The sequence below is a fragment of the Dipodomys merriami genome, unplaced genomic scaffold, assembly GCF_024711535.1.
Source record: "Dipodomys merriami isolate MVZ:Mamm:240054 unplaced genomic scaffold, mDipMer1.0.p SCAF_71, whole genome shotgun sequence".
Taxonomy (NCBI): domain Eukaryota; kingdom Metazoa; phylum Chordata; class Mammalia; order Rodentia; family Heteromyidae; genus Dipodomys; species Dipodomys merriami.
The window spans coordinates 1,869,134-1,930,822 of NW_027206302.1; the positions used below are offsets into that span (position 1 = coordinate 1,869,134).

General features: G+C 49.6%; 4 protein-coding genes across 18 annotated transcripts in view; 2 read left to right on the forward strand and 2 right to left on the reverse strand.

Annotated features, from left to right (window-relative positions):
* S100pbp (S100P binding protein) overlaps window positions 1–17,765 on the forward strand; it is a 43,710-nt gene extending 25,945 nt beyond the window's left edge. For 5 of the 10 annotated variants that reach the window (XM_070008827.1, XM_070008831.1, XM_070008835.1 and 2 more), the window contains 2 exons: window positions 1,823–1,907; window positions 17,379–17,765. In XM_070008827.1, the coding sequence (XP_069864928.1) occupies window positions 1,823–1,907; window positions 17,379–17,547 (254 nt within the window). In that variant the 3' untranslated portion in view covers window positions 17,548–17,765. Of the gene's footprint in view, window positions 1–1,822; window positions 1,908–6,384; window positions 10,402–16,511; window positions 16,539–17,378 lie in introns of those variants that run through there. The other 5 variants (XM_070008836.1, XM_070008837.1, XM_070008833.1 and 2 more) reach the window with 4 other exon arrangements.
* On the reverse strand, window positions 13,157–20,587 carry Fndc5 (fibronectin type III domain containing 5). 3 transcript variants are annotated; one of them, XM_070008839.1, is made up of 6 exons: window positions 20,418–20,587; window positions 18,677–18,792; window positions 18,100–18,298; window positions 17,677–17,766; window positions 15,441–15,574; window positions 13,157–14,496 (listed from the first exon to the last, which is right to left on the reverse strand). In XM_070008839.1, the coding sequence occupies exons 1-6, from the start codon at window positions 20,503–20,505 to the stop codon at window positions 14,278–14,280; spliced, it is 846 nt and encodes a 281-aa protein (XP_069864940.1). In that variant the 5' UTR covers window positions 20,506–20,587; the 3' UTR covers window positions 13,157–14,277. The 3 variants fall into 3 exon arrangements, with proteins under 3 accessions (XP_069864940.1, XP_069864942.1, XP_069864943.1); XM_070008841.1 differs by having other exon boundaries at window positions 14,405–14,587; XM_070008842.1 differs by having other exon boundaries at window positions 14,405–15,133.
* A 13,146-nt stretch (window positions 20,588–33,733) lies between these two features.
* Window positions 33,734–43,460, forward strand: Hpca (hippocalcin). Of its 2 annotated transcripts, none has more exons than XM_070008849.1 (4): window positions 33,734–33,787; window positions 36,301–36,694; window positions 42,318–42,423; window positions 42,618–43,460. In XM_070008849.1, exons 2-4 carry the CDS (start codon window positions 36,317–36,319, stop codon window positions 42,713–42,715), a joined length of 582 nt encoding a protein of 193 aa, XP_069864950.1. In that variant the 5' UTR covers window positions 33,734–33,787; window positions 36,301–36,316; the 3' UTR covers window positions 42,716–43,460. The 2 variants fall into 2 exon arrangements, with proteins under 2 accessions (XP_069864950.1, XP_069864949.1); XM_070008848.1 differs by lacking the exon at window positions 33,734–33,787 and adding an exon at window positions 34,008–34,082.
* On the reverse strand, window positions 43,405–49,515 carry Tmem54 (transmembrane protein 54). 3 transcript variants are annotated; one of them, XM_070008845.1, is made up of 6 exons: window positions 49,291–49,515; window positions 47,166–47,359; window positions 44,678–44,737; window positions 44,353–44,541; window positions 44,095–44,229; window positions 43,405–43,721 (listed from the first exon to the last, which is right to left on the reverse strand). In XM_070008845.1, the coding sequence occupies exons 1-6, from the start codon at window positions 49,304–49,306 to the stop codon at window positions 43,647–43,649; spliced, it is 669 nt and encodes a 222-aa protein (XP_069864946.1). In that variant the 5' UTR covers window positions 49,307–49,515; the 3' UTR covers window positions 43,405–43,646. The 3 variants fall into 3 exon arrangements, with proteins under 3 accessions (XP_069864946.1, XP_069864947.1, XP_069864948.1); XM_070008846.1 differs by lacking the exon at window positions 49,291–49,515 and adding an exon at window positions 47,624–47,641; XM_070008847.1 differs by lacking the exon at window positions 44,678–44,737.
* Between the last annotated feature and the right edge of the window lie 12,174 nt (window positions 49,516–61,689).

The window sequence follows — 61,689 nt, forward strand, 5'->3', positions numbered from 1 at the left end:
GAGGTAATTAGTTGCATTTAAATTTTAACTCAAGACTGCCTAACTCCCAACACTTTTTCTACAAATCTTCATGAGCTTTCAGATAATTGCTACTAAAAGTTATCTTTACTAGAATCTAAAAAGATGGTCTTATAGCCTTGATTAGACTAGCTTGGTTCTTGAAAACAGTAGAGGAATGAGAAACACATAACTAGTTAAATAAAAGTTGTCCAGGACAGTGGTCTTAAGAGTGTGGTTCTCAGATTATCAACAGCACTGGAAATATGTTAAAAATTTTAATTAAGACCCACCCCAGACCAACATAATCAGAAATTCTGGAGTAGAAAACAGAAAACTTTATAATCTATCCAGCTGATTTTGATGTGTAGTTTAAGAGTCACTAGTCAGGAGAAATTGTTTCCTCACTAGTATTTTATTTCTGTTCTGGAGACTTTAGCTTAAGTATAAAATTAGCATTATTACACAGTGGCAAGTGCCTAGTGTCACATCAGGAACTAATTGAATTCTGGGTTAGTAAGCTTTTAAGGCAAGTTCACATCTCTGAGCTATAGTTTCCCCTCTGTGAAATGTTAATAACATCTATCTCTATGTAAGTTACTCTTTTAGAATTAAGTAAGAACATGTGAAGCATGCTTAGGACATTATTTGGCTCCCAGGCTTTACAGAAAGTATCCCTAACAATTTTTCTTGCCAACAAAGAGTGTACACCTCGATTGTTCTAAACTCCTTGTTTCTTGAACATATTTTGCCATCATTTGTCTCTGGCTTTCTTATTTTTTTTTTTTTTTTGTCAGTCGTGGGGCTTGAACTCTGGGCCTGGGCGCTGTCCCTCAGCTCTTCAGCTCAAGGCTAGTGCTCTACCACTTGAGCTACAGCGCCACTTCCGGTTTTCTGGTGGTTTATTGGAGATAGGAGTATCACGGTCTCTCCTGCCCGGGCTGGCTTTGAACCGCGATCCTCAGATCTCAGCCTCCTGAGTAGCTAGGATTACAGGCGTGAGCCACCAGCGCCCGGCTTCTGGCTTTCTTATTAACATTAGCTTTCTTTTGGACACCTCAACCTCTTACATCTCTTCTGTACATCCATTAGATCTCTGCTTATAGTTTACTTCCTTTGTAGAGGGATTTTCCTAATTCCCAAACTCTCAGTAGCAGCTTCTGTTTCTCCATCATGCCATTTAACCACACCTTTTTTTGTTCTTTTTTTTGTCTGAGACCAGGACTCAAACTCAGTATCTGATGCTTTTTCTATTGGCAGGTATCCTGCCACCTGGGCCACACTTCCAACCCCTAAACCATGTTTTTGAAATCACCTTTCTACTATATTTAACCAGAGGGAAGGTACAACATATCTTTCACTAGCATGTTCTTAGGGACTAGTAAACTTCTTTTATTGTAGGAGCTAATGTTGAGTATATGAATAGCAGCTGCCATTACCGTTTCATTGTCATCTAAGAGCAGCTCCTCACTTTGCCTTGAAGTTTTGGGGTTTATAATAATCATAATTAGCTACTAAGCCTAGTTCCTGGACTGGGAATATGGCTTAGTGGTGGAGTGTTTGCCTAGCATGCAGGAAGCCCTGGGTTCAGTTCCTCAGTATCACATAAACAAAAAAGGCCACAAATGGAGTTATGGCATAAGTGGTAGAGTGCTACCCTTGAGCAAAAGAAGCTCAAGGACAGTGCCCAGGCCCTGAGTTTGAGCTCCAGGACTGGCAAAAAAAAAGACTAGTACCTATTTTTCTGTTCTGAAAGCATATGCTTTGATTTAGGCTGACATAGTAGTTTTCTAAACTGCTTCCTAACCACTGGTCTTTTTCACAGGTACTTCGGGGGAGCTGGATACTTTGATGGATCAAGTTCATATGCAGAACCCAGACTGGCAGCATCCTTCAGATCTTACTACTCGGTGAGTAGATAATTAGAAGAAGAAAAGGGTAGAATTTGGCTTCAGGGAAAGATGGTAGGGAGTTGGGATTTAGTTATGTATTTACAGTGGGGGGAAATGAAAGATAAGAACTGGAGTTAAAAAGCCGAGCTCTGGTAATCTTAGCAATTCAGGAAGCTGAGATCAGAGGATTGGGGTTTAAAGCCAGCCCCGGCAGGAAAGTCTGTGAGACTCTTATTTCCAATTAATCATCAAAAGAGCCAGAAGTGGAGCTGTGGCTCCTGTAGTAGAGCACTAGCCTTGAGCAAAAAAGCTCAGGGACAGCTCCCAGGGCCTAGGATTGTGTGTTTGTGCATGTGTGTGCATTCGTGCACACACAGGGACAGTGCTTAGGCTTTAAGTACACACACACACACACACACTGCAGTGCTTAGGCTTTAAGTACACACACACACACACACTGCAGTGCTTAGGCTTTAAGTACACACACACACACACACACACACACACACACACACACACACACACACACACACACACACACACACACACACACACACACAGAGCTTAGGCCTTGAGTACACTACAAACACACACACACTCACCTCAGGGACAATGCTTAGATCTTGAGTTCAAGCCCAGATCTGGCACCAAGTAAAAGAACTAGAATGAAACCCAGGAAGCGGGTTCTGACACTAGCTTTGTAATAGTTAACTGGCATGATTTTAATCAAATCACTTCACTTTTCTTGTCATCTCATCAGCAGAATAAAGATGTTAGACTAATTGATGTCAAAGATCTTTCTAATTCTCAAGTCTGGGTTCTTTATGTAGTTGAGCTTTATAGATTAATATGCAAACAGGACTGGGATGTGGCTCAAATAGTAGAGTAATTACCTAGATTAATACTCAAAGACTTTGGAGTAGGGGGATGCTTCATGTGATAGAGTACCTGCCTAGCAAGCGTGAGGTCCTAAGTTCAAACTCCATTAACTGCCAAAAGAAACCCTTCAAATTATCTTTGACTGCTTTTTCTTAATATTCTGTACATTTAGTCCATCAGCAAATCCTGTAGATTCTACATATCCAGATCATGACCACTTCTCATTATTTGACCTAGATTTTGTGAATTTTCTAAATGTTCTCCCTGTTTCTGACATTGCCTGCCTACTGTTCTTAACTCAGTAGCCAAAGGAGTTTTTTTGTTTTGTTTTGTTTTGTGCCAGTCCTGGGGCTTGAACTCAGGGCTTTGGGTGCTTTCTCTGAGCAATTTTTTTTTTCTCTCTCAAAGCTAGTAGTCTACCACGTGAGCCACTTCCAATTTCTTTTGGTAGTTAATTGGAAATAAAGTTTCATAAGACTTCCTGTCCACACTGGCTTTGAACCTTGGTCTTCAGATCTCAGCCTCCCAAGGAGCTAGGCTTATAGGAATGAGCCACCAGCATCTTTAAAAGCATTAGTCATATTATCTTCTTTGCTTAGTTTCCTTGTGGTTTCCCATAATCTTATCTTCCTGTCCTCACAGGCCCTCAGAAATGCCTTTATGGGGCTGGGAAAGTTGGCTCAATGGTAGAACGCTTGCCTTGCATGCCTGAGGCCCTAGGTTCGATTCCTCAGCACCACATAAGCAAAAAGAAAAAAGCCGGAAGTGGTGCTATGGCTCAAGTGGTAGAGCACTAGCCTTGAGCTGAAGAGCTGAGGGACAGCGCTCAGGCCCAGAGTTCAGGCCTCACGACCGGACCCCCCCAAAAAAAAAAAAAAAGAAATGCCTTTATGCTTTGATGTAACTTCACTAACCTCATCTCCTGCTACTTCTTCTGTTGTTCATTCAGTTCTATTTACACTGGTTTCCTAATCCCTGTTTTGTGTTTTTTTTTGGTGGAACTAGGATTTGAACCCAGGACCTTGTGCTTGATAGCCTTTCTTGCTAGAAAGGTACTGTATCACTTGAGCCATGCCTCCAATTTGGCCTTTTTGTTAGTTAATTTAGAGATGGAATCTTACAGGCTTTTCTTCCTGAGCTGGCTTAGAACCTTAGTCCTGAATAGTTAGGATTATAGGTGTGAACCACTGGCTTCCAGCTTCCTGCTGTTCTGTTTTTGTTTGTTTTGTTTTATACAGAATCTCAATATATACTCTAGTTCACCTTGAATTCTTAACCTTCTTATCTTGACCTCCTAGGAGCTGGATTACAGATGTGCACCATCATGCCCTGCTTCCTCATGTCTTTTAAACATCAAAATCATAGCACTTCTCAGAAAGAAAGGCAGTATAGACTGGAGGTGTAGCTTAGTGGTATATACTTTCCTAGCATGTACAAGGTCCTGGGTTTAATCCCCATTCCTATCCCACAAAAAGAAAAAGACCATGTAATAGGTTTATTATTATATAAATTTTAGAATCAGAAATGAATTAAAATTAAAACTTTTCTATGTAATGACCTGGGCAAATTATTTAACTTGAGCCTTAATTCCCTACTTGTGCAAGAAGTTGAGAGTCCTTTCCTAGTATAATTTCAGTAGCTTTTTCCTTTTTCTTTTTTTGGCAAGTACTAGTCTGAACTCAGAGTCTCTTGTCCACAGCTTGCATTCTACTAGAACCAAACCTCTAGCCTGGCTTTGTTGTTATTGGTAGTGATGCTCATGGGGCTTGAATCCAGAGCCTGGGCACTGTCTCTGAGCTCTTTTGCTCAAGGCTAGAGCTCTACCACTTTGAGCCACAGGGCCACTTCCAGTTTTCTGGTGTTTAGTTGGAGATAAGAGTCTCTTGAACTTTCCTGTCCAGGCTGTCTTTGAACCGTGACCCTAGGATCTCAGTTTCCTGAATAGCTAGGATTACATGTGTAAACCATCAGGTCTAGTGGGTTTCACTAGTTTTTAGGATGATGAAATGTTTAAAGAATGAAGCAAATATCTACAGTGATAGAATAAATGTCAGGTACTGTTGTATTATTTATAGTCCTATGTTCCTTATAACTACCTATTGAGATATCTGTAAGTATAGATGTCTAGGCCCTGACTCCAGGGATTCTGAGTCATTACATCTGGGGAAAGAGCCAAAAATCACACCTTGTCACCCAGACTGACCTCAAACTCAAGATCCTTCTGGCTCAGCTGTAGCACCCCATCTGGCTAAGAAGCCATGTCTTTAAAAAGCTTCCAAGATAGTTATTAGGATCATTTTTGGTGTTGAGAATGGATCCAGCTGGGTACCAGTGGCTCATGCTTATAATCCTAGCATTCAGGAGGTTGAGATCTGGAGGACATGACTGTGGTTATAGAGTAACAACCAAGCAAGCAAAGCAAGTGAGCATGAAGACCTGAGTTCAAACCTCAGTTAAAAAAAAAAAAGATTGTATATTAGGTCTTGCTTAGACCTCCAGTGCAGCCTTGTCTGCTATTATTAAGTCTTCAAACTTCAAACATGAAACTGATCTGAGAAATTGTTTCAGATTTTAACTGTGTCCTGAGCTATATGTCAATGAACTCATGTTGGAAGTGCAGGTCTGCTGCAAGCAATGAAACAGATCCTGCTGTCAGTGCTTCTAGAGGGAGAAATATTTTTCATTGTCCTTACTTAAACATGATTTATTCTCTCTCTCTCTCTGTATCTCTTTCTTCAAGCTATATCTCTGTCTTTGTGTCTGTCTCTGCCCCTCTCTCCCTCATCTCTTCTTTCCCTGTCTCTCTCTCTCTCTCTCTCTCAGATCTTGCTGTGTAGTCCAGGCTGACCTTAAATAAACCCAGCTTCTAAACATTATTTGTTTGTGTATGCCAGTCCTGAAGCTTAAATTCAGGGCATGGGCACCGTCCTGAGCTTCTCAAGGCTAGTGCTCTACCACTTGAGCCAGAGCACCACTTCTAGCTTTTTCTTATTTTTTCTTATTTTTTATTGAAAATAAGAGTTACACAGATTTTTCTGCCAGGATTGGCTTCAAAAAGCAAGCCTCAGATCTCAGCCTAGGATTATAGGTATGAGCCACTAATACCTGGCTTCCTAAATATTATTGTACATTAGTTTTTCTAAGAATACTTTGTGGCACATATAATGATTAATATCTGAGGTATTGTGAGTTAGCAGGAAATAGGATATTGCTGTCATATATTTGAAATAGTATAAAATTATGAGAATAGAAATATAAAATTAAAGCTGGGTGACAGTGGCTCATGCTTATAATCCTAGCTACTCAGAAGGCTGAGATATGAGGCTCAAGGTTCAAAGCCAGCTCAGGCAGGAAAGTCCATGAGACTCTTATCTCTAATTAACCACCAGAAAACCAGAAGTGGGGCTCAAAGTGGTAGAGCTCTAGTCTTGAGCAAAAGAGCTCAGGGACAGAGCCCAGGACCTGAGTTCAAGCGCCATGACTGACAAAAAGAAAAAAGAAAAAGAAAATTAATCTGAGTTCTAAAAATAAGAATTTAAGAGTCCTGGCCTTTTGTGTATAAATTGCTGTTCCAGCTGAAATATGCTTCCTGTTTTTATTCTCCCTCTCTTGATAGAAATTATGCCCGGTTCCGACAGAAACCTCTGCAAAGATACAGTCTGACTCAGTGGGTTGACAGGAACAAGCGAAGCCACCATCGGTTCAAGCGTCTACCAGACTTCTATAGTCCATATGTTTCATCCCATCAGCAATGAAGGTCCTAGCCAGGGCCCTGTTCAGAGCAGCATCTCTTTTCTGCTGTTTTGTGCTTTACATATTTTGAAGTTTATTTTTCACAAAATTTTTATTTAACGAACTTGTCACCTTTTGGAAATGCCCATTGCTGACTTGAATTTTTTTGTATGAGGACCTTCCTGATTTTGTGTGTTTGTGTGTGTTTAAGCAGTGTTAAATTGATGGGTTTGTTTTGTTTTGTTTTTGTTTTAATTTAAATTGACTGCCTCTTGAAGGCAAGCATTAAGCCAAAACCCAGGTTCAACAGAACATCCACCTCTGTGTAGAGGTAAAGCCTACTTCTGGTGCCCAAAAGAAGTCATGTTTTAATCTACTGTAAGGAAGAGATTCTTTACCAGGCTATGAGCCAATGTTAATTATTGCTGATGTCTTGTGAATGGATATAAGTCACTTTGTGTGAGAGTGGGTGTGTTTGCGTGCTTGCACATGTGCTGGTGCTGGAGCCTGAATTGAGGGCCTTATGCTCTTGATAGGCTTTCTTGCTGGCACTCTATCTCTTGAGGCTATGCCTTCAGTTCAGCATTTTGCTGGTTAATTGGAGGTGGAGTCTCATAGACTTTTCTGCCCAGGCTGGTAGATATATCACTTTTAATGACCCTTTTTACTTCTTAAATTTGAATCTTGGAACACTTGTCAGTATTTTAAAGTTGGTAATCAGGACATTTGAAGTAGGGTGGAGTAGGAAAAAAAATCCTAGTGAAAGGAAGAATTAAAAACATAAATCTCCTTTCTGTACCTATTAGCTGCCATTATTATTATTTATTATTGGCTATTTTCATTTTCTGCTAAATTTATTTTGCACATATTGTTTACAAATCTTACACATTGTTAGTTGACAGAAGACTGCTGACTAGCCTTTCTTGAATACCTTGTGGTTTTCTGATTGTCTTCTTTGCCCTTTTTTAAGATACTCTTTTCCCCCCTCCCCACCCCTAACAAGTCACTTTGTTCCCTAGGGTTCTACAGATAGTATTTCTGTATCATGTTAGACTTGAATATGCCGTATGCCTTTTCAGATTGGCGTTCTTGTTTTCTTTATTAAAGGTTGTCCACCAGTCTTGACTGATCAGCAGACCAGTGTTACTGAGGTGTCTGTTGATCTTAAGCTTCATTGTCTACTCCCCAACCTTAAGTTTAGGGTGTTAGTCAAAGTGCTTCTTTCCTATGGAAGCCTTTGAGGAGGCACTCTTTGTCTCCATCATTAGTTAATAGGTACTTTTAGACCCTGGATATTACTGTCTGTTGGTCCAGCCGCAGATACATAGTTTCACGTAACTGCTCAAGTGGGTCTAATAGAATTGTGATTGAGCCGTGCACAAATGCATTACTTGATCTTAAGGTTTGGTATTATAACCAAAGCTAACAGACTTTGTGCATTTTTCTTAATGGATATCTTAGGAGTTTGTTATTTTCTCATTATAGACATCTCTAGATATCATTTTGGAAAGTTTTGCAATCTGGCACTCACACAGCTGTTATTTACCCTGTGAAGGTGTTCATAGCTCCTGTAGCCTCTGTCTAGTTTTCTTTCATCAGCTCCATCTTTGTATGTATGTAAGCTATCTTAAAAATCCTACCCCAGTTTAGAAACTGACTTGAGAAAAGCATGGTCATTCAAGCCTCTGATAAATTATATAGGTGTTTCTATTTACTTTTTTTATCCAGTCAAAGATTCTCTTTCCTTAGACATTTGATTTAAATTCTGTGATTACAATTCAGTAGAGGAATTCCATGCAAAAGCAGTAGTCAGAATCTACTACCTTAGTTGGGGTAATTGGCATTTATGTCACTGGTCACTTCTCTAATCTGCCTGAAATTAGCCTGATGAAGTGAGACAAGCCAAACATCCACCTTTGGGACCAAAGCGTAATTCAAATTAAACATAGCTGGACTAGCTAGCATTGCAGCTGTCTTGTTCCTCACAGGTAACCCAAGGAGTGAAGGGACAGCATTTTTATTTATTTATTTTTATTTAATTTTATTTTTTGTTGTCGGTTGTGGGGCTTGAACTCTGGGCCTGGGTGCTGTCCCTGAGCTCTTCAGCTCAAGGCTAACGCTCTACCTCTTGAGCCACGGCGCCACTTCCGGTTTTTTGGTAGTTAATTGGAGATGAGTGTCTCACAGGGACTTTCCCGCCCGGGCTAGTTTCAAACTGCAATCCTCAGATCTCAGCCTCCTGAGTCACTAGGATTACAGGTATGAGCACTGGCACCTGGCTTGAGACAGCATTTTGCTTAGGCAAACATCTGAGATGTTCTTGCCCTTCTGGTACAGGAAGGTTTTAAAACTAAATGTGTAATAGGAGTGTTGCCTTTGCCAAATCAAATGAGTGACAGGTTAACTAGAAAATGTGACAATCACATTTCCTCTTTGCTCAAATAATTCTGTTTTTCCAAAGCTTTAGCAGCTTAATTAAATCTGTTGGACTGGGGGAGGAGAGAGCTGTTCTCTAGTGGTTAACATGGTATTCTTTAAAAAGAAAAACAAAGCCAAAGAAAACTCATCTGGCATGTTTGCCTTAAGATGGTAATGGGTAGAAACTGGAGTTTTAATCTCTTTTCAAAGCTGCATATCTCTTACGTTTGATGTTTGACGTAAGTCTAGTATTTCAGGAGGATTTTTTGCTATATGTTTAAATTTGAGTAAGGGTTAGGTGCATTTAACTACTTACCTAGCTTTCTTCATCTGTGATGACATTCTCCCCACAGGGGTCTTGACAAAGCAGAGTAAAAATGTGCTATTTTTTTTTTTCTTCTAAAAATGGAGCCTGAAATAGCCTATAGTTTTCATCTAAAACAGGTTCTGATGTACTTGCATTGTTGTCAGGATCAGTTATGAAACGGAAGTGTAGTGCCTCCTCTTTATCATGTTTCTTCCCTTGTAGCAGTTGTGTTTAATGTCATTAAAAAGAAATAAAAGTTCTTGTCAGTGGCATATGTATTGCGGCCGTCTGTTGCAGGCTTGGGAGAAGGGTTATGTGCTTTCCTCCTTTGCGTAGGTAGGTTAGTGGGATATGGGAGTGGGGTGGCATTTAATAGAATATGGTTCTGGGAAGGCGAGGGTGCTTGCTCTCTATTCTTTTGATGGTAAATTACAGTGTTGAGAAAGGCGTTCCAGCAGTTAAGAAATGTTGAAATTGATTGGGATTTGCAGCTACATATGGTGCATGTCAGGAGTCTGACACAGGGAGAGCCTGAAATATCACTGTGCTGCTGTTTTTGCAGAGGGAGAAGGTGGCTCAGCCTTTAGCAGGAAGGCAGTGGCTTGTATTCCTTCCTATGGCTGCATGGTTGGTCACTGTTACCTGCTTATCTAGAACTGGTACGGATTAAGGAAGAAGCCATTCTATTCTAGTTCAGGATATTCTTCCTTTGAAGATGTGAGACACTAGAATTAGTAGTACAAAATTAATATTTCTTTTAATGCAACTTTTACAGAAACTGCTGCTCCAAAAACCTGGGGTGAAGGTTGGATAGGTGGGTAGATGTAGGAGTATGTTCTTTAGATTCCTTAATGAATCTGAGGTTCTTGGACTTATCCTCAGGAGGAAGGATAAATGGGCAGGCAATAATAGCTTGTCACCTAGATTAGCCATTGCTGCTTTTTTTGTTTTGTTTTTGGTACAGTCCTGGGACTTGAACTCAGGGCTTGGGCATTATTCCTGAGTTGGTTTTGTTTTGTTTTTTGCTCAAGGCTAGCGCTCTACCACTAGAGCCACAGCTCTATTTCCAGCTTTTTTTAATTAGAGTTACAAGTATCACAGACTTTCCTGCCTGAACAAGCCTCAAGCCATAATCCTTAGACCTCATCCTCCTTATTAGCTAGGATTAGAGGCATGAGCAGCCAGTGCTTTAAAAATCCCAGCTCATGCTGAGAAAATATACTTGGAAACTCATTAGCCAGTTGGTCTATAAACCTTTTATTTTTATTTTAATGCAGGATCAATGTAGATCAGGCTGACTTTGAACTTACTATGTAGCCCCAGCTGGCCTTGGACTTAGAATCTTCCTGCCTTCCAAATATTGGGATTATGGGTATGAACTACTATGCCCAGCTATGTTTTGTCTAATATATATATTAGATAAATATGTCTTCTGATATTATCCAGGCAAAGGCTCAATATAAATATAAGTACTCAGCTAACTGGTATTCTCAATCTGTGATACACTTTTTTTTTTTTTTTGTCCATTGTGGGCTTGAACTCTGGGCCTGGGCACTGTCCCTCAGCTATTCAGCTCAAGAAGGCAAGCACTCTACCACTTGAGCCATAGCACCACTTCCGGTTTTCTGTTGGTTTATTGGAGAAAGTCTCACAGACTTTTTCTGCTCAGGCTGGCTTTGAACTGCAATCCTCAGATCTCAGCCTCCTGAGTAGCTAGGATTATAGGCGTGAGCCACCCGTGCTACTCTGGACCTACACATAGTCATTGTATTCCTGATGCAGATGATCCTTTAATAATTTCCTTTTTAGCAGTGTATTACTACTACAGCCTCAAAGGTTTCAGAGACCAGACTGAGTTCTCTGAAACATCAGTGCCCCTTATCCTCAGTTCATTTCATGTTATTGGAAAAGTGAAGAGAAAAAGTGAAAATGGGCCTTCTCTGAAAGAATGAGCTCATTCTCTAACAAGCTCACTGTGAGCTTTTATAGAACAAGAAAATCCAGCCACCTAAAACTAGAAAGCACATTCCTCTGTTTTTCTTAGTATTAGCCTGCTTTTAGAAAAGCATAATTATCCCCAAGCTAATTCCAGAGTATATCAGAGGTATGCACCTGTCAGGAAAAAATTTCCACTTGTCACAGGAAGTGTCAGCTGGTCAGAGTTGGAATTCCTTAATGAACAAGCTTCTGCCTTGTCATTCCTCTCTGCTCATCCAGTATGTGTTGTCCCCCCCCCACTAACAACTGGACCATACCATAAACAGAAAACTGAACTCCACAGTGCCCACTGAGGTAGAATATAATCTTTTGTATACATTTTCAAGCAGTCTTGAAGTGTTAACATCACTCAGGAACGATTTGTGTACAAAGATTTCTCAATTTTGCTTCAAGCTAGCCATATTTGTAGTTTGGGGTTTTTGTTTTTGTTTTTTGCCATGCTGAGATCTGAACTTAGAGCTTTGCACTTTGCCTTGAACCCCTGGATATTTACTTATTGGTGGGGTTGGAGCTGGGGAAAACAAGGGTGTCTCATTTATAGAAGCAATTTGTCCTTGAGGGTACTTCTTCAAAGTAAAATCCAAAAATTGTCAAATGGATTAGGAGAATGAGAAAGTAGAAGTCTGAAATGTAAATGGATTAGTGAGATATTCCATCTTCCTACAAAGGATTGTGCTAGAGATCTTAAAAAATGGATTCTAGAGTCTCATTCTGGGAAGCCAGGCATCAGAGGACAGGTGTAGGAGGAGGAAGGATTCCTGCTCCACCAGTCTTAACTCCTCTCAGATTCTAGGGCTCTAGTAGGTGGGTAGGCTCTTGGAATGTTCTCTTTGGACCCCTCTCTTGGTAGAAAGGGAATGAACCAAATAAGGTCTCCTGCCTCTCCGTCCAGCATTCCTCCCACAGGCCTGCTGTGTTCGGCAAGTTAGGTGTCTTCCATTTCAAAGAACTGCCTGGTCCCTTCTCAACATGTGAGGAAATCTCTGCAGAGCTGTGTGAGAAGTGAGTGGTGAAGGGATAACATCCCTGGTCATTGCTGCAGGGTTTGACTTTGCAAATACAGTTGATTTAGGGAATGCACAATCCTCTTTCATTTAGGGAGACAATGAAAGGAAAGTTTGCTTTATCTATGCTAGGAGTGCTGTTTACTCCTCTCCTCTTTTGCCCTTTATAGTAAAGTTGAGTACTGGAAACCTCCATTGCAGAATTCCCCAAGCCCCACTGACATCTCTCTAACAAGTGATGGTCTCTCCATCATTTGGACACAGAGGGCTGTGTCTAAGATTTGGCTTGGAGTTCTGTGTGCTCTTCAGTTTCCTGCTTTCCATCTGCTTTAAGAATCTTTTAAACAACCTACCCTTTAAGTTCTGCTCATCTGACATTGTGTCTCCAAGTTCTTCATGGCTCTGAACAAGAATGTTCGAGGTGCCCATTTACTGGTTAGCTCATAGGCTAATAGCACCATTACTCTCTGCCTTTCAGTTTGCTGTTGGATGCTTAATGATGTTCCTTTAACAGCCCAGAACAGCATGCTGTGAATACTGAACTTCAGAAAGCAGCCTTTGTAATTCTTTACCCCTACTTTACCCCAGGGAGACAAGAATTGTATCCCTTTGGCAGGAGAAATCACCCAGTCTATCCAAAGAGGAAAACCCCTTTGTTTTCAAAAAACAAGCACCAGCCTGCATACCTATGCAGTGAGGCAGCCCCAGCTGGGCATGGGGGAGCCTCATAAAAAAAAGGATGATGGAGCAGCTATTTTCTTCTACACGTGCACCCCCATCTGTTCGAGAATTCCCTTCCAACTCCAGCTTGGCTGGCAGGCATGTCCCTAAGAAGCTGCAGGCCAAAATGGAAGAGAACTGATTCCCTCCTCCACACATCCTGACTTGCTGCCAACTGCCAGAAAAAGAGGGCAACATTTGGGCATTTACCAGAAGACAAGGATGTGCCTTTTCATTTGTCTTTTTATTTTACATTTAAAAAGTGGTTATTGCTCTAACTGGATTAGAGGTAAGGACCTCTCTCTTAAGGAGCCTTGGCCTTGCAGCCCCATTCAGCAGGGATGGAAGTCACAAGACAATGAGTGGAGCCTCATGCCCTCCCATGAGGAAGCCCTTAGTATTGCTGACATCTCTTTCCATCTCTCCTCCCCTTTGCTGCCATACTTGGACAAGGCAGAGTGGTGGCTGACCCAGCCTGAAAGCTCTTATAGACCGGAGGGAAGGGAGCGGTCATAGGGTGATGGCTTTCAGCTCTCTGGCTTGGGGTGCCAGTGCTCTTGTCATTACTGAGTGCCTACGGTGTGCCAGGCTTGGGCTAGGCACATCCTTCTCCCCTCCTTGGCTACCAGTAGAAGATGCAGAATCCACCTCTTCCCATGCAGGCATTTGGCAGCTGTGTGTCAGTCCCAGGGAAGAGTGTCTTTCTTCATCAAGCACCATTTTTTTTTTAAACCAGAAAGGGGCAGTAGAGAAACCTGTCACTTTAAACCACTTAGGCTCTCAGGAAGGACATGTGGACCTTGGAGAACTCATAACCCTGGGTGAGATGGCAAGATATGAAAACCCCAAAGGCCAATAGTGACAGCTACAGGCGGGGCCTGCCTTCTAGCAGCTTCTGCTCCCGAGGGTGGCTTAGTAGCCCTTAGGCTACAGATTGTGGATATGCCCTTTCAGTTCAAGTTGGCACTGCTGAGACTCCAAGAGACATTACCGCCCATGTCTTCTTAAGATCCTAGACCGAAGATCTTACCATCAAAATAAGGGGTCAAAGAAGACAGGATACAGGCAACAAGCTCAGGCTTGGGAGAATCCTCTGTGCTCTGCAATGGGGCCCTCTGCCTTATTTTCCAAAAGAGACAAATGGGTAACATCTTACATACTTGCAAAGGTATGTAGCATACTACAAACAAGTCCTTGATGGCTAGATCCAAAAGAGACTTGATGAAGCCATGACTGTAACACAGCAGCCCTTAGGCTCCCCCAGTCCTCCTTGGCCTGAAAGACAGTTTGTTAGTCTTGGTTCTTTCATTTCCCAGAGCAATACATTTTCTCAGAGAGGAAGCCAGTCCAAGAGAAGCAAGGGGGCAGAAGGCCATGTCTCATGCAGCTTTTCCTTTTTGACAATGGGGCCAGGCCTTTTAGTTTTGTGGCTTATTTTTTTGCAGGTTTGAGTTTGTAGATCAGCCTCTCTCATCAGACTACGGGAGAAGAGGGAAAACTGCAGCTTGTGCTTTCCCTGCTGCAGTGGCCTTCTCCCTGTACCCAGTACCTGGAGACCAGCAGAGAAGAAAAACAAAATCCTTCTCTCTGAAGACAGGCAGTCATGCTTCAACTATGTTCACTGATGGCTTGTTTGGAAACTGAGAGGACAAACATGAGAGAAGTGGCCAGAGCTAGTTGAATAGACTTCTTGCAAGTTGAGAAACAGAGGGTAGAAGGAAGAAGGGAACAGCAAGGCTGCATTCTAAAAATCAACCTCTTGTCCCTCATGGAAAGAAAGAGTAGTCCTGTCTAGAGATTTTGTCTCTGCCTTTTCACACCCAGCCTTTGGCCTTGCACAGCTGAATAGCCAAGACTGAGTCCTGGACTCAGAGCCCTGATACCCAGTCTACCCCCAGCAGAGTCGTCCACTGGCTGGTTCTCTCTCCTCCTCAGATAGGAATCTGTGCACAGCCTCAGCCCTGGCATTTCTGAGGTGCTTCTGTAGATGGGGCTAATAACAGGCTTCAGGAAAAGGTGCCAGAAAGAGAAGACAGTAAGCCAGAGAATACAAGAAGATGGAGGAGAGCAGGAGATGCAGAGAAGCCAGATGTTTGTTGGATAATCATCATCAGAGCCATGAGATCCTCTCACATTCTCTACTTTCTTCTGAGCTGCTCAGAGGAAGCACTGAAAAGGTTTCATATCTGTTTTGCAGAAGGAGAAATGAAAGTACAGAGGTGAACACCTCCCGAGACAAACAGCACAGTAGGAGCAGAAATAAGCTGAGCACCCCCTACTCTGGTGGTCCCATCATACCACTATCCTTTGGCACAATGTAAAAGGAGAGGATCCAAAATCAATTTTCAATGTCCCGTGTCACAGCAGCAGCAGCCAAGCTTGGCTCTGCCTAGCTGCAATCATGCCAGGCCCTGAGCTGACCCCTCTGCAGTCCAGGGACTACCAGTGTCCAAGGCACAGAGACACCCAGGCAGCCCAGGCCTTGCTCCTCACCTTGCTGCGGAGGAGACCTCCGCCCTGGTGCTCTGGTGTGCTGGTTTCTGATGCACTCTTGGTTTTTTCCTTGTTGTTATTGGGTTCATTGTCCTTGATGATGTCATACTGACGGCAGAAGAGGGCAATGACACCTGGGGAGGACAATGGAAAACAGAGGCCGGGGCCTGAGTTCTTGCCTTGTCTGCTTCATCCCCACCAGAGCATACTGACAGTCTCTCCAGATAGTCTCTTTCTTCAGGGAAACTGGTCTTGTTTCTATTTCCTCACCAGCCATCCCTTTCACTGATGCTCCCTCAGCACACATGATTGTGTTTCTTCTCCCTTTAAATCTCTTGACAGCTTTCCTTTCCTTTAGGGGAAATCAGAAACAATAATAGCATTTGTTGAACATGTGCCAGGTCCTGTGCTGTGTGCTGACACCTTTAAATCCTCACAACCCAGTGGGGATACCTCCTATCATGCTCAGGTTATTAACAAGAGCACTCGTGAAAGAGAGAGAGAGAGAGTCAAATTAACAACTCAAGGGCATGCCATAATGCAGTTGGGAGGTGTACTGTGGCTGGGAATAAACTCTGGGGCCCATTAAATGTCCACTTTTATCAAGCTAATAATACATGAACATATTTTTAAAAGTCAGTATTAAGGCTGCCAATTCCAGTACTTCTAGATCTGGTCCCCATTTACCTGCATATTTATAGTATTTCTCAATCTGTTTTAGGTGTCTGTTGAATTCCCACTGTGGTAAAGTCTGAATACTCCCCCTACTTCCCTCTCCATCATCCTAACAGAATTACACCACAATTCAAAGTAATTTGCTATGTTTATTATTGTTATGATTATATAAACATTACCCGTGCCAACTCTAATAATGTGTTTTTCCTGCCTTTTTTTTTTTTTTTTTTGTCCTCTGGTGTCTGTTTCTCTACATGCCTAAGGAACATTTTTCCCCCCAAACTATTCAACACTCACTCACTGTGCTAATCAGGCTTTAGAATGGTGTTCAGAACTCTCAAGAGTTTGGTCTACAGTTTCACCACTACATTCTTAATACTAAATGTTTTCTCACAGGTCAAAGTGGCCCTGGCAAGACTGAGCTTAATTTGTTTCTTGAACACACTGTAACCCAGAACCCCTTTCCTCTTTTGGCTGCCTGGTGAGCTCCTATTCAGCCTTCAAAGCTTAATACCCATGTTAGTTCCACTTTGTGTGTGTATGTTTTTTTTTTTTAATGCATTCTAGGTAAACACTCTGCCACTAAATCCAACTCCCAGCCCCTCTGTGTTTTTCTCAATTTCTACTGGATGTAGAATGAATGTCCTCTGCTCTGCTCCATACAGGTGCTCTTATAGCACCTCATCATAGTGAATTAACAGTTAAGTTTGGGCCTAGCTTTCTTCAAGACTGAGTTCCTTACAAGTGCAGGGCCCTTCTCAGTCATGACAGTAACACTAAGTTTGGGAATGGAGTGGTTAGTAAATGCAGAACAATGAATGACACTTGGACTTTATTCTCAGGGAGCTCAGGGACCTGCAAGAAAAGAGAGCAGTTTTCCTAACTAACTTCTATAAGAAGGGCTCAAGAGGGTGCAGAGTGTGAGCAGAGGCAGTAAGATCACTCTAATGGCTGGGAATGAGGCCTAGTGGTAGAGTGCTTCCCTTGCATACATGAAGCCCAGGGTTCGATTCCTTAGTACCACATAAACAGAAAAGGCTGGAAGTGTCACTGTGGCTCAAGTGGTAGAGTGTTAGTCTTGAGCAAAAGAAGCTCAAGGACAGTGCCTAGGACCTGTGTTCAAGCCCCAGGACTAGCAAAAAACATAAAACAAAGAATGGCTGGAATTTCCATTGGGGTGGACTCAGCTGGATCTGAAGGATGGGTAGGGGAGGGGAATGTCCTAGCCTGAAGCCAGGCAGTGACTTCCTCTGATCTTCCTAGGTCTGGAGCCCCTGGAACCCCAGAAACCCAGAGAAGAAGGAGGTTCAAGGGCTATGGATGTGTCCACCTCAGAAGGTTGAACAACTTCCAAAAGAGAAGAAATACAAGGACTCCATATAAACCTACAAGGCAGCTAGTAACATGCTATATTGTGGGTAGAATGGACTAGATTTGGCCCCCAGAGGGACTTCTTTTCTCAGATATCTCCAAGCCCTTGCCATTGTTTATTATAACAGAGTCTGTTCAGGACTTCAGTTTCCTAAGAATAAGTGAAGCAGGTGTTGAAAGCCTGACTCACCTGCCCACATGAAAAGAACCACAACGATGATCAGCACCTCGCCTGTCCGTAGCTGTTGATTCCTCCCCATCTCCTTCATGGTCACCTCATCTGTGAGGAAAGACATATACTAGTCCAGGGCTCCTTTAATCCCTGAGCCACTTCTCTAGGACCAAGCCCATGCTAGTAAACACTTACCTGTGCCCACACACCTGGCCTAAAGAGACCCTGGGGTTGGGGGTATGGGGAACAGGGTATACGGATGGTTGCTTAGGATGGTAGCAATTGGACTCAGTCCAAAGGTGGATTGCGTACAAGTGTGCTTAGGTTCTAGAGTGAACCTTCTTATGCTCTGTGAGGTCCTCTTACTTTGGGGTACTTTGCTGTACCCATTGCTCTGGCCCAACTGCCCCACCCTGCTCATCCAGCATGCTCCAGGCCTGCCTTTGTTCTTGGAGGCCATTTTCTCAGCCTCTCGTGGGGTCTTGAAGAGCACCGGCTCACTAGCAGGGCTCTGGCCCTGAATGGAGATGGCCTGTACGTGCACAATGTACTCCGTGTCCTCTTCCAGGTCCCAGAGGGCGCACGAGCGTGTGGTGGTGTTCACCTCCTGGATGAAGCGCAGCATCCGTACATCCTTCTTCTGCAGAGGCAAGTGTGGGTCAAGTCCCCTCCCGGCAGGGGCAAGCCCTTCAAATACACAATCATCCCACCACCTCCAGCTAAGAAAACAGGCTCAGAGAGGCTAGGGAGGTTGTGTAAGACCACACATCTATAGACAACTACAGCCAAGGCCTAAACATCAGAGCATCCTAAGATCAGATCAGTGCTCTGAATTGCTAAGCCCTCCTGACTCAGGCCCTTCTGGGATCCCAGCTTCAAGATAAATTTGCAGCTTTGGCTCCTATCTCTTGCCCTGTGTTCATTTTTCCTTTGTATTCCTCTACTGACCACACACTGACCCCTATTTGATAGGGGTCATCTTAATGCATCTTCCCCTCCCAAGGGCCCTCAAGGTTACCTGCTGAGAGATGGCAAATCCAATGACAACCTCGTCTTCTAGGACATCCCAGCTGACCACTGCAGAGTTAGCCTTGAGGTGCCTGACGGTTACATTCACTGGGGCAGAGGGACTGTCTGCAGGGGCAGGGAGGTACCTGAGCCTCAGTGTCCCTTGGTATGAGGCCCAGCCCCCTACCTCATAAGTGAGAAAGGGAAACATGGGGAAAGCCATGGCCTCAAATAGGCCGCTTAGCTATCAGTTCCTCAGAGAGACTCCAGGATCTTTGTGCCTGTGTCGGAAGCCTCTGCTGCCCATTGGCTGGCTCCACACAGGGGTCCATGTCTAAAACTGATTGGTCAAGTCAGGGCCAGATCTAATGGACTGGATGGTTAGGTATGGACGTGACCAAAGTTGCAGAAGCTGGTTAGTCTGATGAAAAACAACCAAAAGTACTCCCAGTCCTGTGCTCTTTCTACAGTCCTGCACTGTCAAGTGAGTGACCTTGAGGGAAGGAGACCCAGAAGTGGAGAAGAGCCAGGCAGGAGTGATACTTAGGGTGGGAGTGAGGGGCAACAGAAAAAAATCCCTGAACTGTGGTGAACTGGGCAGAATGCGGGCTGGGGAGGGGTCTCCATGAGGAGCCTCTTCCCTACTCTGCCAGCCCCGAGGGGCAGGTAGGGAGGGAGCTAAACTAGATGGGCACTCAGAGCAAAGCCTCTCATTGGAGAGTCAGGAGGACAGGACTAAGCTTTCTAGGTGGGAGAAGATGATGAATGGGGGATCAGACCCATAGGTGGAGAACCATGGGAAAGAGGAATCAGGGCAGGAAGACCCAGGAGAGGTGTGTGAACAGGGCCTCTGTGCCTTCCCCCTGCAGGTGCTGCCTAAGTAGTAATCCAGCACCCTACAGATAGCTGGACTTGAGGCCCTGGGGTTAGGCAAGACAGGGAGATACAAAGGGACAGAAGGACACAGACAGGTGGCGGCAGATACAGCCCCAGAGAACAGACAAGTGGAGGATTCAGACAGAAGCAGGGTGAGAGTGCTGAGCCATGGAGAGATAGATGAGTAGAGAAAGAGAGGAGACAGAGACGGACAGACAGACAGAGACAGAGAGAGACAAAGAGGAGAGACAGACAGACAGACAGGCAGGCAGGCAGGCAGACAGACAGACAGACAGAGACAGCCAGGGAGGCAGCAATAGACAGAAGGCACAGTCAGGATGGCAGGAGAGACTGGGCCCCATGGTGAGCCAGACATTGCACCAGGCTGGGGGGTCCATTCCTCGCCCACCCTGTACCCTCAGGTGTCAGTTTCCACCCCCTTCCTAGACGGTCCTGCAAAACCAGGCAGGGCTGCCTGTGGGACTTTGAGAGGTCTTTGGGGGACCGGAAGGAAGGCCCAGGCTGGGAGAACTGGTGTCCTCAGCTGCTCTCTGGATCAGAAAAGGGGACAAGGAGCCCGAAGGAAGCACCTGGGGTGAAGGGGATGAAATGACAGGGTGGAGGTCAGAAGAAGACCCTAGAACCCCGGAGCTGAGGAATGGGACCGAGTCTGGAGGCCGAAGGACAGGTCTAGGGGTCAAGAAGGTACTGAGTCGCTGAGCTCGAGTTGGGGAGGTGGGGGGGCGGCAGTGGGCGGGAGCAGGGGAGACAGGAGGCCCCTAGGGGGCAGGAAGGGGACCGAGGACTCCCAGGTGGCGGGGGAGAGGGGGCTGTCCCGGCGCCCTGCCCCCCCCCCCGCCCCCGGGCCCCCTTACCCGCCTGCACCAGCGCGAAGCAGACGCAGCCCAGCCACAGGCGGAGCGCGGTGCGGAGTGGCCGGGCGCACGGCGGCCCGGGGTGCATGGCGGCTCCTCCGGCCGGCCGGCCCGGGGCGGCGCAGGGGGACGCGGCTCCGGCGCCCGGCGGCCGCTGGCACTCGAGCTTCGGCCCGCGGCCCGGCCTCCCTGCGCCGCCCCGCGCCGCCTGCATATCGGCTCCGCGGACAGCGACTCCCGCGCGGCGGCGGCGGCGGCGGTGGCGGCGGCGGCCGCGTCCACGTCGGGCGCCCGGGGGGCGGGGCGCCTCCGCTGCGGGGAGATGCGCGGGGGCGGGGTGAGGGGCGGAGGGCGCCCCCACTCCGGCCCCCCCACCCCACTTTTTCGAGGCCCGGGCACCGAGAGACTTCGGGGACTGGCGGCTCCTACCCTCCCCCCCGCCAGGAGCCGGAGCCGCAGCACCCCACCGCGGTCAGCCCAGCCCCATCCCTGCCCTCTGGGGAAGGAGAGGGAGGACACGCGCCCCCGATGCTGCTCCGTGCTCCAGAGCGGCCAGGGGTGTCCACTCCTCACAGGCCCTGCGGAGAGGAGGACTCACAGTCAGCATGGGGTGACCATAGGGTGCCGGGTGCACACAGCAGATGCTCAGGGTGTGCGGTGGACCCAGAAGGGGTCCTCGGACTCCGCAAGCGCACCAGCCCTTCCCCTTGGCGCCTCCATCCTCATCTCCATAATAGATCAATCTGGAGCATCTGCCAGGTTCCACACCCAGGGCTCAAGTCTCACTGCCCGCAGCCCATCAAATTGGCCTGACTGTGCGCCCTTCACGCAGGCCGAGACTGCAGCGTGGATAGACTCTGCCTTGTGCCAGGACCGCTGGCAATCAGGACTTGAACCCTGGTTGCTTTGACTCTCCAAACTGTCAACTGCTGACTCAACCATCTCCCTGCCTAGACTGACCTCACACACCCAAGATCCTTGGGATTCTGCCTGTTTGAGCATCTCCCCACCAGAAAACAATCTGGAACAATCTAGAGCAATCTCCAAGAACTGTGGGGTCGGGTGGGGAGGGGCTCAGGCCAAATTTGGGAGAATGGTGATTGAGCTAATGGCTGTAAAGTGCAGAAGAGTGCTTTGAAGATGTGGCTGGCAGCCACGGCTAATGAAAGGGCCTGATGAACCTCCCTTCATTACCCTGGGGACATCTAGTGCCTGTCTGTGCCCATACACACCCCCTTGCCCAACTCACTCCTTTCCTGATCTTAGGAGCAGAGAGAGGGCTTCACCCTGAACCCACAAATCTCTCCCTAATGAGAAGGCCATGGGGACACTAGGCAGCCAGAGAAGTCTCCCACCTCTACCAGTGACATTCTCTAAACTCAAGTCCCAGTCAGAGAACAAAACAAGGTTGAGGAGAGAGGCAGGACATGGGAGGTGGGGGGAAGACGCAGGACGTCTGTCCCCTGAGACAGGTGGGGCCACCCATCTGTCCAAATCATTGAGGGACATCCCTTTGTCTTAAAGGTTTTCCAGAGGCCCTGAGAGAGCTGGGAAAGAAACATTTTACAGTTAGGGTTTTTGACTTATTTTGTTTGTAGGGATGGGAGTTGAACCCAGGACCTTATGTATACTAGTCAAGCTTGCTACCACTAAGCCCTAGAATCTAGGGGACATACTCAGCTCCTAGATTAGTTTTGGATTAAGAAACAGGGACAAACTGGGTGTTGGTGGCTCACACCTGTAATCCTAGCTACTCAGGAGGCTGAGATCTAAGAATCACAGTTTAAAACTAGCCTGAGGATGAAAGTCCGTGGGACTCTGATTAACCTAGAAGTAGAGCTGTGTGTGGCTCAAGTGGTAGAGCATTAGCCTTGCAAAGAAAAATAAATGCCTAGGGACAGCACCCAGGCCCTGAGTTCAAGCTTCAGGTCTAGCGCGTACACACACACACACACACACACACACACACACACACACACACACACACGACACAGTTGCAAAGTGCCTGGTACAAATTAACGCAAGAGCAACATAACAATTCTCTTCTAATGCCTACCCTAGGACTCCTTCCCTGTCCCCCTTCCCAAGTTTCTATCTAGTCCCCTTGGAAAGGGTGAGGTGGAAGGGGTTGCAGAAACTTACCACTCTGCCCTCTGCACCCTCAGAGCTAACTTTGCAGCTCCATCTGTTTCCTCAGGCACATACCTTGTCCTAGGGTGAGCCTCAGCTGGGCCTTTGGCCTGCCTGGGGTAGGAGCCGGGAGCCAGAGCACCTTCCCTGTCCTTTTTCTTTTTTTCTCTTTCTCTCTTGGCAGCTGATGCCGCCCAGCCCTGCCTGTCTGCCTGCCTTCCCCGCCCTACCAGCTGCAGCTTGGCCCCTAGGGACCCCCTGCCCCTCCCTCAACCAGGGGCCTGCAGGAACAACTGGAGTCTCCTCAGATCTCCATCACAGGAGCAGCGGAAAGGAGAGAAGTCAGTTAGAGGTCACAGATCCACTTTTGTCGCTGCTGAGGAGAAAAGGGAGAAGAGAGGGTCTTAAAGGGGGTCTGGCCTCTAGTCCAGCACTGGAGAAAGGGAAACCTTAGCGCCACCTGCTGGTCTTCTTGGGAAAATACCCTAGGCAGATGTAGGGCATTGGGAGGGGGAGACGGCAGCTCTGAGGTTTGAGGCAGAGAGGAAAGGGGACTGGAGGAAGGGTTGTGGAGGACAGGGAGGATTGGGGGCATTGTAGCTGTGAGGTGCAGCCTTCCACAGCCTCATGCAGAGCTTAGGCACTACCTCAGTTTGGGGAGAAATCCTGGTAGCTGGAACCTGGCAGCCAGTGGGAGCTGGTTTGGGCACAGGAAGAGCTAGGAGGACCCAGAGGCAATTTAGGTGAGCCTGGGCCGGTGGTGGGGTGGCAGGGGCTGGCTGTCAGCAGTACCAGTTACTTCATCCATCCACCTGAACGCCAGCCCTTTGCCAGGACCAAACATACAGTAGGTTAAGTGCCACCTGCGTGGAATAAATTATTCTTCCGACATGTATCTAGGGAGAACCTATTTGGTAACAGACTCTGAGCAATATTGTGGGAAAATAAGGAACATAAAAGCAGCGATCTGGATGGAGCCAAAGGGTGGGTTTCTGTGCTCCCAAGATAGTCACCTCTTAGAGGATGACACAGACAATCTCTCGTGGGGCTGGATGGTCACTTACACTGGCACCTGGGAATATTTGGATCCTTTTACGTGTCAGGAACTATGCAGAATCTCAGCACCTAGCTCTGACTGCAGGTGCCCAAGTCAGATTCCAAGTAACCATGACAACAGGAAGGTTCCTTATCCTAGAGCCTGGAATGGCCATGGCTTATGTCTAGGGTGCCTCGTAGATACCCCTCAAAGTCAAAGGAAGAATCAGGGTGTCAGGAGATTGTTTCAGCTCTTTACTCATGTTACTTGGAATCTTAGGTGGAAATTTGCTACTAACCTCCAGTCTGTCCAGAAGCTGGGGATCACGTGAGAAGACCTGCTCTGGGTCACACAATCAGTGAATTATGAAGGTCTCCACTTCATTTATGTGGCTCCAAGTTCAGAGCTTGATCTGGCATGCCAGTCACCTCTTTTTATCTCTCAAAACCTTTGAAGACTGGGGTTAAAGGCCAAGGGGCTCCCTCGAGGACATCAGTCACTGGAGGGCGTGAGTGTGATTACTGCTCACAGATACAGTTTCAAAATCCAGAGCTGAGACCACACCAGGTAAGGGACCCATCATTCAGCTACTAACGTTTTCCATACCCTGGCACATTCCTTATATAACAAAAGACTTGGGATTCTTACAACTCTGAGAATTTGGGATTTATTATACCCATTTATAGATGTGGAAACTGATGCTCAAAGAAAGGAACTGGCCGGGCGCTGGCGGCTCACGCCTGTAATCCTAGCTACTCAGGAGGCTGAGATCTGAGGATCGCGGTTCAAAGCCAGCCAGGCAGGAAAGACCGTGAGACTCTTATCTCCAATAAACCACCAGAAAACCGGAAGTGGCGCTGTAGTTCAAGTGGCAGAGCGCTTGCCTTGAGCTGAAGAGCTGAGGGACAGCGCTCAAGCCCAGAGTTCAAGCCCCATGACCGACAAAAAAAAAAAAAAAAAAGAAAGGAACTGGCTTTTCATGGGCCATATAGCTGGGAGACACTGGTCAGGCCTAATTTGAGAAAATCACCATCACCATAATGAGAAAACCTCCATGTTTCTTGGGCCTGTGCCAGACTGGCTGGGTGCTGAGGATGCAGCGAAGAACCAACCTGGTGCCTAGCCCTGAGAAGCCACCCTAGTGGGAGAAGAGGAGAGAGATGTTTCTAGAACACAGAGCTGGGACTACATTCTAGAACAGGAGGCAGGGAGGGTGGATGCTGGAGAGAAGATTAACTTGAGAGGAAACAAGGAGGGCTTCTTGAAGGAGACAATGCTTGCACCTAATAAATACCATAGTCAGGAGGGAATTGGCTAAAGGAGAGAAAAGAGGCCAAGGGAAAAGAAGCCACTGGCCCTGTGCCTGGGAGAGCAGGGTAATGTGGAGAAATGCAGGGAAGACAGTGTATAAGTTGGATGACAGCAAGGTATTAGGCTCTACACTGGAACACTGGGAAACAAAGACTAGATGTAAAAGACTGTTCTGAGTTTGCAAAAGACCATGGGGCTAGTATTACTGGAAAAGCATGCAGCTGAACTTTAATATATTATCGAAAATGTATGCTGTTTAGCCTTGATTCTTTTTCCTTGCTAAAGAATTCAAACAAGACAGGAAGCATAATGGAAATAACAAAGAAGTTTATTAAAGAGAAAGAGAGATTAAAGTTTATTTAAAAAAAGCAGCGGACTCCAGCTAGGCTCCAGAGCCCCAGGCTTTGTTTAGCTGGGATTTTTAACAATTCCAGGTTAAGTGTCAGCTGTCCTTCATTTGGCGGGAACTATAAGGGACAGGTTGATTGACAGGTGTAGCTTATGTAACAACTGTGCATCTGCGCATGCCCAGATTTGTTGGGACTGTGTGCAGACTCCCTATAGGGAAGAAATAGTCTTGAACCAAGATCTCTGGCACCTGAGGGCAAAGAAGCCCTTGTAGGGTCATTGTTCATGCTTTGCATACATGTCAGGAGAAGAGGTTCTGTCTGTAGGTTGAAACTCTTTGTTATCAGGACTTAGCACTGGCTGGTGTGGCCCAAGGAACTTGGTCAGGACATTTTTTGGCACCCTAGGAGAGATCATTTTGGGATGTTAGGGTTTCTTACATGAGGGTGGGTCTTGTGGGGGGACCCATGGACTGATCAGTGGCTCTGGTCTTGTTGCTCTGGCAACCAAGGATGCTAAGCAGTCTGCCTGTCTCACTAGGAAAGGTTTTCTTCATTCAACAAACACTGAGAACAGACTAAGTGCAGGCACTATGTTTGTCCTGGGGTCACGGATACCAAGAGGAGGGTCTAGATCTCATATTCCAGGGAAGAAACAGGCCATAAACATGTGAGCTAATGTTAAAATAGTCTGAGGTTGTCAAGGGCTATGGAGTAGTGTGGTGCAGGTGGCTGGGTGGGATGGTGGTATGAGTTGAGGGGTGAAGGCAAAGGAGGAAGGTGTAGCATGTCCCAGGAGAGATGCTCCAGCCACAGGAGCCATAAAAGCAAACACCTTGAGGTAAGAGTAAGCTTCACATGTTATACACTGAAAGAAGCCAGAAAAACTGGAGCTTTATGAACAAGATAGAGGAAATGGAGGCAGCTGGGGGGGGGGGGGAAATAGCACCAGGCCTCAGGTGTGCCAGAGTATAGATTAATCTAGCAGCGATGGGGAGCTCCAAGAAGATACAGCTATGAGAGGATGGATTTCCATTTAAAAAACTCTTTTTGCCTGCAAGACCAGAAATGAAGGTCTTGACCTCAGAGGTGGCAGAGGACAGGGAACCAATGGATGAGACCCAGAGAAGGAGAGAAGAGCAGGGAAGCAAACAGGGCAGGGATCCATACTTCCAATAGGAGATTCTGAAAGCTGAAATCTGCTGGGTGATGCTGGGCCAGTAATTCCCTCTCTGAGTCTCAAACACTGTCTCTTGAAAAGGAAGATAATAATTGACATCGCAAGGTGGGAGGTGGTGGTGGTGGGGGGTCAAGGAAGTGGAGGGAAGAAGGAAAGGTAGGAGGAGAAGTGAGGAGAGATCTTCTAATTAGGTAAAGGAGACTCAGATCTCCTCCGATCCTGAAGGCTCCACCTGCCAGCAATCAGGGAGGCTGAGGATTTTTGCCCACGGTCCCAGATGTCAGCCATGGCAGCTCCATGCCTACAACCCCCCTGTTTTCAGGGACAGATTCTCAGATGTATACCATAGTTACCAAAATGTTTCAAGAGCAATGGGGCCAGAGGCTTTATTGAGGGTCAGGACCCTAAGTGGGTTGGTTGCAGAAAGTGGAGCCCCAGGGTTAAGACCTCTCCCTTAAGGGGGAGAAGAGGACAAAAGCCCTTGGCTCTGCCCCTGCCCTGTTTTCTCTGTTAAAGGGAGGCAATTGCACATAAAGGTCCCATCTGGGGCCTCCACCTCCATCTCACCTAGTCTTTCTCTTGCAGGGCTCTGCAGGGCCAGGGTACGGCCTGTAGAGGGCACTCTCCAGGATCGTAGTAAAGCCTGAGTTGCTCGGAGTGAGAAGACCCCAGGAAGAAAGTCCAGCCTTCTCTGCTCACGTGGATCACCACCAGGACACCAGTTTTCAGGGGGCAAACCACAGCCTCAGGAAATCTAGGCTCTGGAGCTTGCTGCTCTGGCACTGTACACAGGTCATGAAGCCTCGGTTTCTTTAGCTATAAGTGAGCCCACCTCACTGAGTTCTGGGATCCGGTGAAGATTAACCACACAAGTACAGAATACACCAAAGCTGTCACAGGACTGGGAAGTAGCAGCAGGTGTATCATATCATTAGTTTTTGCAGGGTGAGGGATGGGGGGGGGGTGGGATAGAACCCAGGATCTTGTGTGTGCTATGCAGGTACTTGCCACTGAGCTACATCCTCAGTCCCAGACAGCATCCAATCCATAGTAGTTACAATCCATAGTAGTTATAAAGCTGATACCAGGGACAATGACTAATGATGATGATGCAGGGACTCAGTCATTGTCTTGGATTTCCTAACTAGGGAGCACCCAGCATCTGCCAACCTGGGATGGCTCCAGGGCTCTTCCTCCTCAGCAGTCCATCTGCCCCTCAGACCATGCTTTGCTGGGAGCTGCCCTCTAAGTCCCCCCAACTTTCTGCTTAGGTGACCTTTGGCCTTGGGCTCCATTATTATCCAGAAATCTGTAGGAGAGACCCAGGGGTTTCAGGAGCCAGACCCTAGGCAGCTTACCCTGCTTTGGTTTAGAGGAACAGAACTGATTAGTGACTCCAGGCAGGAGATTCCCAATGGGCCTTGTTGTAGATGTTCAAGGAGGAAGTCCATGGAAGGAAAGTTTCTATAATCCTCTGGCCCTCCTTCATGCCTTTATCCCGAGAGTGGCCTGAGGCTGGGTTCTTTTTTTTTTTTTTTGCTGGTCCTGGGGCTTGAACTCAGGGCTTGGGCACTGTCCCTGAGCCTCTCTGTGCTCAAGGCTAGCGCTCTACCACTTGAGCCACAGCACCACTTCCAGCTTCTTCTGTATATGTGGTGCTGAGAAATCGAACCCAGGGCTTCATGCATGCTAGGCAAGCCACTCTACCACTAAGCCACCTTCCCAGCCCTGAGGCTGGATTCTTTTGGTGTAGAGTGAGAAGCCCAAGATAGCTAGGATTGAGATCTGGTCCAGTCTTAGGCCACATGTACCTCTCTGTTGTGCAGGTCCCAAGGTGGGTACTCATGGGACTCACACCTGAGAGGTGGTGGTGAGAGAAAAGGCCCAATGATTGGAGCCCAGCAACCTTGGGCTCCAACTATCCCTATATGACTTCTCTTTGTCTGCCTCCCCCTAGGGTGCCTACTCCAGTGTAACATTGTGAAGCCTCCAGCTGTCACTTGTGAAGAGAGGACACAGTAAGTATCTGAATGCTATAGGGGGGTATCATAAAGTGGAAGGCCTCTCGGCAGCTGGGTGGGCCAAGGTGGCCGTGGGAGTGTGTGCATATGTGTGCAAGGATGAACCTGGATGTGTATACATGCAGAGGCTGCCCTCTCCCAAGAATTCCCATGGCACGTGCGGACCTGCAGGTACAGATGCACTTCATTATCTTCATGCTGATTCGGAGGCCCCTCTGTTCACCGTTGCTATGGAAACAAGGCGGCATTCCCCAGCCTCCAGAGAACCTAAGGTGCTGGGATGGAGAACTGGCAGGTTCTTCCCAAAGAAGAGAGACAGCTGGTACAGAAGGCCCTGGAGGTGGGATTCTGGGGCTCAGGGAGTCCCCTGAGCTCTTCTGGAAGCCCTGACTTCTCCGTAGCAGCCTTGGCCTCTTTGGGTGCTAGAGCTGCGTCCCCTCTGGCTCCCCTGCAGTCTCAGGTAGGGAACTCGATATCTTTGTGCCTCAGTCTCCTCTTGTCTAAGATGGCAGAAAACAGCAGGTGACCACAGGAAACCTAGACCTGGAGTATGCCCTCTTCCTGTCTGAGCCAGGCGCCTCCTGCAGATGCACCCCTCTGCAGTGTCTTGTGGGTGTCTCACAATGCCTTTGTGAGACATCGCACAAATAACGGAGGCCAGTGGTGAGGCCACGCCCTGGGCCTGCCCTGCACCACATGTGCAGCCCCTCAGCCATAGACCAACTCCACAGAGGGGACGGGCTATTCCAGGCACATTTTCAGGGTTCTGAGGAGGAGGCCAGAAGGCCAGTTAACCTGGGCCACTGGCACTGGACATCACATTCAGCCCTGCCAACAGCCAGGCCTGCTGAAACAGGCTCTGGGAGAGCAGACCCCAGTTTAGCAGGAACATTCTCTTCACGATCTTGACTCTAGGCTTTCATGGAAGCCTCAGGAATCCTGCATGCAAGCTTCACTTCATTTGTGTGGAATTGTGTCATCAGACAGTAGAAACATCCTCCCGCTCCATGCTGCTGAGCAGTGGCCATGGCCCTCGCTGTTGCCCCAGGAACCATTTCTAAATGATTCAAGCTAGACCAAGAGGAGGGATGAGATTGAGCTCCCAACCATGGAATTGAGTAAGAACCATCCAAAGGTTTTATCTATTAGAGGCTGGGATTGGTGAGGGAAGGGGTGGGATGGGTAGATCTGGCTGGGATGACCTCATGTGAATGATTGTCTTTCTCTGGCTGAGCCCTGAGGTGCACTCAGCTAAAAACAGTGGCTTCCCCAGTAGGAGGAAGAGAAATTATTGCACCAGACCAGGCTTGGCTGGGCTGTATCCCCAGCTGCCAGAATCTCTTTATTCACCCCAGAGAGGTGAATGCTAGAGGTTAACATTGGCAGAGGGAAAGGGAGCCTGCTTGTTCCATATCAGGGAGTCTGTTCATCAGAGCAAGGGTGCTGGATTGGTAGGGAGTTGTAGTGGGAGGTAGGAGGGTAGGGACCAAATCAAGAGGTAAGGGTGGGTGTACTATGGACAGCCTAGCTATCAGCTTACTTCCCCAAGCAGAGGGAAAACCAGTCGATTTGGAGAAACTAGCCACAGTAGGAGCTGCTGTGAGAAGGCCAGAGCCCAACAACAAGGCCCATCTGTCCAGGAGTGTGAGATCTTGAGGAGGAGAGGTGGGGCCTTGGGAAGGAGCAGGTGCAGGATGTGGATGAGGGTGGGTTCTGGATGCCTTGGCTGGAGGTGGTTGGAGGAGGACCTGGGGGCTTGGCAGGCTGCACATGGGAGGCATTGAGATGCTATTGGCTGGCTTGAGTCAGGGGTGTCTGTGGGCTTCTGGGAGCCAGTCCAGGAAGCAGCTGGAAAGGCGGGTTTTACAGAGGAGGAACCAGAAGGTCAGAGGGTTGTTTTTTTCCAGTCTTCCTGAGGCCGGAAAAAGCCCATTTCAGGATCTGAACCTAGGTCTGAGGAGTTCGCTGAGGTGTAGCACTTTGTCTATTATTTGGAGCCTTGGTTCTGGATGTGGCTGACTTGACCCAGGATTCAGGTTCTTCTGGAGGGGACATTGCAGACGACCCCTTGTTACCAGGCCCAGTAAGCCTAGAACACTGTAGCAGAATCTTTAGGCCCAGACGTTTGTTCTGTAGAGGGTCACTCTCACAATCCCCAGGCTCCTAGTCTGACACACAAGGGCTTCTCCACGAGCTGCCTGGAGCTGCAGGAGTCCTTAAAGGACTAGTTTCTGTCTTCACTCATGGGCTCCTCTAGGGGAGTGCGATCACCTCTGTTTCCATTTACAGATGAAAAGATCAATGGAGGCCGACAGACATGTAGGGCTTGACCCCTTCCTTCACTGGAGGTTGGGGGTGAAGTCAGGATCCAGCCCCTCAGCGGGGCAGTTGTGTGTCCTAGACTGGTGGTTCTCTGAACCACCACTCTCACAGGAGCTGACTTCAGGCCTGCAGCTCCAGCTCCCAGGACTTCCTGCCTCTGCCCAGCGCTTCCCTCCTCTTGGCCAGCTCCCTGGGGAACAGCCAGGACCACCCCACCCCCTCCCGGGCTGCGCTCCTGGCAGCTCTGCCACCCTGGGCTCTGGTCCGGGGGTGGTCCCTGGCGGAGAGGGAGGCAGGCAGAAGTGGGGGATTGGCGGGGCTGAGATGCAGGGCATCCGGAGACCCCAAAGCCCCCACCTCCTGGCTCATTGTGCTGGGTGGGCAGAGCTTTTTGGAGAGGGGTAGCTTGAGGTTTTAATCACTTTATCAATGTTTGTTTGTGTAATTCAACCCCGAGATGCTTTTCCCTCCATCTGTCCCCACCATCTGCTCCCATCAGGATTTTCCAAACCGTTTGGGACCCAAGAGGCATGGGGAGGGGGTGAGGGAGAGTCTGGGCCTCTGACATCTCTACCCACCTCACTGCAACTCCAGAGAGGGGCCCCAGCTCTGGAGTCACACAGAACGGGGTTAAAGTTCACTTTAGTGCTGCATACTTCTGGAAGGGGATTTCAGTTCCCTGAGCCTCAGTCTCTGTACCTGTAAAATGGCAGCAATATTGGCCATTACTTAGGGGCACTGAGCATCACATAGGTGACCCATATAGAGTGCTCTGACCCATATAGATGCTCGAGAGATGGAGTTCCTCTTTCTTTGTTTCCTACATGCCAAGAGCTGGCCCTGCCCTTGTCTTTGGTGGTAGAGCTACCTGGCCACCTCTAATCCCCTCACTTCACTTTTCCAATCCTGGGACCTGCTTGCTCTCTGTCCCATGGACCCTGCTTGATGCTCTGTTCTACCAATTTCTTGCCTCTACTTCTACCCCAAGCTGTGCCTCCTGCCTTCCTCCTGGGGGGCGACAGGGCCTTGGCAGCAAGGGTATTCCTGCCCCACCACATACACACAAGGGGTCTTCAAAGGAGACAGATCTGTGGGCTCTGTGCTCTCCGTTTATGCTCACACTTGCTTCAGGTCATCAAGGACTAAGGGGTCTAGGCCTTCTGAGCTTTTCTGAGCTATACAAAGAAGTAAGACTTAGAACCCTGGCCTGGCTCAGGGGGCCTTCCAGTGCTTCTAGAGTCCCTGGATGGGTACAGATGACTGACAGCATGAGCTCTACCTCTGGATATCCTCTTTGCATTGTAAATGCAGGGCTGAGGCACCAGGATGAGGAGAGGCATGCTACTACCTTCAGAACCCCCTGTCTACTGTGGAGAAGGACACAGACCTAGAGTCCTGAGGGCAGGACCCAGAATCACCCTTACTGAGAAGACTAGCAATGGAGCCAGCTGAGTCAAGGAGCCAACCTTGACTGGAAGGACTGCCCCTCCTACCCACCCAGGATGGAGAGAAGGATCCAGACTAGGCTGGGAAGATTCCAGCTTCAGGCAGGAAGAGAGAATCATGGGAGCAGTAGAGGCAGAGGGAGGGACTGCAGGCTCCTCCCCCTGTTCCAAGCAAGGAAGGCCCTGGAGGCCAACCAGGAGGAGGTTGTCACTAGAGGGGCCTGAGGTGGGGGCTGAGGAAACTCTCTGCTCCCCCTTCCCAGGTCCTTAGGCAGGAGGCAGCTGGGAACCACCCACATGCGTCTGGTGTCTTTCACGCCTCCACTGGGGGTCCCAACACCAGAGCCAAGGCACACAGTGGAGCCCATGTTCATGTTCCGGAGGGCCCAGCTGTCCCAACCCCACCCATCTGGCTCCCCAGCTCCTCCAATGGAGACCTCCCCTTTCCTCCCAGCGGGAAGGACTAAGTCTAGACGGATGGCTCAGGAGGCTTGGTGTGGGGTCCTCAAAGGGGAACTTTAGACAAAGCTCCAGGGAGCCAGGAGGGCCTGAGCCCTCCTGTCTAGAGGTGGCACAGGGTGTCAGCTTCACCTTTCCAAGGATGTCAGGAAAGCAGACCCATCTGCCACCCAAGATCCTGCCACCAACGTGATCCCCACTTGCCTTCCACTACCCCATCTTCATACAATGGCTGCAGGAGCAGTTGCTCAGAAGTCAGACCCTCTCTCATTCTCCTCAAACCCAAGGACTTCTTGTCTTACCTGAAACATGAACGGAAGGCCTTGGCATAGTCCCCATAGCTCTAGACCTGCCACCATACTGTTTCCCATGACTTACCTGATATACCACAGAACTGACTTGTATGTGACTGCGTCCATGGTTTCTTACCCATGCCTGCGACCTCACTGCCCAGAACAGTGCTGGGTGCAGGACCAGCACTTGCTCAATGTGGGAATGAAAGAAAAAATGAATGCAGGCACATGGATTCAAGTGTGAGCCCTCCATTCCCTTGCTACGGTAGGACACATTGGCAAAGTCATTCAACACCCCCCCCCCAGCCTCAGTTTCCTCATCTGTAAAATAGGGCAATTACCGAGACAGAGAAATGACCCAACTGAAGCCAAAGGGTTGTTGCCAGGGTTGGAAGAAGGAGGATGCAGCCCCCATGCCGGCAGCAGGAGGAGCTTTGGTCAGGTCACTCGGGAGAGCACACGGACGCCCCTCAGGGACCCTCATAGCCCCGGGGCAGGGCACAGGCCTGCGCGGCAGAGCCTGGGCTGAGGAGGGGTTTTCCCGTGGTGTGCACGGGAGGTGGGAGGTGGGGTGGATTCTAAGAAGGTGGGGGTGAGGTGGAGAGGAGGGGCCGGGGAGGGGGCAGGGGGCGTGTCTGCCCCTCCCCCGAGGGCTCGAGACTGAAGGAATGCGCACCCCTTGCTCCCCAAAGAGCTCAGCAGGTTCCTGAGTTGAGGTTGGGGGCGCGGGGCGGGGTGGTGGGGACAGGGAGGGCGCCCATCGCCTCCACACCCAGGACCCGGATTCCGCTCGGAGCGGAGCGACGACGCGCGGCCCTGCGTCCAGGTAGGGGTGGGAGGACGCGGGATGGTCTCTGGGCACTGACCCGGGTGTCCCAGCCTTCCTCCTCGGCGGGATGACGCCTCCCGAGGGGGCGCGGGGAAGTGAGGGCGCCCCCTCTCCCTCCCGGCGGGGGCGGGGCGGAGCCACCCCGGGTTGGAGGGTCCCCCCAGGGGAGGGGCTCGGGGCGGGCGCCGCGGGGCGGCTCCCTCGCAGTCCCGCCCGCCCCCCAGCCGCCTCTGCCGCCGCGCGCCGCAGCAGCGCCGCCTTCCCTGCGCAGTCGGTGTCTCGGCGTCGCTGGGTGAGTGGGGGCTGCTGGGGCAGGGGCCGGGGGGGGGCACGGGGAGGGAACCCCGGAGCCCCGGGGCCGCGTCCGGGGCTCTCCGATCCCTGGGGTCCCCGCGGGAATCCTCCCTCGGCGGGCGGGCGCGGGGAGCGGGCGCCCCGGGGGACGCGGGGCGCTCTCCAGGGTCCTGAACGCCTGCGAGCCCCGTTTCGGCCGCCCCGGGGCGCCCCCTCCAGGAGGGGACACGCGCCCCCGAGGCCGGGCGGATTGAGGCGGGGATGGGGGGTTGGAGAGGGGATCAGGGCGGGTCGCTCAGGTCCGGCTGTGAGGTTATTCCCATTTGGGGAGCTGGGGAGGTGGGTGTACCCGAAGAAGACAACAGAATCTTCTTCCCTCCGGGAGGGGTCATTCCGAGGGTGGTAGAGAGCAGGGGGCACCGGGGGTAGCTCTCCTGCCCCGCAGATTCCTCTGCCCCCACCCCGGTGACCCAGTTCCTTGGACCTTGAGGAGGGGGGTAAGGGACACACTCCCATGCTCAGCCCTACGCATTTCCTCAGTCCCTTCCCACACACTTGTTCTGTGGGTCCTCAGCCCTGGGGCTGATCTAGAAAGGAGGGGGCCCAACTTGGAGAAACATGCCTGTGACACACCGCTGAGGACGCACAGGTCCCCCGCACACTCCCCTGCCTGCCCCTCTTTCCGTGTGACAGGGGCACACCTGGTCACCCGCACCCGAAATGCACATGCACAGACATGGAGGGAACACACGGGGAGACAGGCAGTGCAGAACCAGGGCGCAGCACCGTGCGTGAGCGCATGCATCTCAGCCCTCGCCCACCTGCATGTTCATGGAGCTCCCTGCACAGGCACGCACAGGGAGGGACCCCTTGCCCTGTCTCACTCGCCTTCCCTGTGTGTGTGTGTGTGTGTGTGTGTGTGTGTGTGTGGCAACTGCACACACCCCTACATCCCTGCCTATCACCACCTGGCTGCCTCCCTTGCCTTGCTGCCCACCTTGCCTCCTGTTCCAACTCCTGCCCTGAGGAGACCTTTCAGGACTACTAGGGGAGGGTTAATAGGCCAGGGGCTTCCCTGTGAAATGAGCCCCAACAGGTCTGGGAAGGCCTTCTGATCCCTCTCCTGGGACCTAGGAGCATCCCAAGGTGACAGGGAGGGAAGAATGACAAGGGTGCCTCAGGTCCCACGTGCAGCTGGCCGTGTGAGAGGTGTCGACACGCGAGTTGGCATGTGATGGCGTGTGTGAGACATGTGGGGTCGTGGGCTGGTGTGCCTTCATGCACAGGGTAGAGGAGCTGCGCGTGGTGCCCTGTGTCAGAATGTGAGTTGTGGGGCCAAAAGAATGTGGTGTGTAGAGGCGTGATGACCCGTGGGTGGTGCGAGCTGGTATGTGAGTGGCGTGGATTTGGTGTGTGGCCCTGTACATGCATTTGCATATTGTGCTTGATTTGGTGTGGCATCTGGATTACCTTTAAACCATTTTCATTTAGGTTATTAACAGTTATCAATGCAGGCACAGCTCTAAATGCTTCCTGTGTATTAGCTAATTTAATCCCCATGACAATCATGTGAGGTAAGCGCTATTATTACTCCCACTCCCCGGATGAGGAGGAGAGGTTAAGGAACTTGCCCAAGGTCACCAGCTTATAAGAGGCAGAGCTGAGCTTCAAATCAGGTGAGAGGGCTCTGTAGCCCAGGTTAGCACCTAGCCAGGGCTGTCCCTTATCAGGCCCATCTGTAGGAGAGCAGGGCAGTGTCTGGTCTGCAGGTATATTTTGTGAACGGCAGGCGTATGGGAGCACTGATTGGACAGTGGGTAGAGGGCAGGCCAGACGGTCTCTCTGCAAGGTCTTTCTGGTCAACTGTGAGAGTTGGCTTTGTTTTGCAATGGCTGTGTGGGCTTCTCTCTTCTCTGAGCCTGCCTTCTCCTCTGGAAAGTGGGGATAAATCACCTGATGTCCCCTTGGGGAGTTGAGAAGGTGTGTACTCTGGCACCCAGAAAGATTCAGTAAATGTCAACCCCTTCCTTTCCGCTTTCTCTCTCTCTGGGGTCTCAGTTCCTGGGGACATGTGAGATCACAGAGGTGGGGCACCTGCGTGCGGCTGTGACCCAGGGCCATTTCCTTTTCTCCTGCTGGGTCAAGGGAGAAGTTAAGGGGCCTTTCTGGAGTGCTGTCCAGTAAACCACTCCTGTCTGTCCCTTTTGGGGACCCAGGTGGGACTTGGCGGCCATGGGCAAGCAGAACAGCAAGCTGCGGCCCGAGATGCTGCAGGACCTGCGGGAGAACACGGAGTTCTCAGAGCTGGAGCTGCAGGAGTGGTACAAGGGCTTCCTCAAGGACTGCCCAACAGGTATCCTCAACGTGGATGAGTTCAAGAAGATCTACGCCAACTTCTTCCCCTACGGCGACGCCTCCAAGTTTGCTGAGCACGTCTTCCGCACCTTTGACACCAACAGTGATGGCACCATCGACTTTCGGGAGTTCATCATCGCACTCAGCGTGACCTCACGTGGCCGTCTGGAGCAGAAGCTCATGTGGGCCTTCAGCATGTATGACCTGGACGGCAATGGCTACATCAGCCGAGAGGAGATGCTGGAGATTGTGCAGGTGGGCTGGGCCCCTCAGTGCCAGGCATAAGCCTGGCAGCTTCACTCACCACTCTTAGAGTCATTCCACAAACCTGGTAGGCCCACGGTGGTAGGTGATATTCCTACCATCTCATAGACAAAGTTCCTCAGTAGGAGAGCCAGGTACCTGTCATCCTTGCTACTCAGGAAGCTGAGATCTGGGGATCATGGTTCAAAGCCAGCCCAGGCAGGAAAGTCTGTGAGACTCTTATCTCCAGTTAACCACCAAAAAGCCAAAAGTGGACCTGTGGCTCATATGGTAGAACACTAGGCTTGTGCATAAAAAGCTAAGGGTCAGTGCCCAAGCTCTGAGTTCAAGCCCCAGAAGCACACACATATGCACGCACATGCATGCATACACATACAATAATCATTTCCAATTTAAATAGCTAAGAAAACTCCCCTATACCTTGAGCCCAGACTTCGCAGTTAATATTTGGCCTCATTGCTTTATCTTTATGTGCGTGCCAAGCTTTTCTGTGATTCTCAATGAGAAAGATAAAGGATGTATTTCCTAAGAATAAGGACATTCTCTTACATAACCCATAACATGATTATCCAAGTCAGAGCATTTAACATGGAAACAATGCTATTATCTAATCTACAGATCATATTCCAATTTTGCCAACTGTCTTCATGATGTTCTTTATAGTCTTTTTTCCTAGTCCAGGATTATGCTTTGATTTTTTTTTTTTTTTTGGTCATTCATGTCTCTTTAGTCTTCTTTAATCTGGAATCATCCCTCAACCTTTCTTTATCTTTCAAGACTTGACATTTCTGTAGAATACAGGAAAGATGTTTTATTTTTTCCTCCTCAATACTAGAGTTTGCACTCAGAGCTTTAGGCTTGTTGTACAGGTGCCTTACCACTTGAGTCATACTCCCAGACTCCCAACTTTTTTTTGAAGCAGGTCTTGCTATTCTAGGCTGACCTCAAACTTTCAATCTTCTTACTTCAGCCACCCAAGTGCTGGGATTACATGTGTGGGCCACCATACCTAAATAAAACATTTTTTTTTGTACTGGTGGCAATTGAACCTAGGACCTTGTCCTGTGAAGTCAAATGTTCTACAACTGGGCTACTTCCCCAATCCATAGTTATGCTTTATTGATCCTAATTTATCAGAAGAAAATGCTCAGAGAGGTCAAGGCACTTGTTCAAAGCCTCACAGCCAAGCTCCAACAACCATATTTGCTCTAGACACTCAGTTGCTTTCCCTTAATAAAAGGAATAACCCAAACACTAGGACTGAGTTAGATGTTTATTTCCTTGAATCAGTAAATCCTTTTTTTTTTTTGTGGTTCTGGGGTTTGAACTCAGGGCTTCGTGCTGTTAGCTGGTACTCTATCACTTGAGTCATGCCTCCAGCTCAGTGTACCCTTACCACAACCCTATGAGGCTCAGAGTTGGGGCATGACTTGCCTAAAGCCACACAGTACATAGGTAGAGTTAAATTCAGGCTGGCCACCCCTTAGAGCTGCCTCTGTTGACAGGTCTTGATTCCTAGCTAGATTTGGCTTGCCTTAGCTCTTAGATGTCTCCCCAGAAAAATGGGCTCAGTGATGCTGTCCTCATGAGACTTATAGACCTGACAGGAATGTCTTTTTTCTTTCTTTCTGGTTTTGGGCTTGAACTCAGGGCCTGAGGGCTGTCTGAGTTCTTTTCAGCTGCAGGCTAGTGCTCTACCACTTGAAGCCACCGCTCTGCTTCCAGCTTTTTTTAAAAAATGATTAATTGAAGAGTCGTACAGACTTTTCTGCCTGTGTTGGCTTGTGTACCCTGATCCTCAGATCTCAACCTCCTGAGTAGCTAGGATTACAGGTGTGAGCTATGGGCATCAGGCTAGGAATGTCCTTTCTTAGCACAAATTTAAGCATGAAACAGATTTGCTTCCAACTAAAAACCTTCCAGAGCACCCATCCCCTTCGCTAAGACAGAAGACAGTTAGGACTGTTACTATTGCAGCCATTTCTGAATCTTCCCAGCTCTCCCTGCTTGTAAAGTGGAGACCACTGAGGCCCTGCTTTGAAAGGGCTACTGCAGGATAAAGCAGGTGATGGTTCTAGCCAAGGTGCTGGTTCTACCCTGCAGGTATTCAGTCAATACCAGTGACTGCCAGCCATCATTGCCTCTTCCACACACCCTTTGATCAAGCCAGCATTCCTGAGATGTGCCAGAGTAATCCTGCATACAGCTTTACTCAAGCTCTTGTCCTCTCTCCTTTCTGCATCTCCAGTCCCTTCCCTTCTGCTCCCCAGCTCCATGGACGGCTCCCTTCCAACTCCTCCAGCTCTAGCTGGACTTCAGCTTTGGCTCTTCACTTGCTAAAGGTCTGACTTGAGTAGCACTGGTTTCCTGGGGGAAGGGATCCAGTCCTTCTGCCTCCTGCCTTAATGTTTGACTCTCACTTCTGAGGGTTAGGCATTCACTCTTGTGTTTCTGGATGATAGGGACCTTCCGGGGTCCTGATGGAGGGGTGGAGGCAAGCAGGGTGGCGGAGGACCATTCAGGGATTGGCTGGGTCCCAACCAGTCCAGAGGACATTTATGGCAAAGCATGAATGTATGTATGAATGGCTGCACTAGTGTGAACTGGTAAACCTCAGCTGGACTGGTGGAGCTGCAGTATCTATTATCCCAGAAAAACCAGTCCTAGTCCTTGGAAATCTTCAGGACCTCTTCACAGCCAGCCTCATCTCTCTAAGTCCTGGCTTCCTTTATGGCAGCCCAGAGGCTCCAGACAGCTAGTGCCGACAGAGCTCTGAACCCCAGTGTCTGATTAATGACAAGTAGGCTCCAGTGAAACTCCAGTGAGCAATAGCTCTAGACAATTAATTAGAAGGCTTGTCACAGGGGACTGGTCACTCTCTAAGCCACTGCTGATTCCCTGTCAGGGTCCAGTCCTGGGCCAGGTGGAGAGCACTAGAAGGGAAGACATTGTGCTTCTGAAGGGCTTCCACTCTGGTGGGAGAGATCAATGTCCAGGCCATGGTGATCAGCTTTGTGACAGGATAGTAAGAGGGACACCTGGGAGCCCAGGGGACAGAGATGGGAAAGCCTGAGATCCCAGTGGGTGAATGACAGTAATAGGAGCTGCTATTTAGTGACCATTGTTACTCTAGCCACCATTGTTCCAATTCTTCTGCCTCATTTAATCCTCTACATAATCCTAAAAAGGGAGATATCCAAGGCTACCCTCAAGTGAATAATGGACCAGGATGGTACTCCAGGTCTATCTGACTTTGGAGCTTCTACGATTCCTCCCACCCCACTGCCTACACATGCAGCCAGCCACTAAGAGCAGTAGGTTCAAATCAAGTCTCTGTAATCAGTTCCTCTCCTGAGCCTCAGCTTTGTATCTGGAAAAAAAGTGGGGGGGCAGGGAGGGAAGATTGTGATGCCTGCTTTCAGAAGCTGTTGGGATGCTTAGAAATGCTGCATGCAAGTCAGACACTGGTGGCTCACACCTGTAATCCTGTCTACTCAGGATGCTGAAATCTGAGGATTAATACAGCTCAGGTAGGAAAGTGAGTGAAACTCTTATCTCCAATTAACTAGCAAAAAGCCAGAAGTAGAGATGCAGGTCTAGTGGTAGAGTGCCAGCCTTGAGTAAAAAAAAAAAAGACAGGGTCTGGGAAGGTGGCTTAGTGGTAGAGCGCTTGCCTTGCATGCATGAGGCTCTGGGTTCAATTCCTCAGCACCACATAAGCAGACAAAACTGGAAGTGATGCTGTGGCTCAATGGTAGAGTGCTAGCCTTGAGCTGAAGAGCTGAGGGACAGCACCCAGGCCCAGAGTACAGGCCCCATGACTGACAAAAAAATAAAGTTTGGTCTAGATAGGGCTAAGAGGAAGAGTTTCTGGGGGCCTGAGTGGGAATGAGAATGGAAACTATCCAAGTAGTCAAGAATGACCAGGCTGGGCTGGGAAGGTGGCTCAGTGGTAGAGCGCTTGCCTTGCATGCCTGAGGCCCTGGGTTCGATTCCTCAGCACCACATAAGCAAAAAGAAAAAAGCGGGAAGTGGTGCTGGCGCTGTGGCTCAAGTGGTAGAGTGCTAGCCTTGAGCTGAAGAGCTGAGGGACAGCGCCCAGGCCCAGAGTTCAGGCCCCACGACCGGACCCCCTCCCCCCAAAAAAAGACAGAGTCCAAGTCCTGTTTAAACGCCAGTATAGGCATGCGCGCGTGTGCGCACACACACATACACACACACACACACACACGCACACACACACACACACACACACACGCGCGCACACACACACACACACACACACATCAAAAAAGAAAAAAGGAAAGAAAATAAACACTGCATGCTGAACCTAGCACCCAGCAGCTGCCTGATAAAAGTAGATAATATTCTTGCTCCAAGCAAACACTGTAAATGCTGGGAAATCTGAGAGGACCAGAGCTACTTGATTGTGGCAGAATTAGACACCCTGAGGAGTCCAGTGGTGACGGGTCAGAGGTGGGCAGTTTGTGAGGCATCTTGGTCTTTAAACAGGCGTCTCTGCCACCTGTCAGACAATGTACTACTGGGCAGTAGCTCAATGTCCCAGGTTCTTTTCTGAATGGTGGGATTAGGAACAATCCCACAGAGATACAGTTTATTCCCACAAGGTTCCAGGTAGCAGATTGCATCCTGACCCACCCTGGGTCTGAGAAGGGCTCGCTTGGAAAGCATGGAGTAAACTGAGCCCCACGGAGGAGTGGGAGGCAGCAGAAGGAGCGTGGGGCAGCATCCAGAAGGAGCGGATGCATGGCAGGCCTGGAGGGGGCCTGTGTGTGACGGAACGAGGGGGCGGCCTGCTGGGCTGGGGACATGGCAGTGGAGATTTGTGTTTGGGAAGAGCTTTCAGAAGCAGCAAAGGGACAGACCACAGAAGGAGAGAGAGGCCAGAAAAGAGCAGCACAGAGGCATAAGCCAGACTGGAGAGTATATGCCATGGAGAAATAAGGATGGCTTCCTGGAGGAGACACCAATCTGCAAAAGCTGAAGATCGAGGTGACCAGTCTGGTCATCTGGGGCACAAGGAACTGAGTCCATCCCATAGGCTGAGCACTTCATGTTATGTACATTTAGTACAGAAACCCACCTTCACTTTGCTTGGGGAGCAGGAGGCAGCTGCCACCTTCAGCCAAGCAGAGCCCAGGCTGTCCCTGAGCAGGCAGGTGTGCATTTGCATTTCATTTGCATAATCTCCACCCCCCAGAGACTGCAAACCAGTCTTGCTCCCCCTGCCAGACAAAGGGGTACTGCAGTCTAGTGCCCCCTGTTGACTGAGTGCAATGCCCTCCAGAGTTTGGTGTTCCCAAGCACTGACATGAACTTGGCACTGACCCCCAAACCTGTACCCCACAGTTCTAGGCCCTTTGTTTGGGCCTCAATGTCCTCCAACACTACCCTCAACTTTTGGCCCCCTCTAGGAGTTTTCAGGCTGTGTTGCCTTTGTTTCTGCCACAGACAGGCCAGCAATTCCTTTCCACCAGCTCATCCAAGACTCCCTGAGAGTGATTGGGTGTTGGCAGGGGTGGGGGGCCAGGGGGAGGAGAAGGGGTCATGGAGTTTCTCTCATTCGCTGCCATCCCCTTTCTCCCACCCCTAGGCCATTTACAAGATGGTTTCCTCTGTGATGAAGATGCCAGAGGACGAGTCAACCCCTGAGAAGAGAACTGAGAAAATCTTCCGCCAAATGGACACGAACAATGATGGTGAGAGCGGGGGTGGGATGAAGCACCCCTCCTTCCCTCTCCTGCCCCCCAGGGTGGTGTCTGCATGACCTCCATCCCTCTCCTGCCCCCCCAGGGTGGTGTCCTATACCCCTCCTTCCCTCTGCTGGCCCCAGGGTGGTGACCCATACCCCCCTTCCCCATCATCATCATCATCGTTTCCCTCCATTCTGCAGGCAAGCTGTCCCTTGAGGAGTTCATCCGTGGGGCCAAAAGCGACCCCTCCATCGTTCGCCTGCTGCAGTGTGACCCCAGCAGTGCTTCCCAGTTCTGAGCGACAGGAGCCAGGCCCTCCACCCCGCCTTCACCGGCCTTGCCGGCTCTCAGCTTCCTCTCCTTTGTGTCTATCCAGGCTGGGGGCCAGACAGGACTCCCTTCTGGGCCTGCACCTTTGGGTGGGGGCCTCTGGCAAAGGAAACCCTGAAAGCAAGGGGCCCAAGCAAGCACGTGGCCAGCATCCTACAAGCCTCGAGGCAGTGTCTGCCCTGCCCTTCCCCAGACAGCCACAGCCCTGGGACGCCCACCTCACCAGAGGGAAGGCTCCCCCTTATATGAGATCTCAGCCTGGGTGGAGGTGGGACTCCCTCTCAGGAGAGAAAGATTGCAAAGCTGTGGGGCTTTGAGGAAGAAACACCCTTGAATCCCTTTCCTGCAGGAGAGCCCTAGCCTTTCCTGCCTTGAAAATGGAAAACCTTCCAGGATTCCAGCTGCCAGCTGTGGGTCCATGAACCCTGCCTGCCTTTTAGCACTTGGATGATCCCTGCCAGTCTCACAGAACACCGATCCACTGCTTTGTATTTTGCCTCACTACCTTCACACACACACACACACACACACACACACACACACACACACACACACACTCTCACACACACACACGGGCAGAGCCCTCCACAGCATTCTGAGTGGGAAAGAAGTGCAGGCCCCTGGCCGAGCCCCTGTCCCCCCCTGCATGCAGCCAGATGGAGCATATCTCTGTTCTTTTTAATAACTTCAGAATAAAGTCTCGTTTCAGTGCAGTGGGCTGGGTGGTTGGGGAAGGAGTTTGAAAATCTCTCTTGGGTGCCAAGGGATCCATTGAACCCGCTTTGGCCAGCTCCAAGAGTCCTAGGTCCGCCTGGGCCTCCATGTCCACCTGGGCACTGATCATTGTTGCTGATTGGTTGTAGGTCCCAGTGGCCAGGGGCTGGGCAGTATGACGATCCTCAGAGGGTCAGTGGCACCAAGCTGGTACAGCTCAGCAGGTCATGGCTGTCCACAGGCTCTGGGCTCTCCTGTATCTGCAGAGACACAAGAACCCACTGAGCCCCCTGGGTTACTCCAGGGATGAGGTGGCAGAAAGAGGTGGGGCAGGGCAAAGGGTATCACCACCCCCTATGCAAATGCCAGGCCAGATCCTTGGAGTCTCCTCCATTCAAACTGGAAGCTTCCCTTAAGACTCATTCTGGGCCTTGGGAGAGCCAGGTGTCAGCTGTATCTTAGTGGGAAGATCTGACCTCTCTGGTCCTCCAAGCCTCTCCTTTTGATCCCGAGGAGAAAACTTTTGCCCTATTTTCAAGGTTGGGACCCCAACGGGGGTATAGAAGACCAGCCTGGGCTCCCCAGCTACAGCTGGCAGGAAACATAGGGAGTCAGGCTCTGGAGGGGACTTACTGCGGGGTGGCTGCTTTTCCCCCACCAGGGCCTCAGTTCCAGCAGCTGGTGCATGAGCTGGGCAGAGCGCACAGCAAACACACTCTCCGTCACGCAGAACACTAGGGAGGTGGCCCAGAGGCACAGGCTGGAGCTCTGCGGGACACGGGAGGCAGAGATGACTGCCTGAGGTTGGGGGAGTCGAGGAGCAGCCTCCAACAGCCCTGCCCACTGCTGTTAGGGGTCTGGGTACCACCCATATCAGGCCAAGGCACTTACATAAATGCGTGTGGGGTCAAAGGGACAGTCAGGCGTGAGCACCAGCAGTTCAGCGTTCCCAAAGGTACAGGCAGCCAGTAATGCCCGGCCTTGGGTGGCAAAGGTCACAGCAATCGAGGCCAAGAGGCCAAGGGCACAGGTCACAGAGAAAAAAGCACAGGCCACACTTGAGCTAAACACTGCCCAGCGCTGGAAGGGCAAAGATCACTGGTCAGTGACATCAGGCGTGGCCCCCAGGGCAACACTGACTTCCCTGATGGTCAGCTGGGTCCTTAGGGCCACCGCTGCTTCTCCCCACAGCCCCATCCCAGGAAATGCCACATACCAGGGTGTGGCTCGGGAGGTATCGGGACAGCACTGCAGCTGCAATGCCCGTGGTGATGACCTGTGGGAGGACTCAAGTCAGCATGATCCCAGTGCAGGTAGCAGGGAGGGGAGCAGGTGCAGGTCTGGACCACACCCGTGCCCTGCCCCTAACCCCCATCTTATGCTTGGCTTTGGTTTCATTATCTCCATCTTCACACAGGAATGGCTCCTTCATGCTCCAGCTCTACAGTGATTTTTTTTTTTGGGGGGGGGGCGGTCATGGGGCTTGAACTCTGGGCCTGGGCGCTGTCCCTGAGCTCTTCAGTTCAAGGCGAGTGCTCTACCACTTGAGCCACAGTGCCACTTCCAGTTTTCGGGTGGTTTTTTGGAGATAAGAGTCTCATGGACTTTCCTGCCTGGGCTGGCTTTGAGCTGCGATCTTCAGGTCTCAGCCTCCTGAGTAGCTAGGATTACAGGCGTGAGCCACCAGTGCCTGGCTACAGTGATGGTTTGAAAATCACTCTCTGGCCTACAACCTTCTATGACACCCTATTGACTACAAGGCTGAGTCTCAAAGAGGGACCTGCAGATCTCAGGCCTGCAGATGCATGCCAAGGAAGTGTGTGAAGCCACAGGGTACATGTGATGGGAGACGATTTGTGGAGAAATGAGGTAACACAACTGGCAAGGGACTAAAATTAAAATTATGATAAAATGAATCAGGGCCCTTTATAAAGTAGAATTTAAAAGCCGGAGGAAGTGACGTGGCTCCACCCCCATCAGCTCAGGTCCACTCTGTGCCATGGCCCTCCATCACTGCCCTGCATGTGGGCATTTCGAGCAGCTGCTCTAGAAACTGCCTGTCCAGTACCCTCTCTCTGGGAGCTGCCTTCTGCTCTTCTGCTGTGAGCCCGCCCTGCTGCAGGCTTCCTACCTACCCCAAAGGCAGTCCCAAATGGTCACTTCCCTGTAACCACTTGGGACCACGGAGCTTGAAGAAATGGCTTTACTTCCACTGTGCAACCTCTACTCAACTCACTGCCTCAACCTCTCTGGGTTAAGCTCCGCTCGGCAGCTGGAAGTCACAGGAAGGACAATGGTCTCAGGGTCAGACCGGAAATGGATTCAAATCTGGCTTGGCTTTTTTGAATCATGCACCTCGAGTCTTCTGTTCCTCCTTTGTAATACAGAGACTGGGAGCAGTGAGCATTAACTGGGTAAATGAGGGCAAAGGTGAACTGGTCCAGCCCCAGTGCCCATCCCGGTAGCCTTGCTAAACCCTGGGCCCTGCCTTCCTCATGCAGCTGCACAGAATAGACTCCCAAGGACACAGCACCCAGCAGCAAATGCCCTGTCCACAGAGCCTCTCCTGCTTGCAGGGGCCAGGTTCACCACGCCTGGAAGCCAGCTGGCTGGCTGAGCTTTCCAGTGCAACCAGGCTTCAAGAAGGAGCCATCCCTCAGCCGGGGAGGCGAAAAGGATAGTGCTGACTCTAAACGCAGATGACTCCCCAATGGTGCAGTGGCCTCTGCTGACAGCCAGGTAAGAGCCGCTTCATACATGCAGTTATCAGACAGGGCATCATGTGGCCAACTAGGTATCAAGTACTTGTTGTAGACCAGGTCTAAAGCTAAAGCTCCCACCAAGTTGTTTTTCTCAGTGTTGGCAGAACACCAGTCCCACCTCCACACACAGCATGGCTAGAGTCTGTACATGGAACGCCATCCCAGCTTCCTTTGCTGCCTGCTAGACCTAGCATGCCACATACCTGGGTTAGTAATTGCAACCCACCTGTGAACTCCTACTCATCCATCAATACCCAACGAGGAAGCCTCCACCTCTGTAAAATGCTGACGTTCCTTCTGTCCCACAGTGCCTTGACTATGTATGGTAATAATCCTCACAGTGGTGCACTCTAATCATGTGTACTGTGCTAAGTAAGCACTTGATGTGGGTGATCTTAGTACTTGCCAAGACCCTCTGAGGTAGACACTCTTACCATTTCATTTTGTAGCTAGGAAACCAAGGCAAAGAGAGTCTGAGTGACTGGTAAATGGTGTATGGACCAGGGTTATGCTTGGTTTCCTGCTTTCCCAGGCTCTTCTGGAAACCTATTAAAGACCTTCCTCCTTCCTTCCTTCCCTCTCTCCTTCCCTCCCTTTCTCCTCTTCCACCTTCTTTTTTTTTTCTTCTTCTTTCTCCCCCCCCTCAATCCCCGCACCCCATTCAGGTATTGGAGTTGCACTCAGAATCTCACAATCAGCCTTTTCACTCAAGGCTGGTGCTCTATCACTTGAGCTACACCTCCACTTCCAGCTTTTTGCTGGTATTAATTGGAGATAAGAGTCTCACAGATTTTATCTGCCCAGGCTGGCTTCCAACAGAGATCCTCACATCTCAGCCTCCTGAGTAGCTAGGATTGCAGGTATGAGCCACCAGCGCTGAACAGCATGAAAGATCTTTCAAACCCTTCCCTCCTGCTAGCTACCCTCCCGGCCCACCCATACCACAATGGCAGAAGTGACAGAGAGGATGTTGACCACGCAGTACTGCAGAGCCACGGCGTCTCGAGGGGTCGTCACGTAGCGCAGCACGGTGCCGTGCAGCACAGCCGCTGTGAGGAAGCTCATGTGGCCCAGGACCACCAGCACCAGGCCTGTCTTCATCAGCATCTTCTGGAAGCCATCCACACTCAGGCCACCTGTTTGGGACAGCAGGTCAGGGCCATGGTGAGGATCGTCCCGAGGCCTCGGAGGGATGACCTTTGAGTTCTAAATCTATGGGTGGAGCCTTGGTTTCCTCATCTGTAAAAGGGCTTCACAATTCCTTTTATGAGAGTTCTTGAAGCTATATGGTTAGTGAAGCACAGTACTGGGGCTTGAACTTGGGTGCTTTATCACTCAAGCCACAGCTCCACTTCCAGCTTTGGGGTAGTTAATTAGAGATAAAAGTCTCACAGATTTACCTGCTCAAGCTGGCTTCAAACAGGGACCTCACATCTCAGCCTCCTGAGTAGCAGACATAAGCCACAAGCCAGGCAAGGGGAAGGAATCTTGTTAGTGCTTTAGCTCAGTCTTCTCTGGAAGTACTGGGATAAGCAAGGTCTTAGTTCAGGGAGCCCTGGGAGGGGTGAGGCTGGGACCAAAGGCAAGTCCTCTCTGAGTGGGTCTGGAGCTTCCCACCCTGTGGTCACATCCCAGCATCTGGACCCTCTCCTTGGGCAGCTCTGGCTCTTCCTAAGTTGTTCTCTGCAATGGCGCCCAGAGCCCCTGGCTCTGCCTTGGAGGTGACACACCATGCTGACCCTCTGGCCCTGGGGTCCTCTTTCTCTAGCAGCTCTATAAGACTACAGGAAATGAGGTCAGGCCTCAGAATTGTGGTTACACCCTTTCTTGTTAGGGCCCCCCCCCCCCCCCCATGGGACCTGACTTGGAGTTCCTTCCTAGATCTCCATCTCCTTATCTCTGGCAAAGGAGATAGATCCTATTTTATATATGGGAGTTCCACAGCTGAATAAACAGAAGAAAAAGCCGGGCAAAGCCATCACCACACTGCCTGTGCTGAACCCTGGGCCAGAGGTAATTCAGGGGGCAGGGAGGCTGGAGTCCATTCAGTATCAGCTTCCTGCCAGCCTGCATCCAGTTCTTATGTTCTCTGGGCCGCAGATTTTTCCCTGAATAAAAGGGCGCAGGCCTGGTTTAGCTGGTTTCTAAGTCCCCCTACAGCCTGAAGGGTGGGGGACCAGGACTGGGATCAGTAGTAGACTGTAGACGGGCAGGACAGGCACGTGGAACTGGAATCGCTTCCCGAAGATGAGCGTCCGGCCAGACAGGAAGAGGAAGGGCAGCTTTGTGACCCACCTCACCCCATCCACCCACCCACCCTGGGCTCCGGGCTGGGCTCCACAACACCAGCATCCTGGGACCAGGGCCTGGTAGAACAGGGCAGTGCCAGCCTCGGCTGTTCCGAGAGAGGGGCTGGCGAGCTTTATAAAGAAAGCCTGGCTTTATTTCTAAGCACTGTGGGAGCATTTGGCACGGCGGCTGGCACTAAGCTAAATTCGTGCGCATGGCAGTCCCCATGCTCCACAGAAGGAAACTGAGGCTCAGGAGGTGTCTCCGCTAAGGAGTGGAGACTTCCCAGGGCCGTGGGACGCCCGACGGCTGCAGCCCAGTGCCCAGGCTGGGGAGGGGCGCGCCGGTCCGGTCCCCGCCCCGGGGTACGGGACCCCTGCCCTCCCGGCCGGGGGGGGGGGGGCGGAGGAGGGGCGGAGGCGAGGCCGAGTCGCGGCCCTGGATCCGGCCCCCCGGAGCTCCGGGCAGGTGGCGAGGGGGCTGCTCTCTATCCCGCACCTGGAGGCTCTCTGGGCGGTGAACGCGGGGGACAGCGGCCTAGGCACCGCGAGCCGCCCCGAGAAGACCCTCAGCAGCTCCGTCCCGCTGCCGGGGAAACTGAGGCCCGGACGCCGACGTCATCTGTCCCAGGCCACCAAGTGTGCGGTGGGGTTTCTGCCCCGTCCTGCGCCCTCCGCCCTGTGCCCCCGTCCCGCACGGGGCCGGGGCCTCCCGCGCGCCCCCGCCCCGCGCCCCCGTCCCGCACGGGACCGGGGCCTCCCGCGCGCCCCGCGCTCACCGACGCGCAGACACATGTCGCTCCCGCGCCGGTCGCCGCGGCCGGCCGCCGTCAGCGGGGCTCCCGAGGCTGCGGGCCGCCGGGGGGCCCCGTTCCCATTCCGCGCGCCCCGCCGAACCGCGTCGCACCCACTTCCCGCCGGGGCGGGCTCCGCGCACCGGCCGGCCTCCCTTCCCGGCACCCCCTGGGCCGCTCAGCCCGGACGCCCCGAGGTGTGTCCCCGCCGGCCGGTCGGACCGGCTCGGCAGCCCTGGGCCCGCGGGCTGAGTCCCCGCCCCCGCCACGCCCCCGGGCCCCGCGTACCGGGCGCGGAGCCGCCCCGCCCCGCCGCGGGGATGCCTGTCCGCTGGGGGGAAACTGAGGCCCAGAGAGGCGCCCCCCCACGACCCCCGCGATCGTCCTAGGCCGTGAGCATGGCCGCAGGGACCAGGTGGGCAGCAGACAGCATACTCCCCCAGGGTGAAGGCTGGGAATAGAGTGGCCCAGGGTGGAGTAAGAGCATTGCCTGGGGACCAGGTCTGATTTGACCTGCGGTGAGACCTCAGGCTAATGACTTTCCCTCTCTGGGCCTTCCTTTTACTGCGGGGAGTGGAGGTGGGGGAGGGAGGGCGGAGTGAGCCCGGGTCTGAGTCTAGCCTTCCGAGGTGAGTAAGGTCTTGGAAAATCAAGAATAATCCCTATCTGCCGAGGCCACGGTGAAATCAAATGAGATGTTAAAATAAGAGAAAGAAATGTCGTAGCCTGGCACCGCAGCCTGTCATTCGAGCAACTCAGGACGTTGAGATCTGACGTTCATGATTTCAAGCCAGTATGTGCAGCAAAATCTCTGTGAGGCTTATCTCCAATTAACCATCAAAAAGCTGAAAGTGGAGCTGTGTGGCTCAAGTCTTAGAGCACCAACTTTGAGTTAAAAACAAACAAACAAAACTCAGGGGTAGCACCCAGGCCCGGAGTTCAAGCCCCAGGACTGGCAAAAAGAAGCAAGCAAGCAAACAAACAAGAAAGAAAGAAAGCACGCCTTAGAAACTCCCTAGCACGTCTATTTGTGGACCACGTGTAGGCCCAGCAGCACTCACAGTAAGAGCACAACCAGACCTGGCTTTCAGTTACTGAATCTTAGCTGTGGATTACATAAAGTGCCAGGGTGGGCCAAACAGTCCCTTGCTTCATCTGCAGTGTCCCTGCTGCAGTAGAGATCTCCTTATTGTCCTTTGGGTTGTCAGGGCTGGTCACTCACCAGGATTGCTTCCATGGAGTCAATGAGTTAATGGGAACCTAGATTCCCCACCCAGGTCAGTGCCCAAGCTCCCCATCCTGGCCATGTTGAGACCATCTCCTTGGACTTCCTAGATCTTTGGAGCAGGCCTGTGGGGCCTACTTACTGCCCTCTTCCTGGCTGACCTGTGTTCCCAGTCTGCGTCCAGCTCCTCACTGATCTTGGTGGCAGGTGTAACTTCTGGGTCTTTTTTTTTTTTGGGGGGGGGTCCGGTCGTGGGGCCTGAACTCTGGGCCTGGCCACTGTCCCTCAGCTCTTCAGCTCAAGGCTAGCACTCTACTGCTTGAGCCACAGTGCCACTTCTGGCTTTTTTTTTTTTCTTTTTGCTTATGTGGTGCTGAGGAATCGAACCCAGGGCCTCAGGCATGCAAGGCAAGCGCTCTACCACTGAGCCACCTTCCCAGCCCCACTTCTGGGGCTTTGGAAATGGCACCAAGAGAGGGTGTGGAGCCCTTAATTCTGGGAAGCCCTAGGTGTCAGCAGTTTACCTCAAAGCACAGTTAGGCAGACCATCTGGTAGACCCTCAGCACCTGGACTTCTTTGCCATCTGCTTTCTAGGGGACAATGTGCAGTGGTCAAGGATGGAAATACTGACTTGTCAAGAGAAGAGAAGATGGAAGAATGTATTCACCATACTGCTAACACCTGACTGGCATTCAAATAGCAGTATCCACAGAAAAGTTCTAGTATTCACCTGGATGTACTTTTTTCCACCTTGCAAATGGCCACGCATCTGTAATTAGGGTCCAGCAGCTCCATTTCCTACACAGCAGACTGCAAAGAAATTTGCTGCTGTTTAGGGTCGAGCCCAGGGCATGGTTCCTAGCAGAAGCCAGTGACATCAGTGAGAACCAAGATATGGGGGGCCTGGAGGAAGGTAAGGGACAGGTGTCGCACTCTATTTTTGGAAGCTTACAGTTAACATTTATTCATGATTTGTTAAAAAGAAAGAGTCCCTCAGACCTGTACCAGTGGCTCATGCCTGTTAATCCTAGCCAGTCAGAAGGCTGAGCTCTGAGGGATGTGGGCTGGAATGTCTGTGAGGTTTTCATCTCTAATAAACTAGCAAAAAAGCTGGAAGTGGAGATGTGGCTCAAGTGGTAGAGCATTAGCTGTGAGTGCAAAAAAAAATTAAGGGGTAGGTAGAGCCTAGGCTGTTGAGTACCACCATTGAAATAGAGGAGGGGGAGAGAGAGAGAGAGAGGCAGAGAGAGAGAGAGAGAGAGAGAGAGAGAGAGAGAGAGAGAGAGAGAGAGAGAGAGAGGCAGAGAGAGAGAGAGAATATGAACACGAAGGAAGGAGGAAAGAAGGAAGGAAAGAAGGAAGGAAGGAAGGAAGGAAGGAAGGAAGGAAGGAAGGAAGGGAAAAAAGAAAGGAAGAAAGCCCGCTGTAACAGCTTCTGGATACAAAGCTATCTCCCACTATAAGGTCTGAGGTCAAATCTCAGGTGTGTGAGTGCACGTGGTGGCTTCTCTGTCAGTCATCGTGGGAGTAACCTTGACACTGAGCAACTGAACCTGGCTGGAGCTTTCTGGAATCCAGTGGGGAGCAAACCTTTCAGGTATTTGCTTTCAGATACATAGATGGTGATGCTCTTTTTAATTGTGGGACAATTCCAATCGTTAAAGATAATCACACTACTTTACAGATGAGAGAATTAAGGTCCTTAGAAAGGTAAAGGACTTTTCCAAGATTACACAGCAGAGAGCTGAGACTTGAATTCAGGTCTGTCTGACAGTGAAGGCAGTTCCCGACTTTTTTTTTTTTAAATGCCTGTGCTGAAGCTTGAACTCAGAGCCTGGACACTGTCTGTGAGATTTTGTGCTCAAGGCTAGTGCTCTACCACTTGAGCTGCACCTCCACTTTTGTTTTTTTTCGTGATTAATTGTAGATAAGAGTCTCATGGACTTTTCTGCCCGGGCTGGCTTTGGAGAGTGATTCTCAGGTCACAGCCACCTGAGTAGCTAGGATTACAGGCATAGCCATCCGTGCTTTGTTAGCTCCTAACTTCTGAGTGTGCATGTCGCAGGATCTGGAGATCGGTAGGCACCTCTTTCCTTATTGCCAGGTGGCCAAAGTCCACCAGTCCCAGCCAGTGGATGGCCTTTGCCTCTGTTCCCTCCACCTTTTCTCACACTGCCCTGAGATTCTTTTAGCTGCCGTTGGCTTGTCCTCCACCTCCTCACTGGGACATTCTGGCAGCTAGTTTGCTGCCATTCACTCCCCTGGCTTTGGTTTTCCTGTCTGTGGAAAGGGGTGAATGGCTTGCTTTCCAGGCTCTTAAGGTTCCTGTGCATTTGACTTGAGAGGTGAGAAAGGGGGCTGAAACCCTGGAACATTTAACAACCAGGTGTGGCCAAAGAATCTTTTCAGGGTGCGGCACCCTGTTGGTGGTGTGCCAGTGGGTAGGGGGGTTCAGGCTTTAGTGTCTCTGAAACCTCTCTTTAATTTTCAAAAAGTCCCCAGCAACCATTTTAAGAAGAGTTCCTCAAGTAAATAAAGCACCACTGCAATATATATATAGTCCTGGTATTGAGGCTTGAACTCAGGACATGAATGTTATTCCTTAGCTTTTTCCAGTCAAAGCTACAGCTCTACCGGTTGAACCACACCTCCACTTCCAGCTTGTTGGTGGTAATTTGAGATGAGAGTCTCACAAACTTTCTACCCAGGCTAGTTTAGAACTGTGATCCTTAGATCTCAGCCTTCTGAGTAGCTAGGATTATAGGCATGAGGCACTGATCCTTAGCATTGGTGAGTTTTGTTTTTTTTTTTGTTTGTTTTTTGCTTTTGGTTTTTTAAGAAAATATATTTAGCCAGGTGCCCGTGGCTCACACTTCTAACCCTAGCTACTCAGGAGGCTGAGATCTGAGGATCACAATTCAAAGCCAGCCTGTTCAGGAAAGTCTGTGAGACTCTAACCTCCAATTAACCATCAGAAAACTGGAAGTGGTGCTGTGGCTCAAGTGGTAGAACCAGGTAGTGCCCAGGCCCGGAGTTCAAGCCCCATGACCAACAAGGAAAAAAAAAAAAATATATATATGCTATTTCAAATTGTGAATGATCTAAATAGAATATTTGGTTTTGTTTGGGTCCGGTCATGCCTGAACTCTGGGCCTGGGCGCTGTCCCTCAGCTCTTCAGCTCAAGGCTAGTGCTCTACCCCTTGAGCCACAGTGCCACTTCTGGCTTTTTTCCTTTTGCTTATGTGGTGCTGAGGAATCGAACCCAGGACCTCATGTATGCAAGGCAAGCGCTCTACCACTGAGCCACCTTCCCAGCCTCTCTCCTGTCATTCTTATGTCATGCTTTTAATATGATTTCAGACTTCATATTGAGAATAACTTTCACAAATTGTGTTGAGTTTTGGTATAATATCAAAAGAAAATATACAAATTTTCTAAAAAGGCTTTTATACATGTGTGCTTAATTTTCTTCACATGCTTTAAGCAAAACACTGTGTCTCAACAGACTGCATAAGTAAGCAGATATATATATATATATATAATTTTAAAATTTTTTTTAATTTTTTTTTTTATCGGTCATAGGGCTTGAACTCTGGGCCTGGGCACTGTCCCTGTGCTCTTCAGCTCAAAGCAAGCACTCTATCACTTGAGCCACAGCCGTACTTCCGGTTTTCTAGTGGTTTATTGGAGATAAGAGTCTCACAGGCTTTGAACTGTGATCCTCAGATCTTAGCCTCCTGAGTAGCTAGGATTACAGGTGTGAGCCACCGGTGCCCGGACTATGTGTGTGTGTGTGTGTGTGTGTGTGTGTGTGTGTGTGTGTGTGTGTGTATTTGATTTAAAATGTGTTATTTGTGTGAAAGTTATGTTTATAATTTTATTTTTAAATATTTAAAAAATTCTTAAGTTTGATCGATAATACAACAAATATCCATAACAGAACCACAGTCACAAAAGCTCTTTCACATCTCCAGGAGTCTTTTTTTTTTTTTTTGTCAGTCATGGGGCTTGAACTTTGGGCCTGAGTGCTGTCCCTCAGCTCTTCAACTCAAGGCTAGCACTCTACCACTTGAGCCACAGTGCCACTTCTGGTTTTCTGGTGGTTTACTGGAGATAAGAGTTTCGCAGACTTTCCTGCCCAGGCTGGCTCTGAACTGTGATCCTCAGATCTCAGCCTCCTGAATAGCTAGGATTACAGGCATGAGCCACTGGCTCCAGGAGTCTTGAGGCCAAAAAATTTGAGAAAACAATGCTGTAGATAAACACTAAAGCCAACCTGCCTGAGACCTTGGTGCACTGGTGCAAGGGAAATGTGAGAATCACAAAGGAGCAATCCTGTGGCAGAGGAGGGAAGAGGACTCACATGAAGGTCTGTGGTGTGTATTCTGTCATCCAGATCAAGAAGAATAAAGACTCCCTGCCTCAGTAGATTGAGATTGACTGCCTTGTTTGGGGTGTATGTGTCAGATGCAAACACTTGGTTCCTAGGATGGCAGTATTGGGAGCTGTTGTGGACTTTTAAGAGGTGGGGCCTAGTGGGTGATCCATCTCCTTCCTTCCTTCCTTCCTTCCTTCCTCCCTCCCTCCCTCCCTTCCTCCCTCCCTCCCTCTCTCTCTTCCTCCCCTCCTTCCTCCCTCCCTCCCTTCCCTTCTTTCCTCCCTTCTCTTTCCTTCCTCCCTTTTCTCCTTCCTTCCTTCCTTCCTTCCTTCCTTCCTTCCTTCCTTCCTTCCTTCCTTCCTTCCTTCTTTCCTTCCTTCCTCCCTCCCTCCCTCCCTTCCTTTCTCTCTATTAGATTATACTAGTTGAGTGGGGGGGAGTGTAGTTGTGGAGATGGGAGGAAAGGGATGGTAGGGGAAAAACAAAGGAGGAGGCAACAATGCTTGATAGGAAATGTACTCATTACCTTGCTCATGTAACTGTAACCCCTCTGTACAGTATTTTCACAATAAAAAACTTATTAAAAAAGATTATACAAGCTGGGCGCCGGTGGCTCAGGCCTGTAATCCTAGTTACTCAGGAAGCTGAGATCTAAAGATCACGGTTCAAAGCCAGCCCGGGCAGGAAAGTCCGTGAGACTCTTATCTCTGATAAACCACTAGAAAACCGGAAGTGGTGCTGTGGCTCAAGTGGTAGAGTGCTCGCCTTGAGCTGAAGAGCGCCCAGGCCCAGAGTTCAAGCCCCACGACCCACCAAAAAAAAAAAAAGAAGAAAAAAAAAGATTATACTAGTTACAAAAAGGAGGATTATATTGTTATATATCCACACATTAACAATATACTCCAATCTCTCTCCCTCTATCACTCTCCTTTCACTCCAAGTTCCCTTATTCTATTTTCATAGTTGTAAATAATCTATTTTGACTGTATTCATCCTCTTTCAATTTTGTATTTATCTACCCTCTATTATTCTTTATCCCTTCTTCCTTCCCCATTTCCTGGGGCTAAACATCTTCGTTAAACTTTCTTAGTTTTGTGCAAAACCACTTTCCTAAAGGATATGTAACTGACTTGTTCACATTTGGATAACAAAATGATTGATGAACAGGAGAGTAAATTATGGCACCTGAACTTGCTTGGTGTGCCAAGGAAAGCAAGGATGTATCTCTCAGGAAGAGCAGGCCTCAGCTCAGGGCCTCCATGTTCAGCTCTGCTTCAGACCGCTGTGAGCACCAGATGTGAGGACGCACCACCGGCATGTACCCTGTTGGAAAGCTCTTTGTCTAACTCCCAGTGGAGACAGGAAAGAAGAACACGAGTGAGGTGGGTTGTTCCTCCAGTCTCCTTGCTTTCACTCCCTCCCATTTAGCTTCTACCTAAAGAGAAGAACACTTAGAAGCTGGGCACCAGTGGCTCATCTCTGTAACCCTAGCTACTCAGGAGGTTGAAACCTGAAGATTGTGGTTTAAAGCTAGCCCAGGGGGGAAAAAAGACTATGAGGCTGCTACCTCTGATTAACCACCAATAAACCAGCAGTAGAGTTGTGGCTCAAGTGGTAGATAACAGCCTTGAGTGAAAAAGCTAAGGGACAGTACCCAGGCACTAAGTTCAAGCCCCAGTACTGGCACACACACACAAATTGCTTTTAGTATTGAGAGCAAGACAATCTATTGGAACGTTGTTATAGTGGTTTCTTTTTATTTATATTTTGCTGGTACTGTGGTTTGAACTTGGCCTGCATGCTTGTTTGACTGGTGCTCTTCCACCTGAGCCACACTTGAAGTCCAGGTTTTTTGCTTGTTCATTGGAGAAAAGAGTCTATAGAACTTTTCTACCCAGGCTGGCTACAAACCTTGGTCCTCAGATATCAGCCTCCTGACTAGCTAGGATTATAGATGTGAGCCACTGGTACCCAGCTTCATGTGTTAGCTTTGATGCTCCCTCCTGTCCACTCAGTAGCCTCTGGAAGATCCAGGGAAAAGCTCCTTCACCTTTTTAGATTCCAGAAAAGTTTGGGTTTGCCTTTAATGTCTCCAACTTCAGTGATGTCAACTGTGCCCTCTGATGACTGAAATTCCACAGCAGGAGAAAGGGGCAGATAGTTATCAGCCTTTACAAGGGCTTACTAGGCATTTTGGCTGTTCACAGTGTCAACCAATCATATTTCTCATTGTCCCACTTTGCTACAAACTGACAAGGGAGGTCCCCCTCAGGCCTGTGGCCAATCCCTCTGCCAGTGCCTTGGACCAACATTCAGTCTCCTCCCTTTCCTCCTCCTCCTCCTCCTCCTTCTCTTCCTCCTCCTCCTCCTCTTCTTCTTCTCCTCCTTCCCAGTCCTGAGTCTTGGACTTAGGCCCTGGGCAATGTCCCTAAGCTTCTTTTGCTCAAGGCTAGCACTCTACCTCTTGAGCCACAGAGCCACTTCTGGCTTTTTCTGTTTATGTGTTGCTGAGGAATCAAACCTAGGGCTTCATGCATGCTAGGCAAGCACTCTACCACAAAGCCATATTCACAGCCCTTCAGTCTTCTTTTTGTGTGTCAGTGTACTGGTACTGGAGCCTGAACTCAAGACCTCATGCTCTTGCTTGGTATATTTATGCTCAAGACTGTCACTTTACCACTTGCCACACCTCTACTTCCAGCTTTATGCTCTTCGTTGGTGAGAAGAGTCTGTTGGGGTTGGCTTTGAACTTGGATCCTCAGATCTTAGCCTCGTGAGTGAAGAGGATGACAGGCATGAGCCATCAGTGCTTGGCTAGCCCTCTGTGTTCTGAAGGACAAAAACTCATTAAACTTCTTCCCTCTTCTCTGGTTCTTTCTCCCTCTCTACCCTGTGGGTTTTTTTCCTTCTTGTGTCTGGGAACATGTTTAAATCTTTCTCACTAAATACAAGTGCCCTTCGCTACAGAGCTGGCCACCATCTCCACCTTCTCACCTCCCACTCACTCCGAGCAGAAGGAAATCAATTTTCTCAGCCGCCGTCTCCTGAAATTGCTCTTTCTGAAGTTCCCAATTACTTTCTTCCTGACAAATCCAGTCTCAGGCCAGCCCGACCTGCTTGAGTGTCAGCTGACACGTTCCTCTCCTGGAGTCCTTTCCAGCTTGGCTTCTACCCTTCTGCTGTTCCAGCTTCTCCTCCTCCCCTTTTTCTGTCCCCGTTAACCTCGTGATGAGGATAAGAAAGCCACTTTCTTCCACTGGTGCTGAGTTCTTACAGGTAATTTCCCTGTGTCCACTGCCCAGTCTTTGTCTGTGAGGACCAGTTCTTTGCCTTTGTGCAGGGCCTGTGCTATGGATTGAATGTGTTCCCCTCAAAAGCATGGCAAGGGAAGTTAATCCACAACACACCAGTCAGTATAAACATCGCGTGGCCTCCAACTTCATGAGTGAATTAGTGCTGGTTATGGAAGGGCTGGACGTTTGTGCTCTCTCTTTTCCCCCTTCTCTTTTCCCCTCTCTCCTCACTAACACATGATCATATTTTGTCATTTCTTCCTTCTACCTTGGTGTAACACAGCAAGGAAACCTCCTGCCACCTGCGCACCTTTTAACCTGAGGCTTCTTACCCTCCACTACTGTCAGAACTAAACCCTGGGCTTGAACTAGGGCCTGGGCTCTGTCTTTGAGCTTTATTGTTCAAGGCTGATGTTATACCACTTGAGGCACAGCTCCACTTCTGGCTTTTTGGTGGTTAATTGGAGATAAGAGTCTCACGAACTTTCCTGTCTAAGCTGGCTTTGAACTATGATCCTTAGTTTCTCAGCCTCTTTAGTAGCCAGGATTATAGGCGTAGCCACCAGTGCCCAGCTAAATCTCTCTTCATTATAAATTATCCAGTCACAGGTACTCTGTTACTCAGCAGTACCAAACAGCCTAGAACAGCAGTGAATTTCCTTAAAGGCAAGAGTCTGAGGAGTGGCAATGCAGGGAGCCACAGATCTTGAGGTATCTCCAAATTGCACACACAGGCAGATCCCCAAAATAAAGCTGAGCAGCACCTCCAGCCCAGACATGGGAGGGTGGCCAGCTCCTCTGGGCCTGCTGGTTCTTCCGATGACAGCTCACCTTCTCAGTCACTGTCCATACACACAAAGCCTCTCTTCCATGGGACATGATTGTGCAGTGTGCAGTGTGTTGTCTGGTCTCTCCACGCTGGGGTTGTAACTGGCTTCTTCTCTGACTGGGTTTTATGAGCTTCAGAAGATCAGTGGCCATGTTTGAGTGAGGCTGTCATGGTCTCCATCAGATGTGCAAGGAAAAGCCAAGCTCAGACAACGTGAAGTAAAACGCGCAGAGAAGTGAGGATCTGCCCCGAGCAGATCCCTGGCACAGAGGAACCATGACAGGCCTGTGTGTTGGAGCCTTGTATGTGAGCCCCCAGCATTTGTTCCCCACACCAGATGGACTTATGTGGGTGGTTGGCTTCCATCACATCTGGCTTGTTCAGGGCATTTATTTGGCTCAGGTCCATCAGCTCTGCCAGCCACTGGTTGGCCTGGGCAGGCCAAATGGCAATTTCAATGAAACAGGATGAGCTAAGGTGTACTAGCCTCCACAGGAGGCTGAAGGAGTTGGCAGCACAGGGATTGGTGCTGAATCTTCCTCAGTGGGCCTCTGTTTCCTTCTCAAATGAAGGAGTCAGATCCATGGATCTCAAAGTGCTTTCAGTTTTAGCTTTCTAGGAATTCATTGTCCTCATAGTGGGGCTGTGTTCTGGCTCTGGAGCAGGACGTGTTGTCTCCTAACTGTCAGGGTTCAAATGGTGCTGCTTCTCACCCAGGAATCAGCCATAGGAAACAGAAATCACTCTAATTATTTTAAGCACCAGGAGATTATTTTTTTTGGTGCTGGAGATTAAACCCAGGGCTTTGCGCATGAGAGCCAAGCTCTGTACCAGTGAGCTATACTCACAAGCTCCAGAAAGGGGATTTAATACAGGGAATTAGATTTTTAGTGTGTTGTGAATAATATTTTAGGATTTGTTTATTTTCTTGGGGCCTTTGTGTTTTGATACTGGACTTTGAACGCAAGGTCTTGTGCTTGTTTGGTGCGCTACCATTTGAGCCATGCCCCAGTTCTTTTTGGCTTGCTATTTTTCAGATAGGGTCTCTTCTCCCCTCTCCCCACCCTACTCAGGGCTAGCTTGAACCGTTGATCCTTCTACATATGTCTCTTGAATAGTCAGGATTATAGGCATGAACCACCACATTAAGTGTGTTTGTTGAAAGGGAGTCCTGATAACTTTTTGTCCTGGCCAAACTTCAACCTAAGGTCTGATCTCTGGTCCCATGTAGCTGGGATTACAGGTATATACCATCATGTCTGGCTTAGTCTCCCACACTCCCCCCCTCCCCCCCCCCCCCGGCACCCAGTGGAAACTCTAAGAATTCAAATGAACACCCTTTGCCTTCTTATAGACACCAGAAAAAGTTTTGACCTTGTGTTTCATACTGTTCTGTTGTATTTCGTCCAAATGGACCTTTCTGATCCGGCAGCCATCCAGTTTCATGTGGATTCTCTTGCCCACAGTTTTACTCTTGGCAGACAGGTCACAGTCCTCAATGATCTTGGGACATGCAGTTTTCTAAGGATAGCTCTTGGATGTTTCTGGTTTGTTTCTTTTTAAATTTTGTTTTGTTTTTCTTTTTTGAGACAGGGTCGTGCTATGTAGCCCAGACTGGCCTCAAACTCAAAATCCTCCTGCTTCCACCTTCCAAGTGCTGGGATTACAGGTGTGAGCCACAACACTCAGTACTTCTGTTTATTTTTTTCATATGGCATTTTTGAGTTGGCTTAGCAAAATTCTTTTCTGAGCAATAAAAACCACAGGCTTCCTGCTAAATTTTTTTTCTCTCCCATTTACATCCTAGCTAGACTTGGATTTTCTGGAGAGACTGTACTTGAGGATCTGGAACAAAGATGATGTTAGCTTGCCAGCCACTGCCATTTTAATTTCCTTGGTTGCTCTGCTGTTCAGCTCCATAGTTGAGTCTGAGTTCATGTCCTGTTCTCCCTGTGGCTGAGAGGTGCCAGGCTTAAACTCATCAAACTGCTTACCTTTAGCTCCTTAAAAATATTATCTGAGAACTGGGCAATGGTGGCTCACACCAGTAATCCTAGCTACTTAGGAGTCTGAGATATAGGATCACAGTTCAAGGCCAGTTGGGGAAGGAAAATCTGTGAGATTTATCTCCAATTAACCACCAGAAAACTGGAAGCAACACTGTGGCTCAAGTGGCAGAGCTCTAGCCTTGAGCTGAAGAGCTCAGGGACAGCACCCAGGCCCAGAGTTCAAGTCCCACAACCAACCAAAAAAAAAAAAAAAAGCCAGGAGTGGAGCTATGGCTCAAGTGGTAGAACACTAGCTTTGAGCAAAAGAAGCTCAGGGACAGTGCCCAGAGCCTGAGTTCAAGCCCCAAGAATGACAAAAAACAAACAAACAAAGAAAACTCAAAACAAAACCTGTCTGAAATGACTGTAACTTATATGTACCAGGTAGATTTTAAACTGAAATAAATTTCTTTTTGTTATTGTTGTGCTGATACTGGGGCTTGAACTCAGGACCTTGTGCTCTTGCTTGGCTTTTTTGCTCAAGGCTGGCACTCTACCACTTGAATCATACCTCTACTTCAGATTTTTTTTTGATAGTTATTTGGAGATAAGAATCTCAAGGACAACTGGGCGCTGGCGGCTCACACCTGTAGTCCACTCAGGAGGCTG

Bases quoted from the DNA above. Each gene is read 5' to 3' on its own strand.
- Fndc5 (XM_070008839.1), bottom strand. From the start codon at position 20,505: ATGCACCCCGGGCCGCCGTGCGCCCGGCCACTCCGCACCGCGCTCCGC. The intron at 18,299-18,676 runs GTAACCTTGAGG...TTGCCTCTGCAG, and splicing joins GATTTGCCATCTCTCAGCAG to AAGAAGGATGTACGGATGCT. The intron at 15,575-17,676 runs GTGAGTCAGGCT...TGTCCTCCCCAG, and splicing joins GGTTCTTTTCATGTGGGCAG to GTGTCATTGCCCTCTTCTGC.
- Hpca (XM_070008849.1), top strand. From the start codon at position 36,317: ATGGGCAAGCAGAACAGCAAGCTGCGGCCCGAGATGCTGCAGGACCTG. The intron at 36,695-42,317 runs GTGGGCTGGGCC...TCCCACCCCTAG, and splicing joins AGATGCTGGAGATTGTGCAG to GCCATTTACAAGATGGTTTC. The intron at 42,424-42,617 runs GTGAGAGCGGGG...TCCATTCTGCAG, and splicing joins AATGGACACGAACAATGATG to GCAAGCTGTCCCTTGAGGAG.
- Tmem54 (XM_070008845.1), bottom strand. The intron at 44,230-44,352 runs GTAAGTGCCTTG...CGTGTCCCGCAG, and splicing joins TTGACCCCACACGCATTTAT to AGCTCCAGCCTGTGCCTCTG. The intron at 43,722-44,094 runs GTAAGTCCCCTC...GTGTCTCTGCAG, and splicing joins GGAAAAGCAGCCACCCCGCA to ATACAGGAGAGCCCAGAGCC.